Genomic DNA, 70,159 nt, shown 5'->3' with positions numbered 1-70,159 from the left:
GGGCCCTCACTGCTCTGGTGTCACAGAGAGGGATAAAGTTGGGCTCTAACTGCTATGGTGTCTCCAACAGGGTAATCCTGGGCCTAAAATGGCTGTCGTTTCACAGACAGGAGCAATTTTGGGCTGTGGCTGCACTGCTGTCCCAGAGAGTGGAACTTTGGGGCTCACACTGCTCTGGTGTCCCAGAGAGGGGAACATTGGAGCTGTCACTGCTGTGGTGTCACAGAGAGAGGAACTCTGGAGCTCTCCCTGCTCTGGAGTCACGGAGAGGAGGAAATTGGGCATGTCACGCCCTGGTGTCACAGGGAATGGAAGAGTGGGGCTGTCACTGCCGTGGAGTCCGAGAAAGGAGGAAATTTGGTGTGTGACTGCTGTGGTGTCACAGCGAGTGGAACTTTGGGGCTCTCACTTCTGTGGTGGAAGAGATGAAGAAATAGGAGCTGTCACTGCTATTGTGGTGTGACGGAGAAGAGGAAATTTGGGCCTGTCATTGCTGTGGTGTCACGGAGAGGAGCGCTTTGGAGCTCACACTGCTATGATGTCACAGATAGGGTAACACTGGCTCTGACATTGCTGTGGTGTCACAGAGAGGAGGGAATTAGGCCTCTCCCTGCTCTGGTGTCACAGAGAGGGGGAAATTTGGGCTCTCACTGCTGTTGTATCAGTGAGGGCGTAACACTGGGGCTGTCATTGTTGTGGTGTCCCAGAGAGGATTAAATTGGAGCTCACACTTCTATGGTGTCCTAGACAGTGGAACGCTGGGCCTGACATTGCTGTGGTGTAACAGAGAGGAGGCAATTTGGGGCTGTCATTACTGTGATTCCACAGAGAGGGGAAGAGTCGGGCTGTCACTGCTGTGGTTTCAGCGAGAGAGTGAAATGGAGGTAGTTAGAGCTGTGATGTTACAGACAGGGGAATACTGGGACTCGGAGTGCACTGCTGTCACCGAGAGCGGAACTTTGGGGCTCTCACTGCTGTGGTGTCACAGAGAGAGAAACAGCGGTGCTGTCGCTGCTGTGGTGTCAGAGAGTGGAACACTGGGCCTGACATTGGTGTGGTTTGACAGAGAGGAGGCAATTTTGGCTGTCACCTCTCTGGTTTCACAGAGAGGGCAACTTTTTGGCTGTCCCTGCTGTGGTGTCACGGAGACGGGAATATTGGAGCTGTCACTGCTGTGGTGTCTGAGAGAGGGAAACACTGGGCCTGTCATTGCTGTGCAGTCATGGAGAGGAGCACGTTGGAGCTCACACTGCTATGATGTCACAGGTAGGGTAACAGTGGCTCTGACATTGCTGTGGTGTCCCAGAGAAGAGGAAATTTGGGCCCTCACTGCTCTGGTGTCACAGAGAGGGGTAAAGTTGGGCTCTAACTGCTATGGTGTCTCCAACAGGGTAATCCTGGGCCTAAAATGGCTGTCGTTTCACAGACAGGAGCAATTTTGGGCTGTGGCTGCACTGCTGTCCCAGAGAGTGGAACTTTGGGGCTCACACTGCTCTGGTGCCCCAGAGAGGGGAACATTGGAGCTGTCACTGCTGTGTTGTCACAGAGAGAGGAACTCTGGAGCTCTCCCTGCTCTGGAGTCACGGAGAGGAGGAAATTGGGCATGTCACTGCCCTGGTGTCACAGGGAATGGAAGAGTGGGGCTGTCACTGCCGTGGAGTCCGAGAAAGGAGGAAATTTGGTGTGTGACTGCTGTGGTGTCACAGCGAGTGGAACTTTGGGGCTCTCACTTCTGTGGTGGAAGAGATGAAGAAATAGGTGCTGTCACTGCTATTGTGGTGTGACGGAGAAGAGGAAATTTGGGCCTGTCATTGCTGTGGTGTCACGGAGAGGAGCGCTTTGGAGCTCACACTGCTACGATGTCACAGATAGGGTTATACTGGCTCTGACATTGCTGTGGTGTCACAGAGAGGAGGGAATTAGGCCTCTCCCTGCTCTGGTGTCACAGAGAGGGGGAAATTTGGGCTCTCACTGCTGTTGTATCAGTGAGGGCGTAACACTGGGGCTGTCATTGTTGTGGTGTCCAGAGAGGATTAAATTGGAGCTCACACTTCTATGGTGTCCTAGACAGTGGAACTCTGGGCCTGACATTGCTGTGGTGTAACAGAGAGGAGGCAATTTGGGGCTGTCATTACTGTGATTTCACAGAGAGGGGAAGAGTCGGGCTGTCACTGCTGTGGTTTCAGCGAGAGAGTGAAATGGAGGTAGTTAGAGCTGTGATGTTACAGACAGGGGAATCCTGGGACTCGGAGTGCACTGCTGTCACCGAGAGCGGAACTTTGGGGCTCTCACTGCTGTGGTGTCACAGAGAGAGAAACAGCGGTGCTGTCGCTGCTGTGGTGTCAGAGAGTGGAACACTGGGCCTGACATTGGTGTGGTTTGACAGAGAGGAGGCAATTTTGACTGTCACCTCTCTGGTTTCACAGAGAGGGCAACTTTTTGGCTGTCCCTGCTGTGGTGTCACGGAGACGGGAATATTGGAGCTGTCACTGCTGTGGTGTCTGAGAGAGGGAAACACTGGGCCTGTCATTGCTGTGCAGTCATGGAGAGGAGCACGTTGGAGCTCACACTGCTATGATGTCACAGGTAGGGTAACAGTGGCTCTGACATTGCTGTGGTGTCCCAGAGAAGAGGAAATTTGGGCCCTCACTGCTCTGGTGTCACAGAGAGGGGTAAAGTTGGGCTCTAACTGCTATGGTGTCTCCAACAGGGTAATCCTGGGCCTAAAATGGCTGTCGTTTCACAGACAGGAGCAATTTTGGGCTGTGGCTGCACTGCTGTCCCAGAGAGTGGAACTTTGGGGCTCACACTGCTCTGGTGTCCCAGAGAGGGGAACATTGGAGCTGTCACTGCTGTGGTGTCACAGAGAGAGGAACTCTGGAGCTCTCCCTGCTCTGGAGTCACGGAGAGGAGGAAATTGGGCATGTCACGCCCTGGTGTCACAGGGAATGGAAGAGTGGGGCTGTCACTGCCGTGGAGTCCGAGAAAGGAGGAAATTTGGTGTGTGACTGCTGTGGTGTCACAGCGAGTGGAACTTTGGGGCTCTCACTTCTGTGGTGGAAGAGATGAAGAAATAGGAGCTGTCACTGCTATTGTGGTGTGACGGAGAAGAGGAAATTTGGGCCTGTCATTGCTGTGGTGTCACGGAGAGGAGCGCTTTGGAGCTCACACTGCTATGATGTCACAGATAGGGTAACACTGGCTCTGACATTGCTGTGGTGTCACAGAGAGGAGGGAATTAGGCCTCTCCCTGCTCTGGTGTCACAGAGAGGGGGAAATTTGGGCTCTCACTGCTGTTGTATCAGTGAGGGCGTAACACTGGGGCTGTCATTGTTGTGGTGTCCCAGAGAGGATTAAATTGGAGCTCACACTTCTATGGTGTCCTAGACAGTGGAACTCTGGGCCTGACATTGCTGTGGTGTAACAGAGAGGAGGCAATTTGGGGCTGTCATTACTGTGATTCCACAGAGAGGGGAAGAGTCGGGCTGTCACTGCTGTGGTTTCAGCGAGAGAGTGAAATGGAGGTAGTTAGAGCTGTGATGTTACAGACAGGGGAATCCTGGGACTCGGAGTGCACTGCTGTCACCGAGAGCGGAACTTTGGGGCTCTCACTGCTGTGGTGTCACAGAGAGAGAAACAGCGGTGCTGTTGCTGCTGTGGTGTCAGAGAGTGGAACACTGGGCCTGACATTGGTGTGGTTTGACAGAGAGGAGGCAATTTTGACTGTCACCTCTCTGGTTTCACAGAGAGGGCAACTTTTTGGCTGTCCCTGCTGTGGTGTCACGGAGACGGGAATATTGGAGCTGTCACTGCTGTGGTGTCTGAGAGAGGGAAACACTGGGCCTGTCATTGCTGTGCAGTCATGGAGAGGAGCACGTTGGAGCTCACACTGCTATGATGTCACAGGTAGGGTAACAGTGGCTCTGACATTGCTGTGGTGTCCCAGAGAAGAGGAAATTTGGGCCCTCACTGCTCTGGTGTCACAGAGAGGGGTAAAGTTGGGCTCTAACTGCTATGGTGTCTCCAACAGGGTAATCCTGGGCCTAAAATGGCTGTCGTTTCACAGACAGGAGCAATTTTGGGCTGTGGCTGCACTGCTGTCCCAGAGAGTGGAACTTTGGGGCTCACACTGCTCTGGTGTCCCAGAGAGGGGAACATTGGAGCTGTCACTGCTGTGGTGTCACAGAGAGAGGAACTCTGGAGCTCTCCCTGCTCTGGAGTCACGGAGAGGAGGAAATTGGGCATGTCACTGCCCTGGTGTCACAGGGAATGGAAGAGTGGGGCTGTCACTGCCGTGGAGTCCGAGAAAGGAGGAAATTTGGTGTGTGACTGCTGTGGTGTCACAGCGAGTGGAACTTTGGGGCTCTCACTTCTGTGGTGGAAGAGATGAAGAAATAGGAGCTGTCACTGCTATTGTGGTGTGACGGAGAAGAGGAAATTTGGGCCTGTCATTGCTGTGGTGTCACGGAGAGGAGCGCTTTGGAGCTCACACTGCTATGATGTCACAGATAGGGTAACACTGGCTCTGACATTGCTGTGGTGTCACAGAGAGGAGGGAATTAGGCCTCTCCCTGCTCTGGTGTCACAGAGAGGGGGAAATTTGGGCTCTCACTGCTGTTGTATCAGTGAGGGCGTAACACTGGGGCTGTCATTGTTGTGGTGTCCCAGAGAGGATTAAATTGGAGCTCACACTTCTATGGTGTCCTAGACAGTGGAACTCTGGGCCTGACATTGCTGTGGTGTAACAGAGAGGAGGCAATTTGGGGCTGTCATTACTGTGATTCCACAGAGAGGGGAAGAGTCGGGCTGTCACTGCTGTGGTTTCAGCGAGAGAGTGAAATGGAGGTAGTTAGAGCTGTGATGTTACAGACAGGGGAATCCTGGGACTCGGAGTGCACTGCTGTCACCGAGAGCGGAACTTTGGGGCTCTCACTGCTGTGGTGTCACAGAGAGAGAAACAGCGGTGCTGTTGCTGCTGTGGTGTCAGAGAGTGGAACACTGGGCCTGACATTGGTGTGGTTTGACAGAGAGGAGGCAATTTTGACTGTCACCTCTCTGGTTTCACAGAGAGGGCAACTTTTTGGCTGTCCCTGCTGTGGTGTCACGGAGACGGGAATATTGGAGCTGTCACTGCTGTGGTGTCTGAGAGAGGGAAACACTGGGCCTGTCATTGCTGTGCAGTCATGGAGAGGAGCACGTTGGAGCTCACACTGCTATGATGTCACAGGTAGGGTAACAGTGGCTCTGACATTGCTGTGGTGTCCCAGAGAAGAGGAAATTTGGGCCCTCACTGCTCTGGTGTCACAGAGAGGGGTAAAGTTGGGCTCTAACTGCTATGGTGTCTCCAACAGGGTAATCCTGGGCCTAAAATGGCTGTCGTTTCACAGACAGGAGCAATTTTGGGCTGTGGCTGCACTGCTGTCCCAGAGAGTGGAACTTTGGGGCTCACACTGCTCTGGTGTCCCAGAGAGGGGAACATTGGAGCTGTCACTGCTGTGGTGTCACAGAGAGAGGAACTCTGGAGCTCTCCCTGCTCTGGAGTCACGGAGAGGAGGAAATTGGGCATGTCACTGCCCTGGTGTCACAGGGAATGGAAGAGTGGGGCTGTCACTGCCGTGGAGTCCGAGAAAGGAGGAAATTTGGTGTGTGACTGCTGTGGTGTCACAGCGAGTGGAACTTTGGGGCTCTCACTTCTGTGGTGGAAGAGATGAAGAAATAGGAGCTGTCACTGCTATTGTGGTGTGACGGAGAAGAGGAAATTTGGGCCTGTCATTGCTGTGGTGTCACGGAGAGGAGCGCTTTGGAGCTCACACTGCTATGATGTCACAGATAGGGTAACACTGGCTCTGACATTGCTGTGGTGTCACAGAGAGGAGGGAATTAGGCCTCTCCCTGCTCTGGTGTCACAGAGAGGGGGAAATTTGGGCTCTCACTGCTGTTGTATCAGTGAGGGCGTAACACTGGGGCTGTCATTGTTGTGGTGTCCCAGAGAGGATTAAATTGGAGCTCACACTTCTATGGTGTCCTAGACAGTGGAACTCTGGGCCTGACATTGCTGTGGTGTAACAGAGAGGAGGCAATTTGGGGCTGTCATTACTGTGATTCCACAGAGAGGGGAAGAGTCGGGCTGTCACTGCTGTGGTTTCAGCGAGAGAGTGAAATGGAGGTAGTTAGAGCTGTGATGTTACAGACAGGGGAATCCTGGGACTCGGAGTGCACTGCTGTCACCGAGAGCGGAACTTTGGGGCTCTCACTGCTGTGGTGTCACAGAGAGAGAAACAGCGGTGCTGTCGCTGCTGTGGTGTCAGAGAGTGGAACACTGGGCCTGACATTGGTGTGGTTTGACAGAGAGGAGGCAATTTTGACTGTCACCTCTCTGGTTTCACAGAGAGGGCAACTTTTTGGCTGTCCCTGCTGTGGTGTCACGGAGACGGGAATATTGGAGCTGTCACTGCTGTGGTGTCTGAGAGAGGGAAACACTGGGTCTGTCATTGCTGTGCAGTCATGGAGAGGAGCACGTTGGAGCTCACACTGCTATGATGTCACAGGTAGGGTAACAGTGGCTCTGACATTGCTGTGGTGTCCCAGAGAAGAGGAAATTTGGGCCCTCACTGCTCTGGTGTCACAGAGAGGGGTAAAGTTGGGCTCTAACTGCTATGGTGTCTCCAACAGGGTAATCCTGGGCCTAAAATGGCTGTCGTTTCACAGACAGGAGCAATTTTGGGCTGTGGCTGCACTGCTGTCCCAGAGAGTGGAACTTTGGGGCTCACACTGCTCTGGTGTCCCAGAGAGGGGAACATTGGAGCTGTCACTGCTGTGGTGTCACAGAGAGAGGAACTCTGGAGCTCTCCCTGCTCTGGAGTCACGGAGAGGAGGAAATTGGGCATGTCACTGCCCTGGTGTCACAGGGAATGGAAGAGTGGGGCTGTCACTGCCGTGGAGTCCGAGAAAGGAGGAAATTTGGTGTGTGACTGCTGTGGTGTCACAGCGAGTGGAACTTTGGGGCTCTCACTTCTGTGGTGGAAGAGATGAAGAAATAGGAGCTGTCACTGCTATTGTGGTGTGACGGAGAAGAGGAAATTTGGGCCTGTCATTGCTGTGGTGTCACGGAGAGGAGCGCTTTGGAGCTCACACTGCTATGATGTCACAGATAGGGTAACACTGGCTCTGACATTGCTGTGGTGTCACAGAGAGGAGGGAATTAGGCCTCTCCCTGCTCTGGTGTCACAGAGAGGGGGAAATTTGGGCTCTCACTGCTGTTGTATCAGTGAGGGCGTAACACTGGGGCTGTCATTGTTGTGGTGTCCCAGAGAGGATTAAATTGGAGCTCACACTTCTATGGTGTCCTAGACAGTGGAACTCTGGGCCTGACATTGCTGTGGTGTAACAGAGAGGAGGCAATTTGGGGCTGTCATTACTGTGATTCCACAGAGAGGGGAAGAGTCGGGCTGTCACTGCTGTGGTTTCAGCGAGAGAGTGAAATGGAGGTAGTTAGAGCTGTGATGTTACAGACAGGGGAATCCTGGGACTCGGAGTGCACTGCTGTCACCGAGAGCGGAACTTTGGGGCTCTCACTGCTGTGGTGTCACAGAGAGAGAAACAGCGGTGCTGTCGCTGCTGTGGTGTCAGAGAGTGGAACACTGGGCCTGACATTGGTGTGGTTTGACAGAGAGGAGGCAATTTTGACTGTCACCTCTCTGGTTTCACAGAGAGGGCAACTTTTTGGCTGTCCCTGCTGTGGTGTCACGGAGACGGGAATATTGGAGCTGTCACTGCTGTGGTGTCTGAGAGAGGGAAACACTGGGTCTGTCATTGCTGTGCAGTCATGGAGAGGAGCACGTTGGAGCTCACACTGCTATGATGTCACAGGTAGGGTAACAGTGGCTCTGACATTGCTGTGGTGTCCCAGAGAAGAGGAAATTTGGGCCCTCACTGCTCTGGTGTCACAGAGAGGGGTAAAGTTGGGCTCTAACTGCTATGGTGTCTCCAACAGGGTAATCCTGGGCCTAAAATGGCTGTCGTTTCACAGACAGGAGCAATTTTGGGCTGTGGCTGCACTGCTGTCCCAGAGAGTGGAACTTTGGGGCTCACACTGCTCTGGTGTCCCAGAGAGGGGAACATTGGAGCTGTCACTGCTGTGTTGTCACAGAGAGAGGAACTCTGGAGCTCTCCCTGCTCTGGAGTCACGGAGAGGAGGAAATTGGGCATGTCACTGCCCTGGTGTCACAGGGAATGGAAGAGTGGGGCTGTCACTGCCGTGGAGTCCGAGAAAGGAGGAAATTTGGTGTGTGACTGCTGTGGTGTCACAGCGAGTGGAACTTTGGTGCTCTCACTTCTGTGGTGGAAGAGATGAAGAAATAGGAGCTGTCACTGCTATTGTGGTGTGACGGAGAAGAGGAAATTTGGGCCTGTCATTGCTGTGGTGTCACGGAGAGGAGCGCTTTGGAGCTCACACTGCTATGATGTCACAGATAGGGTAACACTGGCTCTGACATTGCTGTGGTGTCACAGAGAGGAGGGAATTAGGCCTCTCCCTGCTCTGGTGTCACAGAGAGGGGGAAATTTGGGCTCTCACTGCTGTTGTATCAGTGAGGGCGTAACACTGGGGCTGTCATTGTTGTGGTGTCCCAGAGAGGATTAAATTGGAGCTCACACTTCTATGGTGTCCTAGACAGTGGAACTCTGGGCCTGACATTGCTGTGGTGTAACAGAGAGGAGGCAATTTGGGGCTGTCATTACTGTGATTCCACAGAGAGGGGAAGAGTCGGGCTGTCACTGCTGTGGTTTCAGCGAGAGAGTGAAATGGAGGTAGTTAGAGCTGTGATGTTACAGACAGGGGAATCCTGGGACTCGGAGTGCACTGCTGTCACCGAGAGCGGAACTTTGGGGCTCTCACTGCTGTGGTGTCACAGAGAGAGAAACAGCGGTGCTGTCGCTGCTGTGGTGTCAGAGAGTGGAACACTGGGCCTGACATTGGTGTGGTTTGACAGAGAGGAGGCAATTTTGACTGTCACCTCTCTGGTTTCACAGAGAGGGCAACTTTTTGGCTGTCCCTGCTGTGGTGTCACGGAGACGGGAATATTGGAGCTGTCACTGCTGTGGTGTCTGAGAGAGGGAAACACTGGGCCTGTCATTGCTGTGCAGTCATGGAGAGGAGCACGTTGGAGCTCACACTGCTATGATGTCACAGGTAGGGTAACAGTGGCTCTGACATTGCTGTGGTGTCCCAGAGAAGAGGAAATTTGGGCCCTCACTGCTCTGGTGTCACAGAGAGGGGTAAAGTTGGGCTCTAACTGCTATGGTGTCTCCAACAGGGTAATCCTGGGCCTAAAATGGCTGTCGTTTCACAGACAGGAGCAATTTTGGGCTGTGGCTGCACTGCTGTCCCAGAGAGTGGAACTTTGGGGCTCACACTGCTCTGGTGTCCCAGAGAGGGGAACATTGGAGCTGTCACTGCTGTGTTGTCACAGAGAGAGGAACTCTGGAGCTCTCCCTGCTCTGGAGTCACGGAGAGGAGGAAATTGGGCATGTCACTGCCCTGGTGTCACAGGGAATGGAAGAGTGGGGCTGTCACTGCCGTGGAGTCCGAGAAAGGAGGAAATTTGGTGTGTGACTGCTGTGGTGTCACAGCGAGTGGAACTTTGGTGCTCTCACTTCTGTGGTGGAAGAGATGAAGAAATAGGAGCTGTCACTGCTATTGTGGTGTGACGGAGAAGAGGAAATTTGGGCCTGTCATTGCTGTGGTGTCACGGAGAGGAGCGCTTTGGAGCTCACACTGCTATGATGTCACAGATAGGGTAACACTGGCTCTGACATTGCTGTGGTGTCACAGAGAGGAGGGAATTAGGCCTCTCCCTGCTCTGGTGTCACAGAGAGGGGGAAATTTGGGCTCTCACTGCTGTTGTATCAGTGAGGGCGTAACACTGGGGCTGTCATTGTTGTGGTGTCCCAGAGAGGATTAAATTGGAGCTCACACTTCTATGGTGTCCTAGACAGTGGAACTCTGGGCCTGACATTGCTGTGGTGTAACAGAGAGGAGGCAATTTGGGGCTGTCATTACTGTGATTCCACAGAGAGGGGAAGAGTCGGGCTGTCACTGCTGTGGTTTCAGCGAGAGAGTGAAATGGAGGTAGTTAGAGCTGTGATGTTACAGACAGGGGAATCCTGGGACTCGGAGTGCACTGCTGTCACCGAGAGCGGAACTTTGGGGCTCTCACTGCTGTGGTGTCACAGAGAGAGAAACAGCGGTGCTGTTGCTGCTGTGGTGTCAGAGAGTGGAACACTGGGCCTGACATTGGTGTGGTTTGACAGAGAGGAGGCAATTTTGACTGTCACCTCTCTGGTTTCACAGAGAGGGCAACTTTTTGGCTGTCCCTGCTGTGGTGTCACGGAGACGGGAATATTGGAGCTGTCACTGCTGTGGTGTCTGAGAGAGGGAAACACTGGGCCTGTCATTGCTGTGCAGTCATGGAGAGGAGCACGTTGGAGCTCACACTGCTATGATGTCACAGGTAGGGTAACAGTGGCTCTGACATTGCTGTGGTGTCCCAGAGAAGAGGAAATTTGGGCCCTCACTGCTCTGGTGTCACAGAGAGGGGTAAAGTTGGGCTCTAACTGCTATGGTGTCTCCAACAGGGTAATCCTGGGCCTAAAATGGCTGTCGTTTCACAGACAGGAGCAATTTTGGGCTGTGGCTGCACTGCTGTCCCAGAGAGTGGAACTTTGGGGCTCACACTGCTCTGGTGTCCCAGAGAGGGGAACATTGGAGCTGTCACTGCTGTGGTGTCACAGAGAGAGGAACTCTGGAGCTCTCCCTGCTCTGGAGTCACGGAGAGGAGGAAATTGGGCATGTCACTGCCCTGGTGTCACAGGGAATGGAAGAGTGGGGCTGTCACTGCCGTGGAGTCCGAGAAAGGAGGAAATTTGGTGTGTGACTGCTGTGGTGTCACAGCGAGTGGAACTTTGGGGCTCTCACTTCTGTGGTGGAAGAGATGAAGAAATAGGAGCTGTCACTGCTATTGTGGTGTGACGGAGAAGAGGAAATTTGGGCCTGTCATTGCTGTGGTGTCACGGAGAGGAGCGCTTTGGAGCTCACACTGCTATGATGTCACAGATAGGGTAACACTGGCTCTGACATTGCTGTGGTGTCACAGAGAGGAGGGAATTAGGCCTCTCCCTGCTCTGGTGTCACAGAGAGGGGGAAATTTGGGCTCTCACTGCTGTTGTATCAGTGAGGGCGTAACACTGGGGCTGTCATTGTTGTGGTGTCCCAGAGAGGATTAAATTGGAGCTCACACTTCTATGGTGTCCTAGACAGTGGAACTCTGGGCCTGACATTGCTGTGGTGTAACAGAGAGGAGGCAATTTGGGGCTGTCATTACTGTGATTCCACAGAGAGGGGAAGAGTCGGGCTGTCACTGCTGTGGTTTCAGCGAGAGAGTGAAATGGAGGTAGTTAGAGCTGTGATGTTACAGACAGGGGAATCCTGGGACTCGGAGTGCACTGCTGTCACCGAGAGCGGAACTTTGGGGCTCTCACTGCTGTGGTGTCACAGAGAGAGAAACAGCGGTGCTGTCGCTGCTGTGGTGTCAGAGAGTGGAACACTGGGCCTGACATTGGTGTGGTTTGACAGAGAGGAGGCAATTTTGACTGTCACCTCTCTGGTTTCACAGAGAGGGCAACTTTTTGGCTGTCCCTGCTGTGGTGTCACGGAGACGGGAATATTGGAGCTGTCACTGCTGTGGTGTCTGAGAGAGGGAAACACTGGGTCTGTCATTGCTGTGCAGTCATGGAGAGGAGCACGTTGGAGCTCACACTGCTATGATGTCACAGGTAGGGTAACAGTGGCTCTGACATTGCTGTGGTGTCCCAGAGAAGAGGAAATTTGGGCCCTCACTGCTCTGGTGTCACAGAGAGGGGTAAAGTTGGGCTCTAACTGCTATGGTGTCTCCAACAGGGTAATCCTGGGCCTAAAATGGCTGTCGTTTCACAGACAGGAGCAATTTTGGGCTGTGGCTGCACTGCTGTCCCAGAGAGTGGAACTTTGGGGCTCACACTGCTCTGGTGTCCCAGAGAGGGGAACATTGGAGCTGTCACTGCTGTGTTGTCACAGAGAGAGGAACTCTGGAGCTCTCCCTGCTCTGGAGTCACGGAGAGGAGGAAATTGGGCATGTCACTGCCCTGGTGTCACAGGGAATGGAAGAGTGGGGCTGTCACTGCCGTGGAGTCCGAGAAAGGAGGAAATTTGGTGTGTGACTGCTGTGGTGTCACAGCGAGTGGAACTTTGGGGCTCTCACTTCTGTGGTGGAAGAGATGAAGAAATAGGTGCTGTCACTGCTATTGTGGTGTGACGGAGAAGAGGAAATTTGGGCCTGTCATTGCTGTGGTGTCACGGAGAGGAGCGCTTTGGAGCTCACACTGCTATGATGTCACAGATAGGGTTACACTGGCTCTGACATTGCTGTGGTGTCACAGAGAGGAGGGAATTAGGCCTCTCCCTGCTCTGGTGTCACAGAGAGGGGGAAATTTGGGCTCTCACTGCTGTTGTATCAGTGAGGGCGTAACACTGGGGCTGTCATTGTTGTGGTGTCCCAGAGAGGATTAAATTGGAGCTCACACTTCTATGGTGTCCTAGACAGTGGAACGCTGGGCCTGACATTGCTGTGGTGTAACAGAGAGGAGGCAATTTGGGGCTGTCATTACTGTGATTCCACAGAGAGGGGAAGACTCAAACTGTCACTGCTGTGGTTTCAGCGAGAGAGTGAAATGGAGGTAGTTAGAGCTGTGATGTTACAGACAGGGGAATACTGGGACTCGGAGTGCACTGCTGTCACCGAGAGCGGAACTTTGGGGCTCTCACTGCTGTGGTGTCACAGAGAGAGAAACAGCGGTGCTGTCGCTGCTGTGGTGTCAGAGAGTGGAACACTGGGCCTGACATTGGTGTGGTTTGACAGAGAGGAGGCAATTTTGGCTGTCACCTCTCTGGTTTCACAGAGAGGGCAACTTTTTGGCTGTCCCTGCTGTGGTGTCACGGAGACGGGAATATTGGAGCTGTCACTGCTGTGGTGTCTGAGAGAGGGAAACACTGGGCCTGTCATTGCTGTGCAGTCATGGAGAGGAGCACGTTGGAGCTCACACTGCTATGATGTCACAGGTAGGGTAACAGTGGCTCTGACATTGCTGTGGTGTCCCAGAGAAGAGGAAATTTGGGCCCTCACTGCTCTGGTGTCACAGAGAGGGGTAAAGTTGGGCTCTAACTGCTATGGTGTCTCCAACAGGGTAATCCTGGGCCTAAAATGGCTGTCGTTTCACAGACAGGAGCAATTTTGGGCTGTGGCTGCACTGCTGTCCCAGAGAGTGGAACTTTGGGGCTCACACTGCTCTGGTGTCCCAGAGAGGGGAACATTGGAGCTGTCACTGCTGTGGTGTCACAGAGAGAGGAACTCTGGAGCTCTCCCTGCTCTGGAGTCACGGAGAGGAGGAAATTGGGCATGTCACGCCCTGGTGTCACAGGGAATGGAAGAGTGGGGCTGTCACTGCCGTGGAGTCCGAGAAAGGAGGAAATTTGGTGTGTGACTGCTGTGGTGTCACAGCGAGTGGAACTTTGGGGCTCTCACTTCTGTGGTGGAAGAGATGAAGAAATAGGAGCTGTCACTGCTATTGTGGTGTGACGGAGAAGAGGAAATTTGGGCCTGTCATTGCTGTGGTGTCACGGAGAGGAGCGCTTTGGAGCTCACACTGCTATGATGTCACAGATAGGGTAACACTGGCTCTGACATTGCTGTGGTGTCACAGAGAGGAGGGAATTAGGCCTCTCCCTGCTCTGGTGTCACAGAGAGGGGGAAATTTGGGCTCTCACTGCTGTTGTATCAGTGAGGGCGTAACACTGGGGCTGTCATTGTTGTGGTGTCCCAGAGAGGATTAAATTGGAGCTCACACTTCTATGGTGTCCTAGACAGTGGAACGCTGGGCCTGACATTGCTGTGGTGTAACAGAGAGGAGGCAATTTGGGGCTGTCATTACTGTGATTCCACAGAGAGGGGAAGAGTCGGGCTGTCACTGCTGTGGTTTCAGCGAGAGAGTGAAATGGAGGTAGTTAGAGCTGTGATGTTACAGACAGGGGAATCCTGGGACTCGGAGTGCACTGCTGTCACCGAGAGCGGAACTTTGGGGCTCTCACTGCTGTGGTGTCACAGAGAGAGAAACAGCGGTGCTGTCGCTGCTGTGGTGTCAGAGAGTGGAACACTGGGCCTGACATTGGTGTGGTTTGACAGAGAGGAGGCAATTTTGGCTGTCACCTCTCTGGTTTCACAGAGAGGGCAACTTTTTGGCTGTCCCTGCTGTGGTGTCACGGAGACGGGAATATTGGAGCTGTCACTGCTGTGGTGTCTGAGAGAGGGAAACACTGGGCCTGTCATTGCTGTGCAGTCATGGAGAGGAGCACGTTGGAGCTCACACTGCTATGATGTCACAGGTAGGGTAACAGTGGCTCTGACATTGCTGTGGTGTCCCAGAGAAGAGGAAATTTGGGCCCTCACTGCTCTGGTGTCACAGAGAGGGGTAAAGTTGGGCTCTAACTGCTATGGTGTCTCCAACAGGGTAATCCTGGGCCTAAAATAGCTGTCGTTTCACAGACAGGAGCAATTTTGGGCTGTGGCTGCACTGCTGTCCCAGAGAGTGGAACTTTGGGGCTCACACTGCTCTGGTGCCCCAGAGAGGGGAACATTGGAGCTGTCACTGCTGTGTTGTCACAGAGAGAGGAACTCTGGAGCTCTCCCTGCTCTGGAGTCACGGAGAGGAGGAAATTGGGCATGTCACTGCCCTGGTGTCACAGGGAATGGAAGAGTGGGGCTGTCACTGCCGTGGAGTCCGAGAAAGGAGGAAATTTGGTGTGTGACTGCTGTGGTGTCACAGCGAGTGGAACTTTGGGGCTCTCACTTCTGTGGTGGAAGAGATGAAGAAATAGGTGCTGTCACTGCTATTGTGGTGTGACGGAGAAGAGGAAATTTGGGCCTGTCATTGCTGTGGTGTCACGGAGAGGAGCGCTTTGGAGCTCACACTGCTACGATGTCACAGATAGGGTTATACTGGCTCTGACATTGCTGTGGTGTCACAGAGAGGAGGGAATTAGGCCTCTCCCTGCTCTGGTGTCACAGAGAGGGGGAAATTTGGGCTCTCACTGCTGTTGTATCAGTGAGGGCGTAACACTGGGGCTGTCATTGTTGTGGTGTCCAGAGAGGATTAAATTGGAGCTCACACTTCTATGGTGTCCTAGACAGTGGAACTCTGGGCCTGACATTGCTGTGGTGTAACAGAGAGGAGGCAATTTGGGGCTGTCATTACTGTGATTTCACAGAGAGGGGAAGAGTCGGGCTGTCACTGCTGTGGTTTCAGCGAGAGAGTGAAATGGAGGTAGTTAGAGCTGTGATGTTACAGACAGGGGAATCCTGGGACTCGGAGTGCACTGCTGTCACCGAGAGCGGAACTTTGGGGCTCTCACTGCTGTGGTGTCACAGAGAGAGAAACAGCGGTGCTGTCGCTGCTGTGGTGTCAGAGAGTGGAACACTGGGCCTGACATTGGTGTGGTTTGACAGAGAGGAGGCAATTTTGACTGTCACCTCTCTGGTTTCACAGAGAGGGCAACTTTTTGGCTGTCCCTGCTGTGGTGTCACGGAGACGGGAATATTGGAGCTGTCACTGCTGTGGTGTCTGAGAGAGGGAAACACTGGGCCTGTCATTGCTGTGCAGTCATGGAGAGGAGCACGTTGGAGCTCACACTGCTATGATGTCACAGGTAGGGTAACAGTGGCTCTGACATTGCTGTGGTGTCCCAGAGAAGAGGAAATTTGGGCCCTCACTGCTCTGGTGTCACAGAGAGGGGTAAAGTTGGGCTCTAACTGCTATGGTGTCTCCAACAGGGTAATCCTGGGCCTAAAATGGCTGTCGTTTCACAGACAGGAGCAATTTTGGGCTGTGGCTGCACTGCTGTCCCAGAGAGTGGAACTTTGGGGCTCACACTGCTCTGGTGTCCCAGAGAGGGGAATATTGGAGCTGTCACTGCTGTGGTGTCACAGAGAGAGGAACTCTGGAGCTCTCCCTGCTCTGGAGTCACGGAGAGGAGGAAATTGGGCATGTCACTGCCCTGGTGTCACAGGGAATGGAAGAGTGGGGCTGTCACTGCCGTGGAGTCCGAGAAAGGAGGAAATTTGGTGTGTGACTGCTGTGGTGTCACAGCGAGTGGAACTTTGGGGCTCTCACTTCTGTGGTGGAAGAGATGAAGAAATAGGAGCTGTCACTGCTATTGTGGTGTGACGGAGAAGAGGAAATTTGGGCCTGTCATTGCTGTGGTGTCACGGAGAGGAGCGCTTTGGAGCTCACACTGCTATGATGTCACAGATAGGGTAACACTGGCTCTGACATTGCTGTGGTGTCACAGAGAGGAGGGAATTAGGCCTCTCCCTGCTCTGGTGTCACAGAGAGGGGGAAATTTGGGCTCTCACTGCTGTTGTATCAGTGAGGGCGTAACACTGGGGCTGTCATTGTTGTGGTGTCCCAGAGAGGATTAAATTGGAGCTCACACTTCTATGGTGTCCTAGACAGTGGAACTCTGGGCCTGACATTGCTGTGGTGTAACAGAGAGGAGGCAATTTGGGGCTGTCATTACTGTGATTCCACAGAGAGGGGAAGAGTCGGGCTGTCACTGCTGTGGTTTCAGCGAGAGAGTGAAATGGAGGTAGTTAGAGCTGTGATGTTACAGACAGGGGAATCCTGGGACTCGGAGTGCACTGCTGTCACCGAGAGCGGAACTTTGGGGCTCTCACTGCTGTGGTGTCACAGAGAGAGAAACAGCGGTGCTGTTGCTGCTGTGGTGTCAGAGAGTGGAACACTGGGCCTGACATTGGTGTGGTTTGACAGAGAGGAGGCAATTTTGACTGTCACCTCTCTGGTTTCACAGAGAGGGCAACTTTTTGGCTGTCCCTGCTGTGGTGTCACGGAGACGGGAATATTGGAGCTGTCACTGCTGTGGTGTCTGAGAGAGGGAAACACTGGGCCTGTCATTGCTGTGCAGTCATGGAGAGGAGCACGTTGGAGCTCACACTGCTATGATGTCACAGGTAGGGTAACAGTGGCTCTGACATTGCTGTGGTGTCCCAGAGAAGAGGAAATTTGGGCCCTCACTGCTCTGGTGTCACAGAGAGGGGTAAAGTTGGGCTCTAACTGCTATGGTGTCTCCAACAGGGTAATCCTGGGCCTAAAATGGCTGTCGTTTCACAGACAGGAGCAATTTTGGGCTGTGGCTGCACTGCTGTCCCAGAGAGTGGAACTTTGGGGCTCACACTGCTCTGGTGTCCCAGAGAGGGGAACATTGGAGCTGTCACTGCTGTGTTGTCACAGAGAGAGGAACTCTGGAGCTCTCCCTGCTCTGGAGTCACGGAGAGGAGGAAATTGGGCATGTCACTGCCCTGGTGTCACAGGGAATGGAAGAGTGGGGCTGTCACTGCCGTGGAGTCCGAGAAAGGAGGAAATTTGGTGTGTGACTGCTGTGGTGTCACAGCGAGTGGAACTTTGGGGCTCTCACTTCTGTGGTGGAAGAGATGAAGAAATAGGAGCTGTCACTGCTATTGTGGTGTGACGGAGAAGAGGAAATTTGGGCCTGTCATTGCTGTGGTGTCACGGAGAGGAGCGCTTTGGAGCTCACACTGCTATGATGTCACAGATAGGGTAACACTGGCTCTGACATTGCTGTGGTGTCACAGAGAGGAGGGAATTAGGCCTCTCCCTGCTCTGGTGTCACAGAGAGGGGGAAATTTGGGCTCTCACTGCTGTTGTATCAGTGAGGGCGTAACACTGGGGCTGTCATTGTTGTGGTGTCCCAGAGAGGATTAAATTGGAGCTCACACTTCTATGGTGTCCTAGACAGTGGAACTCTGGGCCTGACATTGCTGTGGTGTAACAGAGAGGAGGCAATTTGGGGCTGTCATTACTGTGATTCCACAGAGAGGGGAAGAGTCGGGCTGTCACTGCTGTGGTTTCAGCGAGAGAGTGAAATGGAGGTAGTTAGAGCTGTGATGTTACAGACAGGGGAATACTGGGACTCGGAGTGCACTGCTGTCACCGAGAGCGGAACTTTGGGGCTCTCACTGCTGTGGTGTCACAGAGAGAGAAACAGCGGTGCTGTCGCTGCTGTGGTGTCAGAGAGTGGAACACTGGGCCTGACATTGGTGTGGTTTGACAGAGAGGAGGCAATTTTGGCTGTCACCTCTCTGGTTTCACAGAGAGGGCAACTTTTTGGCTGTCCCTGCTGTGGTGTCACGGAGACGGGAATATTGGAGCTGTCACTGCTGTGGTGTCTGAGAGAGGGAAATACTGGGCCTGTCATTGCTGTGCAGTCATGGAGAGGAGCACGTTGGAGCTCACACTGCTATGATGTCACAGGTAGGGTAACAGTGGCTCTGACATTGCTGTGGTGTCCCAGAGAAGAGGAAATTTGGGCCCTCACTGCTCTGGTGTCACAGAGAGGGGTAAAGTTGGGCTCTAACTGCTATGGTGTCTCCAACAGGGTAATCCTGGGCCTAAAATGGCTGTCGTTTCACAGACAGGAGCAATTTTGGGCTGTGGCTGCACTGCTGTCCCAGAGAGTGGAACTTTGGGGCTCACACTGCTCTGGTGTCCCAGAGAGGGGAACATTGGAGCTGTCACTGCTGTGGTGTCACAGAGAGAGGAACTCTGGAGCTCTCCCTGCTCTGGAGTCACGGAGAGGAGGAAATTGGGCATGTCACGCCCTGGTGTCACAGGGAATGGAAGAGTGGGGCTGTCACTGCCGTGGAGTCCGAGAAAGGAGGAAATTTGGTGTGTGACTGCTGTGGTGTCACAGCGAGTGGAACTTTGGGGCTCTCACTTCTGTGGTGGAAGAGATGAAGAAATAGGAGCTGTCACTGCTATTGTGGTGTGACGGAGAAGAGGAAATTTGGGCCTGTCATTGCTGTGGTGTCACGGAGAGGAGCGCTTTGGAGCTCACACTGCTATGATGTCACAGATAGGGTAACACTGGCTCTGACATTGCTGTGGTGTCACAGAGAGGAGGGAATTAGGCCTCTCCCTGCTCTGGTGTCACAGAGAGGGGGAAATTTGGGCTCTCACTGCTGTTGTATCAGTGAGGGCGTAACACTGGGGCTGTCATTGTTGTGGTGTCCCAGAGAGGATTAAATTGGAGCTCACACTTCTATGGTGTCCTAGACAGTGGAACGCTGGGCCTGACATTGCTGTGGTGTAACAGAGAGGAGGCAATTTGGGGCTGTCATTACTGTGATTCCACAGAGAGGGGAAGACTCAAACTGTCACTGCTGTGGTTTCAGCGAGAGAGTGAAATGGAGGTAGTTAGAGCTGTGATGTTACAGACAGGGGAATACTGGGACTCGGAGTGCACTGCTGTCACCGAGAGCGGAACTTTGGGGCTCTCACTGCTGTGGTGTCACAGAGAGAGAAACAGCGGTGCTGTCGCTGCTGTGGTGTCAGAGAGTGGAACACTGGGCCTGACATTGGTGTGGTTTGACAGAGAGGAGGCAATTTTGGCTGTCACCTCTCTGGTTTCACAGAGAGGGCAACTTTTTGGCTGTCCCTGCTGTGGTGTCACGGAGACGGGAATATTGGAGCTGTCACTGCTGTGGTGTCTGAGAGAGGGAAACACTGGGCCTGTCATTGCTGTGCAGTCATGGAGAGGAGCACGTTGGAGCTCACACTGCTATGATGTCACAGGTAGGGTAACAGTGGCTCTGACATTGCTGTGGTGTCCCAGAGAAGAGGAAATTTGGGCCCTCACTGCTCTGGTGTCACAGAGAGGGGTAAAGTTGGGCTCTAACTGCTATGGTGTCTCCAACAGGGTAATCCTGGGCCTAAAATGGCTGTCGTTTCACAGACAGGAGCAATTTTGGGCTGTGGCTGCACTGCTGTCCCAGAGAGTGGAACTTTGGGGCTCACACTGCTCTGGTGTCCCAGAGAGGGGAACATTGGAGCTGTCACTGCTGTGTTGTCACAGAGAGAGGAACTCTGGAGCTCTCCCTGCTCTGGAGTCACGGAGAGGAGGAAATTGGGCATGTCACTGCCCTGGTGTCACAGGGAATGGAAGAGTGGGGCTGTCACTGCCGTGGAGTCCGAGAAAGGAGGAAATTTGGTGTGTGACTGCTGTGGTGTCACAGCGAGTGGAACTTTGGGGCTCTCACTTCTGTGGTGGAAGAGATGAAGAAATAGGAGCTGTCACTGCTATTGTGGTGTGACGGAGAAGAGGAAATTTGGGCCTGTCATTGCTGTGGTGTCATGGAGAGGAGCGCTTTGGAGCTCACACTGCTATGATGTCACAGATAGGGTAACACTGGCTCTGACATTGCTGTGGTGTCACAGAGAGGAGGGAATTAGGCCTCTCCCTGCTCTGGTGTCACAGAGAGGGGGAAATTTGGGCTCTCACTGCTGTTGTATCAGTGAGGGCGTAACACTGGGGCTGTCATTGTTGTGGTGTCCCAGAGAGGATTAAATTGGAGCTCACACTTCTATGGTGTCCTAGACAGTGGAACGCTGGGCCTGACATTGCTGTGGTGTAACAGAGAGGAGGCAATTTGGGGCTGTCATTACTGTGATTCCACAGAGAGGGGAAGAGTCGGGCTGTCACTGCTGTGGTTTCAGCGAGAGAGTGAAATGGAGGTAGTTAGAGCTGTGATGTTACAGACAGGGGAATACTGGGACTCGGAGTGCACTGCTGTCACCGAGAGCGGAACTTTGGGGCTCTCACTGCTGTGGTGTCACAGAGAGAGAAACAGCGGTGCTGTCGCTGCTGTGGTGTCAGAGAGTGGAACACTGGGCCTGACATTGGTGTGGTTTGACAGAGAGGAGGCAATTTTGGCTGTCACCTCTCTGGTTTCACAGAGAGGGCAACTTTTTGGCTGTCCCTGCTGTGGTGTCACGGAGACGGGAATATTGGAGCTGTCACTGCTGTGGTGTCTGAGAGAGGGAAACACTGGGCCTGTCATTGCTGTGCAGTCATGGAGAGGAGCACGTTGGAGCTCACACTGCTATGATGTCACAGGTAGGGTAACAGTGGCTCTGACATTGCTGTGGTGTCCCAGAGAAGAGGAAATTTGGGCCCTCACTGCTCTGGTGTCACAGAGAGGGGTAAAGTTGGGCTCTAACTGCTATGGTGTCTCCAACAGGGTAATCCTGGGCCTAAAATGGCTGTCGTTTCACAGACAGGAGCAATTTTGGGCTGTGGCTGCACTGCTGTCCCAGAGAGTGGAACTTTGGGGCTCACACTGCTCTGGTGTCCCAGAGAGGGGAACATTGGAGCTGTCACTGCTGTGGTGTCACAGAGAGAGGAACTCTGGAGCTCTCCCTGCTCTGGAGTCACGGAGAGGAGGAAATTGGGCATGTCACTGCCCTGGCGTCACAGGGAATGGAAGAGTGGGGCTGTAACTGCCGTGGAGTCCGAGAAAGGAGGAAATTTGGTGTGTGACTGCTGTGGTGTCACAGCGAGTGGAACTTTGGGGCTCTCACTTCTGTGGTGGAAGAGATGAAGAAATAGGTGCTGTCACTGCTATTGTGGTGTGACGGAGAAGAGGAAATTTGGGCCTGTCATTGCTGTGGTGTCACAGAGAGGAGCACTTTGGAGCTCACACTGCTATGATGTCACAGATAGGGTAACACTGGCTCTGACATTGCTGTGGTGTCACAGAGAGGAGGGAATTAGGCCTCTCCCTGCTCTGGTGTCACAGAGAGGGGGAAATTTGGGCTCTCACTGCTGTTGTATCAGTGAGGGCGTAACACTGGGGCTGTCATTGTTGTGGTGTCCAGAGAGGATTAAATTGGAGCTCACACTTCTATGGTGTCCTAGACAGTGGAACGCTGGGCCTGACATTGCTGTGGTGTAACAGAGAGGAGGCAATTTGGGGCTGTCATTACTGTGATTCCACAGAGAGGGGAAGAGTCGGGCTGTCACTGCTGTGGTTTCAGCGAGAGAGTGAAATGGAGGTAGTTAGAGCTGTGATGTTACAGACAGGGGAATACTGGGACTCGGAGTGCACTGCTGTCACCGAGAGCGGAACTTTGGGGCTCTCACTGCTGTGGTGTCACAGAGAGAGAAACAGCGGTGCTGTCGCTGCTGTGGTGTCAGAGAGTGGAACACTGGGCCTGACATTGGTGTGGTTTGACAGAGAGGAGGCAATTTTGGCTGTCACCTCTCTGGTTTCACAGAGAGGGCAACTTTTTGGCTGTCCCTGCTGTGGTGTCACGGAGACGGGAATATTGGAGCTGTCACTGCTGTGGTGTCTGAGAGAGGGAAACACTGGGCCTGTCATTGCTGTGCAGTCATGGAGAGGAGCACGTTGGAGCTCACACTGCTATGATGTCACAGGTAGGGTAACAGTGGCTCTGACATTGCTGTGGTGTCCCAGAGAAGAGGAAATTTGGGCCCTCACTGCTCTGGTGTCACAGAGAGGGGTAAAGTTGGGCTCTAACTGCTATGGTGTCTCCAACAGGGTAATCCTGGGCCTAAAATGGCTGTCGTTTCACAGACAGGAGCAATTTTGGGCTGTGGCTGCACTGCTGTCCCAGAGAGTGGAACTTTGGGGCTCACACTGCTCTGGTGCCCCAGAGAGGGGAACATTGGAGCTGTCACTGCTGTGGTGTCACAGAGAGAGGAACTCTGGAGCTCTCCCTGCTCTGGAGTCACGGAGAGGAGGAAAGTGGGCATGTCACTGCCCTGGCGTCACAGGGAATGGAAGAGTGGGGCTGTAACTGCCGTGGAGTCCGAGAAAGGAGGAAATTTGGTGTGTGACTGCTGTGGTGTCACAGCGAGTGGAACTTTGGGGCTCTCACTTCTGTGGTGGAAGAGATGAAGAAATAGGTGCTGTCACTGCTATTGTGGTGTGACGGAGAAGAGGAAATTTGGGCCTGTCATTGCTGTGGTGTCACAGAGAGGAGCACTTTGGAGCTCACACTGCTATGATGTCACAGATAGGGTAACACTGGCTCTGACATTGCTGTGGTGTCACAGAGAGGAGGGAATTAGGCCTCTCCCTGCTCTGGTGTCACAGAGAGGGGGAAATTTGGGCTCTCACTGCTGTTGTATCAGTGAGGGCGTAACACTGGGGCTGTCATTGTTGTGGTGTCCAGAGAGGATTAAATTGGAGCTCACACTTCTATGGTGTCCTAGACAGTGGAACGCTGGGCCTGACATTGCTGTGGTGTAACAGAGAGGAGGCAATTTGGGGCAGTCATTACTGTGATTCCACAGAGAGGGGAAGAGTCGGGCTGTCACTGCTGTGGTTTCAGCGAGAGAGTGAAATGGAGGTAGTTAGAGCTGTGATGTTACAGACAGGGGAATACTGGGACTCGGAGTGCACTGCTGTCACCGAGAGCGGAACTTTGGGGCTCTCACTGCTGTGGTGTAACAGAGAGAGAAAGAGCGGTGTTGTCGCTGCTGTGGTGTCAGAGAGTGGAACACTGGGCCTGACATTGGTGTAGTTTCAGAGAGATGAGGCAATTTTGGCTGCCACCGCTCTGGTTTCACAGAGAGGGCAACTTTTTGGCTGTCCCTGCTGTGATGTCACGGAGACGGGAATATTGGAGCTGTCACTGCTGTGGTGTCTGAGAGAGGGAAACACTGGGTCTGTCATTGCTGTGCTGTCATGGAGAGGAGCACGTTGGAGCTCACACTGCTATGATGTCACAGGTAGGGTAACAGTGGCTCTGACATTGCTGTGGTGTCCCAGAGAAGAGGAAATTTGGGCCCTCACTGCTCTGGTGTCACAGAGAGGGGTAAAGTTGGGCTCTAACTGCTATGGTGTCTCCAACAGGGTAATCCTGGGCCTAAAATGGCTGTCGTTTCACAGACAGGAGCAATTTTGGGCTGTGGCTGCACTGCTGTCCCAGAGAGTGGAACTTTGGGGCTCACACTGCTCTGGTGTCCCAGAGAGGGGAACATTGGAGCTGTCACTGCTGTGTTGTCACAGAGAGAGGAACTCTGGAGCTCTCCCTGCTCTGGAGTCACGGAGAGGAGGAAATTGGGCATGTCACTGCCCTGGTGTCACAGGGAATGGAAGAGTGGGGCTGTCACTGCCGTGGAGTCCGAGAAAGGAGGAAATTTGGTGTGTGACTGCTGTGGTGTCACAGCGAGTGGAACTTTGGGGCTCTCACTTCTGTGGTGGAAGAGATGAAGAAATAGGAGCTGTCACTGCTATTGTGGTGTGACGGAGAAGAGGAAATTTGGGCCTGTCATTGCTGTGGTGTCACGGAGAGGAGCGCTTTGGAGCTCACACTGCTATGATGTCACAGATAGGGTAACACTGGCTCTGACATTGCTGTGGTGTCACAGAGAGGAGGGAATTAGGCCTCTCCCTGCTCTGGTGTCACAGAGAGGGGGAAATTTGGGCTCTCACTGCTGTTGTATCAGTGAGGGCGTAACACTGGGGCTGTCATTGTTGTGGTGTCCAGAGAGGATTAAATTGGAGCTCACACTTCTATGGTGTCCTAGACAGTGGAACGCTGGGCCTGACATTGCTGTGGTGTAACAGAGAGGAGGCAATTTGGGGCTGTCATTACTGTGATTCCACAGAGAGGGGAAGAGTCGGGCTGTCACTGCTGTGGTTTCAGCGAGAGAGTGAAATGGAGGTAGTTAGAGCTGTGATGTTACAGACAGGGGAATACTGGGACTCGGAGTGCACTGCTGTCACCGAGAGCGGAACTTTGGGGCTCTCACTACTGTGGTGTCACAGAGAGAGAAACAGCGGTGCTGTCGCTGCTGTGGTGTCAGAGAGTGGAACACTGGGCCTGACATTGGTGTGGTTTGACAGAGAGGAGGCAATTTTGGCTGTCACCTCTCTGGTTTCACAGAGAGGGCAACTTTTTGGCTGTCCCTGCTGTGGTGTCACGGAGACGGGAATATTGGAGCTGTCACTGCTGTGGTGTCTGAGAGAGGGAAACACTGGGCCTGTCATTGCTGTGCAGTCATGGAGAGGAGCACGTTGGAGCTCACACTGCTATGATGTCACAGGTAGGGTAACAGTGGCTCTGACATTGCTGTGGTGTCCCAGAGAAGAGGAAATTTGGGCCCTCACTGCTCTGGTGTCACAGAGAGGGGTAAAGTTGGGCTCTAACTGCTATGGTGTCTCCAACAGGGTAATCCTGGGCCTAAAATGGCTGTCGTTTCACAGACAGGAGCAATTTTGGGCTGTGGCTGCACTGCTGTCCCAGAGAGTGGAACTTTGGGGCTCACACTGCTCTGGTGCCCCAGAGAGGGGAACATTGGAGCTGTCACTGCTGTGGTGTCACAGAGAGAGGAACTCTGGAGCTCTCCCTGCTCTGGAGTCACGGAGAGGAGGAAATTGGGCATGTCACTGCCCTGGCGTCACAGGGAATGGAAGAGTGGGGCTGTAACTGCCGTGGAGTCCGAGAAAGGAGGAAATTTGGTGTGTGACTGCTGTGGTGTCACAGCGAGTGGAACTTTGGGGCTCTCACTTCTGTGGTGGAAGAGATGAAGAAATAGGTGCTGTCACTGCTATTGTGGTGTGACGGAGAAGAGGAAATTTGGGCCTGTCATTGCTGTGGTGTCACAGAGAGGAGCACTTTGGAGCTCACACTGCTATGATGTCACAGATAGGGTAACACTGGCTCTGACATTGCTGTGGTGTCACAGAGAGGAGGGAATTAGGCCTCTCCCTGCTCTGGTGTCACAGAGAGGGGGAAATTTGGGCTCTCACTGCTGTTGTATCAGTGAGGGCGTAACACTGGGGCTGTCATTGTTGTGGTGTCCAGAGAGGATTAAATTGGAGCTCACACTTCTATGGTGTCCTAGACAGTGGAACTCTGGGCCTGACATTGCTGTGGTGTAACAGAGAGGAGGCAATTTGGGGCTGTCATTACTGTGATTCCACAGAGAGGGGAAGAGTCGGGCTGTCACTGCTGTGGTTTCAGCGAGAGAGTGAAATGGAGGTAGTTAGAGCTGTGATGTTACAGACAGGGGAATACTGGGACTCGGAGTGCACTGCTGTCACCGAGAGCGGAACTTTGGGGTTCTCACTGCTGTGGTGTCACAGAGAGAGAAACAGCGGTGCTGTCGCTGCTGTGGTGTCAGAGAGTGGAACACTGGGCCTGACATTGGTGTGGTTTGACAGAGAGGAGGCAATTTTGGCTGTCACCTCTCTGGTTTCACAGAGAGGGCAACTTTTTGGCTGTCCCTGCTGTGGTGTCACGGAGACGGGAATATTGGAGCTGTCACTGCTGTGGTTTCTGAGAGAGGGAAACACTGGGCCTGTCATTGCTGTGCAGTCATGGAGAGGAGCACGTTGGAGCTCACACTGCTATGATGTCACAGGTAGGGTAACAGTGGCTCTGACATTGCTGTGGTGTCCCAGAGAAGAGGAAATTTGGGCCCTCACTGCTCTGGTGTCACAGAGAGGGGTAAAGTTGGGCTCTAACTGCTATGGTGTCTCCAACAGGGTAATCCTGGGCCTAAAATGGCTGTCGTTTCACAGACAGGAGCAATTTTGGGCTGTGGCTGCACTGCTGTCCCAGAGAGTGGAACTTTGGGGCTCACACTGCTCTGGTGCCCCAGAGAGGGGAACATTGGAGCTGTCACTGCTGTGGTGTCACAGAGAGAGGAACTCTGGAGCTCTCCCTGCTCTGGAGTCACGGAGAGGAGGAAATTGGGCATGTCACTGCCCTGGCGTCACAGGGAATGGAAGAGTGGGGCTGTCACTGCCGTGGAGTCCGAGAAAGGAGGAAATTTGGTGTGTGACTGCTGTGGTGTCACAGCGAGTGGAACTTTGGGGCTCTCACTTCTGTGGTGGAAGAGATGAAGAAATAGGTGCTGTCACTGCTATTGTGGTGTGACGGAGAAGAGGAAATTTGGGCCTGTCATTGCTGTGGTGTCACAGAGAGGAGCACTTTGGAGCTCACACTGCTATGATGTCACAGATAGGGTAACACTGGCTCTGACATTGCTGTGGTGTCACAGAGAGGAGGGAATTAGGCCTCTCCCTGCTCTGGTGTCACAGAGAGGGGGAAATTTGGGCTCTCACTGCTGTTGTATCAGTGAGGGCGTAACACTGGGGCTGTCATTGCTGTGGTGTCACGGAGAGGATTAAATTGGAGCTCACACTTCTATGGTGTCCTAGACAGTGGAACGCTGGGCCTGACATTGCTGTGGTGTAACAGAGAGGAGGCAATTTGGGGCTGTCATTACTGAGATTCCACAGAGAGGGGAAGAGTCGGGCTGTCACTGCTGTGGTTTCAGCGAGAGAGTGAAATGGAGGTAGTTAGAGCTGTGATGTTTCAGACAGGGGAATACTGGGACTCGGAGTGCACTGCTGTCACTGAGAGCGGAACTTTGGGGCTCTCACTGCTGTGGTGTCACAGAGAGAGAAACAGCGGTGCTGTCGCTGCTGTGGTGTCAGAGAGTGGAACACTGGGCCTGACATTGGTGTAGTTTCAGAGAGATGAGGCAATTTTGGCTGTCACCTCTCTGGTTTCACAGAGAGGGCAACTTTTTGGCTGTCCCTGCTGTGGTGTCACGGAGACGGGAATATTGGAGCTGTCACTGCTGTGGTGTCTGAGAGAGGGAAACACTGGGCCTGTCATTGCTGTGCAGTCATGGAGAGGAGCACGTTGGAGCTCACACTGCTATGATGTCACAGGTAGGGTAACAGTGGCTCTGACATTGCTGTGGTGTCCCAGAGAAGAGGAAATTTGGGCCCTCACTGCTCTGGTGTCACAGAGAGGGGTAAAGTTGGGCTCTAACTGCTATGGTGTCTCCAACAGGGTAATCCTGGGCCTAAAATGGCTGTCGTTTCACAGACAGGAGCAATTTTGGGCTGTGGCTGCACTGCTGTCCCAGAGAGTGGAACTTTGGGGCTCACACTGCTCTGGTGTCCCAGAGAGGGGAACATTGGAGCTGTCACTGCTGTGTTGTCACAGAGAGAGGAACTCTGGAGCTCTCCCTGCTCTGGAGTCACGGAGAGGAGGAAATTGGGCATGTCACTGCCCTGGTGTCACAGGGAATGGAAGAGTGGGGCTGTCACTGCCGTGGAGTCCGAGAAAGGAGGAAATTTGGTGTGTGACTGCTGTGGTGTCACAGCGAGTGGAACTTTGGGGCTCTCACTTCTGTGGTGGAAGAGATGAAGAAATAGGAGCTGTCACTGCTATTGTGGTGTGACGGAGAAGAGGAAATTTGGGCCTGTCATTGCTGTGGTGTCACGGAGAGGAGCGCTTTGGAGCTCACACTGCTATGATGTCACAGATAGGGTAACACTGGCTCTGACATTGCTGTGGTGTCACAGAGAGGAGGGAATTAGGCCTCTCCCTGCTCTGGTGTCACAGAGAGGGGGAAATTTGGGCTCTCACTGCTGTTGTATCAGTGAGGGCGTAACACTGGGGCTGTCATTGTTGTGGTGTCCAGAGAGGATTAAATTGGAGCTCACACTTCTATGGTGTCCTAGACAGTGGAACGCTGGGCCTGACATTGCTGTGGTGTAACAGAGAGGAGGCAATTTGGGGCTGTCATTACTGTGATTCCACAGAGAGGGGAAGACTCAAACTGTCACTGCTGTGGTTTCAGCGAGAGAGTGAAATGGAGGTAGTTAGAGCTGTGATGTTACAGACAGGGGAATACTGGGACTCGGAGTGCACTGCTGTCACCGAGAGCGGAACTTTGGGGCTCTCACTGCTGTGGTGTCACAGAGAGAGAAACAGCGGTGCTGTCGCTGCTGTGGTGTCAGAGAGTGGAACACTGGGCCTGACATTGGTGTGGTTTGACAGAGAGGAGGCAATTTTGGCTGTCACCTCTCTGGTTTCACAGAGAGGGCAACTTTTTGGCTGTCCCTGCTGTGGTGTCACGGAAATGGGAATATTGGAGCTGTCACTGCTGTGGTGTCTGAGAGAGGGAAACACTGGGTCTGTCATTGCTGTGCTGTCATGGAGAGGAGCACGTTGGAGCTCACACTGCTATGATGTCACAGGTAGGGTAACAGTGGCTCTGACATTGCTGTGGTGTCCCAGAGAAGAGGAAATTTGGGCCCTCACTGCTCTGGTGTCACAGAGAGGGGTAAAGTTGGGCTCTAACTGCTATGGTGTCTCCAACAGGGTAATCCTGGGCCTAAAATGGCTGTCGTTTCACAGACAGGAGCAATTTTGGGCTGTGGCTGCACTGCTGTCCCAGAGAGTGGAACTTTGGGGCTCACACTGCTCTGGTGTCCCAGAGAGGGGAACATTGGAGCTGTCACTGCTGTGGTGTCACAGAGAGAGGAACTCTGGAGCTCTCCCTGCTCTGGAGTCACGGAGAGGAGGAAATTGGGCATGTCACTGCCCTGGTGTCACAGGGAATGGAAGAGTGGGGCTGTCACTGCCGTGGAGTCCGAGAAAGGAGGAAATTTGGTGTGTGACTGCTGTGGTGTCACAGCGAGTGGAACTTTGGGGCTCTCACTTCTGTGGTGGAAGAGATGAAGAAATAGGAGCTGTCACTGCTATTGTGGTGTGACGGAGAAGAGGAAATTTGGGCCTGTCATTGCTGTGGTGTCACGGAGAGGAGCGCTTTGGAGCTCACACTGCTATGATGTCACAGATAGGGTAACACTGGCTCTGACATTGCTGTGGTGTCACAGAGAGGAGGGAATTAGGCCTCTCCCTGCTCTGGTGTCACAGAGAGGGGGAAATTTGGGCTCTCACTGCTGTTGTATCAGTGAGGGCGTAACACTGGGGCTGTCATTGTTGTGGTGTCCCAGAGAGGATTAAATTGGAGCTCACACTTCTATGGTGTCCTAGACAGTGGAACTCTGGGCCTGACATTGCTGTGGTGTAACAGAGAGGAGGCAATTTGGGGCTGTCATTACTGTGATTCCACAGAGAGGGGAAGAGTCGGGCTGTCACTGCTGTGGTTTCAGCGAGAGAGTGAAATGGAGGTAGTTAGAGCTGTGATGTTTCAGACAGGGGAATACTGGGACTCGGAGTGCACTGCTGTCACCGAGAGCGGAACTTTGGGGCTCTCACTACTGTGGTGTCACAGAGAGAGAAACAGCGGTGCTGTCGCTGCTGTGGTGTCAGAGAGTGGAACACTGGGCCTGACATTGGTGTGGTTTGACAGAGAGGAGGCAATTTTGGCTGTCACCTCTCTGGTTTCACAGAGAGGGCAACTTTTTGGCTGTCCCTGCTGTGGTGTCACGGAAATGGGAATATTGGAGCTGTCACTGCTGTGGTGTCTGAGAGAGGGAAACACTGGGCCTGTCATTGCTGTGCAGTCATGGAGAGGAGCACGTTGGAGCTCACACTGCTATGATGTCACAGGTAGGGTAACAGTGGCTCTGACATTGCTGTGGTGTCCCAGAGAAGAGGAAATTTGGGCCCTCACTGCTCTGGTGTCACAGAGAGGGGTAAAGTTGGGCTCTAACTGCTATGGTGTCTCCAACAGGGTAATCCTGGGCCTAAAATGGCTGTCGTTTCACAGACAGGAGCAATTTTGGGCTGTGGCTGCACTGCTGTCCCAGAGAGTGGAACTTTGGGGCTCACACTGCTCTGGTGTCCCAGAGAGGGGAACATTGGAGCTGTCACTGCTGTGTTGTCACAGAGAGAGGAACTCTGGAGCTCTCCCTGCTCTGGAGTCACGGAGAGGAGGAAATTGGGCACGTCACTGCCCTGGTGTCACAGGGAATGGAAGAGTGGGGCTGTCACTGCCGTGGAGTCCGAGAAAGGAGGAAATTTGGTGTGTGACTGCTGTGGTGTCACAGCGAGTGGAACTTTGGGGCTCTCACTTCTGTGGTGGAAGAGATGAAGAAATAGGTGCTGTCACTGCTATTGTGGTGTGACGGAGAAGAGGAAATTTGGGCCTGTCATTGCTGTGGTGTCACGGAGAGGATTAAATTGGAGCTCACACTTCTATGGTGTCCTAGACAGTGGAACGCTGGGCCTGACATTGCTGTGGTGTAACAGAGAGGAGGCAATTTGGGGCTGTCATTACTGTGATTCCACAGAGAGGGGAAGAGTCGGGCTGTCACTGCTGTGGTTTCAGCGAGAGAGTGAAATGGAGGTAGTTAGAGCTGTGATGTTACAGACAGGGGAATACTGGGACTCGGAGTGCACTGCTGTCACCGAGAGCGGAACTTTGGGGCTCTCACTGCTGTGGTGTCACAGAGAGAGAAACAGCGGTGCTGTCGCTGCTGTGGTGTCAGAGAGTGGAACACTGGGCCTGACATTGGTGTGGTTTGACAGAGAGGAGGCAATTTTGGCTGTTACCTCTCTGGTTTCACAGAGAGGGCAACTTTTTGGCTGTCCCTGCTGTGGTGTCACGGAGACGGGAATATTGAGGCTGTCACTGCTGTGGTGTCTGAGAGAGGGAAACACTGGGCCTGTCATTGCTGTGCAGTCATGGAGAAGAGCACGTTGGAGCTCACACTGCTATGATGTCACAGGTAGGGTAACAGTGGCTCTGACATTGCTGTGGTGTCCCAGAGAAGAGGAAATTTGGGCCCTCACTGCTCTGGTGTCACAGAGAGGGGTAAAGTTGGGCTCTAACTGCTATGGTGTCTCCAACAGGGTAATCCTGGGCCTAAAATGGCTGTCGTTTCACAGACAGGAGCAATTTTGGGCTGTGGCTGCACTGCTGTCCCAGAGAGTGGAACTTTGGGGCTCACACTGCTCTGGTGTCCCAGAGAGGGGAACATTGGAGCTGTCACTGCTGTGGTGTCACAGAGAGAGGAACTCTGGAGCTCTCCCTGCTCTGGAGTCACGGAGAGGAGGAAATTGGGCATGTCACTGCCCTGGCGTCACAGGGAATGGAAGAGTGGGGCTGTCACTGCCGTGGAGTCCGAGAAAGGAGGAAATTTGGTGTGTGACTGCTGTGGTGTCACAGCGAGTGGAACTTTGGGGCTCTCACTTCTGTGGTGGAAGAGATGAAGAAATAGGAGCTGTCACTGCTATTTTGGTGTGACGGAGAAGAGGAAATTTGGGCCTGTCATTGCTGTGGTGTCACGGAGAGGATTAAATTGGAGCTCACACTTCTATGGTGTCCTAGACAGTGGAACGCTGGGCCTGACATTGCTGTGGTGTAACAGAGAGGAGGCAATTTGGGGCTGTCATTACTGAGATTCCACAGAGAGGGGAAGAGTCGGGCTGTCACTGCTGTGGTTTCAGCGAGAGAGTGAAATGGAGGTAGTTAGAGCTGTGATGTTTCAGACAGGGGAATACTGGGACTCGGAGTGCACTGCTGTCACCGAGAGCGGAACTTTGGGGCTCTCACTGCTGTGGTGTCACAGAGAGAGAAACAGCGGTGCTGTCGCTGCTGTGGTGTCAGAGAGTGGAACACTGGGCCTGACATTGGTGTGGTTTGACAGAGAGGAGGCAATTTTGGCTGTCACCTCTCTGGTTTCACAGAGAGGGCAACTTTTTGGCTGTCCCTGCTGTGGTGTCACGGAGACGGGAATATTGGAGCTGTCACTGCTGTGGTGTCTGAGAGAGGGAAACACTGGGCCTGTCATTGCTGTGCAGTCATGGAGAGGAGCACGTTGGAGCTCACACTGCTATGATGTCACAGGTAGGGTAACAGTGGCTCTGACATTGCTGTGGTGTCCCAGAGAAGAGGAAATTTGGGCCCTCACTGCTCTGGTGTCACAGAGAGGGGTAAAGTTGGGCTCTAACTGCTATGGTGTCTCCAACAGGGTAATCCTGGGCCTAAAATGGCTGTCGTTTCACAGACAGGAGCAATTTTGGGCTGTGGCTGCACTGCTGTCCCAGAGAGTGGAACTTTGGGGCTCACACTGCTCTGGTGTCCCAGAGAGGGGAACATTGGAGCTGTCACTGCTGTGTTGTCACAGAGAGAGGAACTCTGGAGCTCTCCCTGCTCTGGAGTCACGGAGAGGAGGAAATTGGGCATGTCACTGCCCTGGTGTCACAGGGAATGGAAGAGTGGGGCTGTAACTGCCGTGGAGTCCGAGAAAGGAGGAAATTTGGTGTGTGACTGCTGTGGTGTCACAGCGAGTGGAACTTTGGGGCTCTCACTTCTGTGGTGGAAGAGATGAAGAAATAGGTGCTGTCACTGCTATTGTGGTGTGACGGAGAAGAGGAAATTTGGGCCTGTCATTGCTGTGGTGTCACGGAGAGGAGCGCTTTGGAGCTCACACTGCTACGATGTCACAGATAGGGTTACACTGGCTCTGACATTGCTGTGGTGTCACAGAGAGGAGGGAATTAGGCCTCTCCCTGCTCTGGTGTCACAGAGAGGGGGAAATTTGGGCTCTCACTGCTGTTGTATCAGTGAGGGCGTAACACTGGGGCTGTCATTGTTGTGGTGTCCCAGAGAGGATTAAATTGGAGCTCACACTTCTATGGTGTCCTAGACAGTGGAACGCTGGGCCTGACATTGCTGTGGTGTAACAGAGAGGAGGCAATTTGGGGCTGTCATTACTGTGATTCCACAGAGAGGGGAAGAGTCGGGCTGTCACTGCTGTGGTTTCAGCGAGAGAGTGAAATGGAGGTAGTTAGAGCTGTGATGTTACAGACAGGGGAATACTGGGACTCGGAGTGCACTGCTGTCACCGAGAGCGGAACTTTGGGGCTCTCACTACTGTGGTGTCACAGAGAGAGAAACAGCGGTGCTGTTGCTGCTGTGGTGTCAGAGAGTGGAACACTGGGCCTGACATTGGTGTGGTTTGACAGAGAGGAGGCAATTTTGGCTGTCACCTCTCTGGTTTCACAGAGAGGGCAACTTTTTGGCTGTCCCTGCTGTGGTGTCACGGAGACGGGAATATTGGAGCTGTCACTGCTGTGGTGTCTGAGAGAGGGAAACACTGGGCCTGTCATTGCTGTGCAGTCATGGAGAGGAGCACGTTGGAGCTCACACTGCTATGATGTCACAGGTAGGGTAACAGTGGCTCTGACATTGCTGTGGTGTCCCAGAGAGGAGGAAATTTGGGCCCTCACTGCTCTGGTGTCACAGAGAGGGGTAAAGTTGGGCTCTAACTGCTATGGTGTCTCCAACAGGGTAATCCTGGGCCTAAAATGGCTGTCGTTTCACAGACAGGAGCAATTTTGGGCTGTGGCTGCACTGCTGTCCCAGAGAGTGGAACTTTGGGGCTCACACTGCTCTGGTGTCCCAGAGAGGGGAACATTGGAGCTGTCACTGCTGTGTTGTCACAGAGAGAGGAACTCTGGAGCTCTCCCTGCTCTGGAGTCACGGAGAGGAGGAAATTGGGCATGTCACTGCCCTGGTGTCACAGGGAATGAAAGAGTGGGGCTGTCACTGCCGTGGAGTCCGAGAAAGGAGGAAATTTGGTGTGTGACTGCTGTGGTGTCACAGCGAGTGGAACTTTGGGGCTCTCACTTCTGTGGTGGAAGAGATGAAGAAATAGGTGCTGTCACTGCTATTGTGGTGTGACGGAGAAGAGGAAATTTGGGCCTGTCATTGCTGTGGTGTCACGGAGAGGAGCGCTTTGGAGCTCACACTGCTATGATGTCACAGATAGGGTAACACTGGCTCTGACATTGCTGTGGTGTCACAGAGAGGAGGGAATTAGGCCTCTCCCTGCTCTGGTGTCACAGAGAGGGGGAAATTTGGGCTCTCACTGCTGTTGTATCAGTGAGGGCGTAACACTGGGGCTGTCATTGTTGTGGTGTCCCAGAGAGGATTAAATTGGAGCTCACACTTCTATGGTGTCCTAGACAGTGGAACGCTGGGCCTGACATTGCTGTGGTGTAACAGAGAGGAGGCAATTTGGGGCTGTCATTACTGTGATTCCACAGAGAGGGGAAGAGTCAAACTGTCACTGCTGTGGTTTCAGCGAGAGAGTGAAATGGAGGTAGTTAGAGCTGTGATGTTACAGACAGGGGAATACTGGGACTCGGAGTGCACTGCTGTCACCGAGAGCGGAACTTTGGGGCTCTCACTACTGTGGTGTCACAGAGAGAGAAACAGCGGTGCTGTCGCTGCTGTGGTGTCAGAGAGTGGAACACTGGGCCTGACATTGGTGTGGTTTGACAGAGAGGAGGCAATTTTGGCTGTCACCTCTCTGGTTTCACAGAGAGGGCAACTTTTTGGCTGTCCCTGCTGTGGTGTCACGGAGACGGGAATATTGGAGCTGTCACTGCTGTGGTGTCTGAGAGAGGGAAACACTGGGCCTGTCATTGCTGTGCAGTCATGGAGAGGAGCACGTTGGAGCTCACACTGCTATGATGTCACAGGTAGGGTAACAGTGGCTCTGACATTGCTGTGGTGTCCAAGAGAAGAGGAAATTTGGGCCCTCACTGCTCTGGTGTCACAGAGAGGGGTAAAGTTGGGCTCTAACTGCTATGGTGTCTCCAACAGGGTAATCCTGGGCCTAAAATGGCTGTCGTTTCACAGACAGGAGCAATTTTGGGCTGTGGCTGCACTGCTGTCCCAGAGAGTGGAACTTTGGGGCTCACACTGCTCTGGTGTCCCAGAGAGGGGAACATTGGAGCTGTCACTGCTGTGGTGTCACAGAGAGAGGAACTCTGGAGCTCTCCCTGCTCTGGAGTCACGGAGAGGAGGAAATTGGGCATGTCACTGCCCTGGTGTCACAGGGAATGGAAGAGTGGGGCTGTCACTGCCGTGGAGTCCGAGAAAGGAGGAAATTTGGTGTGTGACTGCTGTGGTGTCACAGCGAGTGGAACTTTGGGGCTCTCACTTCTGTGGTGGAAGAGATGAAGAAATAGGTGCTGTCACTGCTATTGTGGTGTGACGGAGAAGAGGAAATTTGGGCCTGTCATTGCTGTGGTGTCACAGAGAGGAGCGCTTTGGAGCTCACACTGCTATGATGTCACAGATAGGGTAACACTGGCTCTGACATTGCTGTGGTGTCACAGAGAGGAGGGAATTAGGCCTCTCCCTGCTCTGGTGTCACAGAGAGGGGGAAATTTGGGCTCTCACTGCTGTTGTATCAGTGAGGGCGTAACACTGGGGCTGTCATTGTTGTGGTGTCCAGAGAGGATTAAATTGGAGCTCACACTTCTATGGTGTCCTAGACAGTGGAACTCTGGGCCTGACATTGCTGTGGTGTAACAGAGAGGAGGCAATTTGGGGCTGTCATTACTGTGATTCCACAGAGAGGGGAAGAGTCGGGCTGTCACTGCTGTGGTTTCAGCGAGAGAGTGAAATGGAGGTAGTTAGAGCTGTGATGTTACAGACAGGGGAATACTGGGACTCGGAGTGCACTGCTGTCACCGAGAGCGGAACTTTGGGGCTCTCACTACTGTGGTGTCACAGAGAGAGAAACAGCGGTGCTGTCGCTGCTGTGGTGTCAGAGAGTGGAACACTGGGCCTGACATTGGTGTGGTTTGACAGAGAGGAGGCAATTTTGGCTGTCACCTCTCTGGTTTCACAGAGAGGGCAACTTTTTGGCTGTCCCTGCTGTGGTGTCACGGAAATGGGAATATTGGAGCTGTCACTGCTGTGGTGTCTGAGAGAGGGAAACACTGGGCCTGTCATTGCTGTGCAGTCATGGAGAGGAGCACGTTGGAGCTCACACTGCTATGATGTCACAGGTAGGGTAACAGTGGCTCTGACATTGCTGTGGTGTCCCAGAGAAGAGGAAATTTGGGCCCTCACTGCTCTGGTGTCACAGAGAGGGGTAAAGTTGGGCTCTAACTGCTATGGTGTCTCCAACAGGGTAATCCTGGGCCTAAAATGGCTGTCGTTTCACAGACAGGAGCAATTTTGGGCTGTGGCTGCACTGCTGTCCCAGAGAGTGGAACTTTGGGGCTCACACTGCTCTGGTGTCCCAGAGACGGGAACATTGGAGCTGTCACTGCTGTGTTGTCACAGAGAGAGGAACTCTGGAGCTCTCCCTGCTCTGGAGTCACGGAGAGGAGGAAATTGGGCACGTCACTGCCCTGGTGTCACAGGGAATGGAAGAGTGGGGCTGTCACTGCCGTGGAGTCCGAGAAAGGAGGAAATTTGGTGTGTGACTGCTGTGGTGTCACAGCGAGTGGAACTTTGGGGCTCTCACTTCTGTGGTGGAAGAGATGAAGAAATAGGTGCTGTCACTGCTATTGTGGTGTGACGGAGAAGAGGAAATTTGGGCCTGTCATTGCTGTGGTGTCACGGAGAGGATTAAATTGGAGCTCACACTTCTATGGTGTCCTAGACAGTGGAACGCTGGGCCTGACATTGCTGTGGTGTAACAGAGAGGAGGCAATTTGGGGCTGTCATTACTGTGATTCCACAGAGAGGGGAAGAGTCGGGCTGTCACTGCTGTGGTTTCAGCGAGAGAGTGAAATGGAGGTAGTTAGAGCTGTGATGTTACAGACAGGGGAATCCTGGGACTCGGAGTGCACTGCTGTCACCGAGAGCGGAACTTTGGGGCTCTCACTGCTGTGGTGTCACAGAGAGAGAAACAGCGGTGCTGTCGCTGCTGTGGTGTCAGAGAGTGGAACACTGGGCCTGACATTGGTGTGGTTTGACAGAGAGGAGGCAATTTTGGCTGTTACCTCTCTGGTTTCACAGAGAGGGCAACTTTTTGGCTGTCCCTGCTGTGGTGTCACGGAGACGGGAATATTGAGGCTGTCACTGCTGTGGTGTCTGAGAGAGGGAAACACTGGGCCTGTCATTGCTGTGCAGTCATGGAGAGGAGCACGTTGGAGCTCACACTGCTATGATGTCACAGGTAGGGTAACAGTGGCTCTGACATTGCTGTGGTGTCCCAGAGAAGAGGAAATTTGGGCCCTCACTGCTCTGGTGTCACAGAGAGGGGTAAAGTTGGGCTCTAACTGCTATGGTGTCTCCAACAGGGTAATCCTGGGCCTAAAATGGCTGTCGTTTCACAGACAGGAGCAATTTTGGGCTGTGGCTGCACTGCTGTCCCAGAGAGTGGAACTTTGGGGCTCACACTGCTCTGGTGTCCCAGAGACGGGAACATTGGAGCTGTCACTGCTGTGTTGTCACAGAGAGAGGAACTCTGGAGCTCTCCCTGCTCTGGAGTCACGGAGAGGAGGAAATTGGGCACGTCACTGCCCTGGTGTCACAGGGAATGGAAGAGTGGGGCTGTCACTGCCGTGGAGTCCGAGAAAGGAGGAAATTTGGTGTGTGACTGCTGTGGTGTCACAGCGAGTGGAACTTTGGGGCTCTCACTTCTGTGGTGGAAGAGATGAAGAAATAGGTGCTGTCACTGCTATTGTGGTGTGACGGAGAAGAGGAAATTTGGGCCTGTCATTGCTGTGGTGTCCCAGAGAGGATTAAATTGGAGCTCACACTTCTATGGTGTCCTAGACAGTGGAACGCTGGGCCTGACATTGCTGTGGTGTAACAGAGAGGAGGCAATTTGGGGCTGTCATTACTGAGATTCCACAGAGAGGGGAAGAGTCGGGCTGTCACTGCTGTGGTTTCAGCGAGAGAGTGAAATGGAGGTAGTTAGAGCTGTGATGTTACAGACAGGGGAATCCTGGGACTCGGAGTGCACTGCTGTCACCGAGAGCGGAACTTTGGGGCTCTCACTGCTGTGGTGTCACAGAGAGAGAAACAGCGGTGCTGTCGCTGCTGTGGTGTCAGAGAGTGGAACACTGGGCCTGACATTGGTGTGGTTTGACAGAGAGGAGGCAATTTTGGCTGTTACCTCTCTGGTTTCACAGAGAGGGCAACTTTTTGGCTGTCCCTGCTGTGGTGTCACGGAGACGGGAATATTGAGGCTGTCACTGCTGTGGTGTCTGAGAGAGGGAAACACTGGGCCTGTCATTGCTGTGCAGTCATGGAGAAGAGCACGTTGGAGCTCACACTGCTATGATGTCACAGGTAGGGTAACAGTGGCTCTGACATTGCTGTGGTGTCCCAGAGAAGAGGAAATTTGGGCCCTCACTGCTCTGGTGTCACAGAGAGGGGTAAAGTTGGGCTCTAACTGCTATGGTGTCTCCAACAGGGTAATCCTGGGCCTAAAATGGCTGTCGTTTCACAGACAGGAGCAATTTAGGGCTGTGGCTGCACTGCTGTCCCAGAGAGTGGAACTTTGGGGCTCACACTGCTCTGGTGTCCCAGAGAGGGGAACATTGGAGCTGTCACTGCTGTGGTGTCACAGAGAGAGGAACTCTGGAGCTCTCCCTGCTCTGGAGTCACGGAGAGGAGGAAATTGGGCATGTCACTGCCCTGGCGTCACAGGGAATGGAAGAGTGGGGCTGTCACTGCCGTGGAGTCCGAGAAAGGAGGAAATTTGGTGTGTGACTGCTGTGGTGTCACAGCGAGTGGAACTTTGGGGCTCTCACTTCTGTGGTGGAAGAGATGAAGAAATAGGAGCTGTCACTGCTATTGTGGTGTGACGGAGAAGAGGAAATTTGGGCCTGTCATTGCTGTGGTGTCACGGAGAGGAGCGCTTTGGAGCTCACACTGCTACGATGTCACAGATAGGGTTACACTGGCTCTGACATTGCTGTGGTGTCACAGAGAGGAGGGAATTAGGCCTCTCCCTGCTCTGGTGTCACAGAGAGGGGGAAATTTGGGCTCTCACTGCTGTTGTATCAGTGAGGGCGTAACACTGGGGCTGTCATTGTTGTGGTGTCCCAGAGAGGATTAAATTGGAGCTCACACTTCTATGGTGTCCTAGACAGTGGAACGCTGGGCCTGACATTGCTGTGGTGTAACAGAGAGGAGGCAATTTGGGGCTGTCATTACTGTGATTCCACAGAGAGGGGAAGAGTCGGGCTGTCACTGCTGTGGTTTCAGCGAGAGAGTGAAATGGAGGTAGTTAGAGCTGTGATGTTACAGACAGGGGAATACTGGGACTCGGAGTGCACTGCTGTCACCGAGAGCGGAACTTTGGGGCTCTCACTGCTGTGGTGTCACAGAGAGAGAAACAGCGGTGCTGTCGCTGCTGTGGTGTCAGAGAGTGGAACACTGGGCCTGACATTGGTGTGGTTTGACAGAGAGGAGGCAATTTTGGCTGTCACCTCTCTGGTTTCACAGAGAGGGCAACTTTTTGGCTGTCCCTGCTGTGGTGTCACGGAAATGGGAATATTGGAGCTGTCACTGCTGTGGTGTCTGAGAGAGGGAAACACTGGGCCTGTCATTGCTGTGCTGTCATGGAGAGGAGCACGTTGGAGCTCACACTGCTATGATGTCACAGGTAGGGTAACAGTGGCTCTGACATTGCTGTGGTGTCCCAGAGAAGAGGAAATTTGGGCCCTCACTGCTCTGGTGTCACAGAGAGGGGTAAAGTTGGGCTCTAACTGCTATGGTGTCTCCAACAGGGTAATCCTGGGCCTAAAATGGCTGTCGTTTCACAGACAGGAGCAATTTTGGGCTGTGGCTGCACTGCTGTCCCAGAGAGTGGAACTTTGGGGCTCACACTGCTCTGGTGTCCCAGAGAGGGGAACATTGGAGCTGTCACTGCTGTGGTGTCACAGAGAGAGGAACTCTGGAGCTCTCCCTGCTCTGGAGTCACGGAGAGGAGGAAATTGGGCATGTCACTGCCCTGGTGTCACAGGGAATGGAAGAGTGGGGCTGTCACTGCCGTGGAGTCCGAGAAAGGAGGAAATTTGGTGTGTGACTGCTGTGGTGTCACAGCGAGTGGAACTTTGGGGCTCTCACTTCTGTGGTGGAAGAGATGAAGAAATAGGAGCTGTCACTGCTATTGTGGTGTGACGGAGAAGAGGAAATTTGGGCCTGTCATTGCTGTGGTGTCACGGAGAGGAGCGCTTTGGAGCTCACACTGCTATGATGTCACAGATAGGGTAACACTGGCTCTGACATTGCTGTGGTGTCACAGAGAGGAGGGAATTAGGCCTCTCCCTGCTCTGGTGTCACAGAGAGGGGGAAATTTGGGCTCTCACTGCTGTTGTATCAGTGAGGGCGTAACACTGGGGCTGTCATTGTTGTGGTGTCCCAGAGAGGATTAAATTGGAGCTCACACTTCTATGGTGTCCTAGACAGTGGAACGCTGGGCCTGACATTGCTGTGGTGTAACAGAGAGGAGGCAATTTGGGGCAGTCATTACTGTGATTCCACAGAGAGGGGAAGAGTCAAACTGTCACTGCTGTGGTTTCAGCGAGAGAGTGAAATGGAGGTAGTTAGAGCTGTGATGTTACAGACAGGGGAATACTGGGACTCGGAGTGCACTGCTGTCACCGAGAGCGGAACTTTGGGGCTCTCACTACTGTGGTGTCACAGAGAGAGAAACAGCGGTGCTGTCGCTGCTGTGGTGTCAGAGAGTGGAACACTGGGCCTGACATTGGTGTGGTTTGACAGAGAGGAGGCAATTTTGGCTGTCACCTCTCTGGTTTCACAGAGAGGGCAACTTTTTGGCTGTCCCTGCTGTGGTGTCACGGAGACGGGAATATTGGAGCTGTCACTGCTGTGGTGTCTGAGAGAGGGAAACACTGGGCCTGTCATTGCTGTGCAGTCATGGAGAGGAGCACGTTGGAGCTCACACTGCTATGATGTCACAGGTAGGGTAACAGTGGCTCTGACATTGCTGTGGTGTCCCAGAGAAGAGGAAATTTGGGCCCTCACTGCTCTGGTGTCACAGAGAGGGGTAAAGTTGGGCTCTAACTGCTATGGTGTCTCCAACAGGGTAATCCTGGGCCTAAAATGGCTGTCGTTTCACAGACAGGAGCAATTTTGGGCTGTGGCTGCACTGCTGTCCCAGAGAGTGGAACTTTGGGGCTCACACTGCTCTGGTGTCCCAGAGAGGGGAACATTGGAGCTGTCACTGCTGTGGTGTCACAGAAAGAGGAACTCTGGAGCTCTCCCTGCTCTGGAGTCACGGAGAGGAGGAAATTGGGCATGTCACTGCCCTGGTGTCACAGGGAATGGAAGAGTGGGGCTGTCACTGCCGTGGAGTCCGAGAAAGGAGGAAATTTGGTGTGTGACTGCTGTGGTGTCACAGCGAGTGGAACTTTGGGGCTCTCACTTCTGTGGTGGAAGAGATGAAGAAATAGGAGCTGTCACTGCTATTGTGGTGTGACGGAGAAGAGGAAATTTGGGCCTGTCATTGCTGTGGTGTCACGGAGAGGAGCGCTTTGGAGCTCACACTGCTATGATGTCACAGATAGGGTAACACTGGCTCTGACATTGCTGTGGTGTCACAGAGAGGAGGGAATTAGGCCTCTCCCTGCTCTGGTGTCACAGAGAGGGGGAAATTTGGGCTCTCACTGCTGTTGTATCAGTGAGGGCGTAACACTGGGGCTGTCATTGTTGTGGTGTCCCAGAGAGGATTAAATTGGAGCTCACACTTCTATGGTGTCCTAGACAGTGGAACGCTGGGCCTGACATTGCTGTGGTGTAACAGAGAGGAGGCAATTTGGGGCAGTCATTACTGTGATTCCACAGAGAGGGGAAGAGTCAAACTGTCACTGCTGTGGTTTCAGCGAGAGAGTGAAATGGAGGTAGTTAGAGCTGTGATGTTACAGACAGGGGAATACTGGGACTCGGAGTGCACTGCTGTCACCGAGAGCGGAACTTTGGGGCTCTCACTGCTGTGGTGTCACAGAGAGAGAAACAGCGGTGCTGTCGCTGCTGTGGTGTCAGAGAGTGGAACACTGGGCCTGACATTGGTGTGGTTTGACAGAGAGGAGGCAATTTTGGCTGTCACCTCTCTGGTTTCACAGAGAGGGCAACTTTTTGGCTGTCCCTGCTGTGGTGTCACGGAGATGGGAATATTGGAGCTGTCACTGCTGTGGTGTCTGAGAGAGGGAAACACTGGGCCTGTCATTGCTGTGCAGTCATGGAGAGGAGCACGTTGGAGCTCACACTGCTATGATGTCACAGGTAGGGTAACAGTGGCTCTGACATTGCTGTGGTGTCCCAGAGAAGAGGAAATTTGGGCCCTCACTGCTCTGGTGTCACAGAGAGGGGTAAAGTTGGGCTCTAACTGCTATGGTGTCTCCAACAGGGTAATCCTGGGCCTAAAATGGCTGTCGTTTCACAGACAGGAGCAATTTTGGGCTGTGGCTGCACTGCTGTCCCAGAGAGTGGAACTTTGGGGCTCACACTGCTCTGGTGTCCCAGAGAGGGGAACATTGGAGCTGTCACTGCTGTGTTGTCACAGAGAGAGGAACTCTGGAGCTCTCCCTGCTCTGGAGTCACGGAGAGGAGGAAATTGGGCATGTCACTGCCCTGGTGTCACAGGGAATGGAAGAGTGGGGCTGTCACTGCCGTGGAGTCCGAGAAAGGAGGAAATTTGGTGTGTGACTGCTGTGGTGTCACAGCGAGTGGAACTTTGGGGCTCTCACTTCTGTGGTGGAAGAGATGAAGAAATAGGAGCTGTCACTGCTATTGTGGTGTGACGGAGAAGAGGAAATTTGGGCCTGTCATTGCTGTGGTGTCACGGAGAGGAGCGCTTTGGAGCTCACACTGCTATGATGTCACAGATAGGGTAACACTGGCTCTGACATTGCTGTGGTGTCACAGAGAGGAGGGAATTAGGCCTCTCCCTGCTCTGGTGTCACAGAGAGGGGGAAATTTGGGCTCTCACTGCTGTTGTATCAGTGAGGGCGTAACACTGGGGCTGTCATTGTTGTGGTGTCCAGAGAGGATTAAATTGGAGCTCACACTTCTATGGTGTCCTAGACAGTGGAACTCTGGGCCTGACATTGCTGTGGTGTAACAGAGAGGAGGCAATTTGGGGCTGTCATTACTGTGATTCCACAGAGAGGGGAAGAGTCGGGCTGTCACTGCTGTGGTTTCAGCGAGAGAGTGAAATGGAGGTAGTTAGAGCTGTGATGTTTCAGACAGGGGAATACTGGGACTCGGAGTGCACTGCTGTCACCGAGAGCGGAACTTTGGGGCTCTCACTACTGTGGTGTCACAGAGAGAGAAACAGCGGTGCTGTCGCTGCTGTGGTGTCAGAGAGTGGAACACTGGGCCTGACATTGGTGTGGTTTGACAGAGAGGAGGCAATTTTGGCTGTCACCTCTCTGGTTTCACAGAGAGGGCAACTTTTTGGCTGTCCCTGCTGTGGTGTCACGGAGACGGGAATATTGGAGCTGTCACTGCTGTGGTGTCTGAGAGAGGGAAACACTGGGCCTGTCATTGCTGTGCAGTCATGGAGAGGAGCACGTTGGAGCTCACACTGCTATGATGTCACAGGTAGGGTAACAGTGGCTCTGACATTGCTGTGGTGTCCCAGAGAAGAGGAAATTTGGGCCCTCACTGCTCTGGTGTCACAGAGAGGGGTAAAGTTGGGCTCTAACTGCTATGGTGTCTCCAACAGGGTAATCCTGGGCCTAAAATGGCTGTCGTTTCACAGACAGGAGCAATTTTGGGCTGTGGCTGCACTGCTGTCCCAGAGAGTGGAACTTTGGGGCTCACACTGCTCTGGTGTCCCAGAGAGGGGAACATTGGAGCTGTCACTGCTGTGGTGTCACAGAGAGAGGAACTCTGGAGCTCTCCCTGCTCTGGAGTCACGGAGAGGAGGAAATTGGGCATGTCACTGCCCTGGTGTCACAGGGAATGGAAGAGTGGGGCTGTCACTGCCGTGGAGTCCGAGAAAGGAGGAAATTTGGTGTGTGACTGCTGTGGTGTCACAGCGAGTGGAACTTTGGGGCTCTCACTTCTGTGGTGGAAGAGATGAAGAAATAGGAGCTGTCACTGCTATTGTGGTGTGACGGAGAAGAGGAAATTTGGGCCTGTCATTGCTGTGGTGTCACGGAGAGGAGCGCTTTGGAGCTCACACTGCTATGATGTCACAGATAGGGTAACACTGGCTCTGACATTGCTGTGGTGTCACAGAGAGGAGGGAATTAGGCCTCTCCCTGCTCTGGTGTCACAGAGAGGGGGAAATTTGGGCTCTCACTGCTGTTGTATCAGTGAGGGCGTAACACTGGGGCTGTCATTGTTGTGGTGTCCAGAGAGGATTAAATTGGAGCTCACACTTCTATGGTGTCCTAGACAGTGGAACTCTGGGCCTGACATTGCTGTGGTGTAACAGAGAGGAGGCAATTTGGGGCAGTCATTACTGTGATTCCACAGAGAGGGGAAGAGTCAAACTGTCACTGCTGTGGTTTCAGCGAGAGAGTGAAATGGAGGTAGTTAGAGCTGTGATGTTACAGACAGGGGAATACTGGGACTCGGAGTGCACTGCTGTCACCGAGAGCGGAACTTTGGGGCTCTCACTACTGTGGTGTCACAGAGAGAGAAACAGCGGTGCTGTCGCTGCTGTGGTGTCAGAGAGTGGAACACTGGGCCTGACATTGGTGTGGTTTGACAGAGAGGAGGCAATTTTGGCTGTCACCTCTCTGGTTTCACAGAGAGGGCAACTTTTTGGCTGTCCCTGCTGTGGTGTCACGGAGACGGGAATATTGGAGCTGTCACTGCTGTGGTGTCTGAGAGAGGGAAACACTGGGCCTGTCATTGCTGTGCAGTCATGGAGAGGAGCACGTTGGAGCTCACACTGCTATGATGTCACAGGTAGGGTAACAGTGGCTCTGACATTGCTGTGGTGTCCCAGAGAAGAGGAAATTTGGGCCCTCACTGCTCTGGTGTCACAGAGAGGGGTAAAGTTGGGCTCTAACTGCTATGGTGTCTCCAACAGGGTAATCCTGGGCCTAAAATGGCTGTCGTTTCACAGACAGGAGCAATTTTGGGCTGTGGCTGCACTGCTGTCCCAGAGAGTGGAACTTTGGGGCTCACACTGCTCTGGTGTCCCAGAGAGGGGAACATTGGAGCTGTCACTGCTGTGGTGTCACAGAAAGAGGAACTCTGGAGCTCTCCCTGCTCTGGAGTCACGGAGAGGAGGAAATTGGGCATGTCACTGCCCTGGTGTCACAGGGAATGGAAGAGTGGGGCTGTCACTGCCGTGGAGTCCGAGAAAGGAGGAAATTTGGTGTGTGACTGCTGTGGTGTCACAGCGAGTGGAACTTTGGGGCTCTCACTTCTGTGGTGGAAGAGATGAAGAAATAGGAGCTGTCACTGCTATTGTGGTGTGACGGAGAAGAGGAAATTTGGGCCTGTCATTGCTGTGGTGTCACGGAGAGGAGCGCTTTGGAGCTCACACTGCTATGATGTCACAGATAGGGTAACACTGGCTCTGACATTGCTGTGGTGTCACAGAGAGGAGGGAATTAGGCCTCTCCCTGCTCTGGTGTCACAGAGAGGGGGAAATTTGGGCTCTCACTGCTGTTGTATCAGTGAGGGCGTAACACTGGGGCTGTCATTGTTGTGGTGTCCCAGAGAGGATTAAATTGGAGCTCACACTTCTATGGTGTCCTAGACAGTGGAACTCTGGGCCTGACATTGCTGTGGTGTAACAGAGAGGAGGCAATTTGGGGCTGTCATTACTGTGATTCCACAGAGAGGGGAAGAGTCGGGCTGTCACTGCTGTGGTTTCAGCGAGAGAGTGAAATGGAGGTAGTTAGAGCTGTGATGTTTCAGACAGGGGAATACTGGGACTCGGAGTGCACTGCTGTCACCGAGAGCGGAACTTTGGGGCTCTCACTGCTGTGGTGTCACAGAGAGAGAAACAGCGGTGCTGTCGCTGCTGTGGTGTCAGAGAGTGGAACACTGGGCCTGACATTGGTGTGGTTTGACAGAGAGGAGGCAATTTTGGCTGTCACCTCTCTGGTTTCACAGAGAGGGCAACTTTTTGGCTGTCCCTGCTCTGGTGTCACGGAGACGGGAATATTGGAGCTGTCACTGCTGTGGTGTCTGAGAGAGGGAAACACTGGGCCTGTCATTGCTGTGCAGTCATGGAGAGGAGCACGTTGGAGCTCACACTGCTATGATGTCACAGGTAGGGTAACAGTGGCTCTGACATTGCTGTGGTGTCCCAGAGAAGAGGAAATTTGGGCCCTCACTGCTCTGGTGTCACAGAGAGGGGTAAAGTTGGGCTCTAACTGCTATGGTGTCTCCAACAGGGTAATCCTGGGCCTAAAATGGCTGTCGTTTCACAGACAGGAGCAATTTTGGGCTGTGGCTGCACTGCTGTCCCAGAGAGTGGAACTTTGGGGCTCACACTGCTCTGGTGTCCCAGAGAGGGGAACATTGGAGCTGTCACTGCTGTGGTGTCACAGAGAGAGGAACTCTGGAGCTCTCCCTGCTCTGGAGTCACGGAGAGGAGGAAATTGGGCATGTCACTGCCCTGGTGTCACAGGGAATGGAAGAGTGGGGCTGTCACTGCCGTGGAGTCCGAGAAAGGAGGAAATTTGGTGTGTGACTGCTGTGGTGTCACAGCGAGTGGAACTTTGGGGCTCTCACTTCTGTGGTGGAAGAGATGAAGAAATAGGTGCTGTCACTGCTATTGTGGTGTGACGGAGAAGAGGAAATTTGGGCCTGTCATTGCTGTGGTGTCACGGAGAGGAGCGCTTTGGAGCTCACACTGCTACGATGTCACAGATAGGGTTACACTGGCTCTGACATTGCTGTGGTGTCACAGAGAGGAGGGAATTAGGCCTCTCCCTGCTCTGGTGTCACAGAGAGGGGGAAATTTGGGCTCTCACTGCTGTTGTATCAGTGAGGGCGTAACACTGGGGCTGTCATTGTTGTGGTGTCCCAGAGAGGATTAAATTGGAGCTCACACTTCTATGGTGTCCTAGACAGTGGAACGCTGGGCCTGACATTGCTGTGGTGTAACAGAGAGGAGGCAATTTGGGGCTGTCATTACTGTGATTCCACAGAGAGGGGAAGAGTCGGGCTGTCACTGCTGTGGTTTCAGCGAGAGAGTGAAATGGAGGTAGTTAGAGCTGTGATGTTACAGACAGGGGAATACTGGGACTCGGAGTGCACTGCTGTCACCGAGAGCGGAACTTTGGGGCTCTCACTACTGTGGTGTCACAGAGAGAGAAACAGCGGTGCTGTTGCTGCTGTGGTGTCAGAGAGTGGAACACTGGGCCTGACATTGGTGTGGTTTGACAGAGAGGAGGCAATTTTGGCTGTCACCTCTCTGGTTTCACAGAGAGGGCAACTTTTTGGCTGTCCCTGCTGTGGTGTCACGGAGACGGGAATATTGGAGCTGTCACTGCTGTGGTGTCTGACAGAGGGAAACACTGGGCCTGTCATTGCTGTGCAGTCATGGAGAGGAGCACGTTGGAGCTCACACTGCTATGATGTCAGAGGTAGGGTAACAGTGGCTCTGACATTGCTGTGGTGTCCCAGAGAGGGGAACATTGGAGCTGTCACTGCTGTGGTGTCACAGAGAGAGGAACTCTGGAGCTCTCCCTGCTCTGGAGTCACGGAGAGGAGGAAATTGGGCATGTCACTGCCCTGGTGTCACAGGGAATGGAAGAGTGGGGCTGTCACTGCCGTGGAGTCCGAGAAAGGAGGAAATTTGGTGTGTGACTGCTGTGGTGTCACAGCGAGTGGAACTTTGGGGCTCTCACTTCTGTGGTGGAAGAGATGAAGAAATAGGTGCTGTCACTGCTATTGTGGTGTGACGGAGAAGAGGAAATTTGGGCCTGTCATTGCTGTGGTGTCACGGAGAGGAGCGCTTTGGAGCTCACACTGCTACGATGTCACAGATAGGGTTACACTGGCTCTGACATTGCTGTGGTGTCACAGAGAGGAGGGAATTAGGCCTCTCCCTGCTCTGGTGTCACAGAGAGGGGGAAATTTGGGCTCTCACTGCTGTTGTATCAGTGAGGGCGTAACACTGGGGCTGTCATTGTTGTGGTGTCCCAGAGAGGATTAAATTGGAGCTCACACTTCTATGGTGTCCTAGACAGTGGAACGCTGGGCCTGACATTGCTGTGGTGTAACAGAGAGGAGGCAATTTGGGGCTGTCATTACTGTGATTCCACAGAGAGGGGAAGAGTCGGGCTGTCACTGCTGTGGTTTCAGCGAGAGAGTGAAATGGAGGTAGTTAGAGCTGTGATGTTACAGACAGGGGAATACTGGGACTCGGAGTGCACTGCTGTCACCGAGAACGGAACTTTGGGGCTCTCACTACTGTGGTGTCACAGAGAGAGAAACAGCGGTGCTGTTGCTGCTGTGGTGTCAGAGAGTGGAACACTGGGCCTGACATTGGTGTGGTTTGACAGAGAGGAGGCAATTTTGGCTGTCACCTCTCTGGTTTCACAGAGAGGGCAACTTTTTGGCTGTCCCTGCTGTGGTGTCACGGAGACGGGAATATTGGAGCTGTCACTGCTGTGGTGTCTGAGAGAGGGAAACACTGGGCCTGTCATTGCTGTGCAGTCATGGAGAGGAGCACGTTGGAGCTCACACTGCTATGATGTCACAGGTAGGGTAACAGTGGCTCTGACATTGCTGTGGTGTCCCAGAGAAGAGGAAATTTGGGCCCTCACTGCTCTGGTGTCACAGAGAGGGGTAAAGTTGGGCTCTAACTGCTATGGTGTCTCCAACAGGGTAATCCTGGGCCTAAAATGGCTGTCGTTTCACAGACAGGAGCAATTTTGGGCTGTGGCTGCACTGCTGTCCCAGAGAGTGGAACTTTGGGGCTCACACTGCTCTGGTGTCCCAGAGAGGGGAACATTGGAGCTGTCACTGCTGTGTTGTCACAGAGAGAGGAACTCTGGAGCTCTCCCTGCTCTGGAGTCACGGAGAGGAGGAAATTGGGCATGTCACTGCCCTGGTGTCACAGGGAATGGAAGAGTGGGGCTGTCACTGCCGTGGAGTCCGAGAAAGGAGGAAATTTGGTGTGTGACTGCTGTGGTGTCACAGCGAGTGGAACTTTGGGGCTCTCACTTCTGTGGTGGAAGAGATGAAGAAATAGGAGCTGTCACTGCTATTGTGGTGTGACGGAGAAGAGGAAATTTGGGCCTGTCATTGCTGTGGTGTCACGGAGAGGAGCGCTTTGGAGCTCACACTGCTATGATGTCACAGATAGGGTAACACTGGCTCTGACATTGCTGTGGTGTCACAGAGAGGAGGGAATTAGGCCTCTCCCTGCTCTGGTGTCACAGAGAGGGGGAAATTTGGGCTCTCACTGCTGTTGTATCAGTGAGGGCGTAACACTGGGGCTGTCATTGTTGTGGTGTCCAGAGAGGATTAAATTGGAGCTCACACTTCTATGGTGTCCTAGACAGTGGAACTCTGGGCCTGACATTGCTGTGGTGTAACAGAGAGGAGGCAATTTGGGGCTGTCATTACTGTGATTCCACAGAGAGGGGAAGAGTCGGGCTGTCACTGCTGTGGTTTCAGCGAGAGAGTGAAATGGAGGTAGTTAGAGCTGTGATGTTTCAGACAGGGGAATACTGGGACTCGGAGTGCACTGCTGTCACCGAGAGCGGAACTTTGGGGCTCTCACTACTGTGGTGTCACAGAGAGAGAAACAGCGGTGCTGTCGCTGCTGTGGTGTCAGAGAGTGGAACACTGGGCCTGACATTGGTGTGGTTTGACAGAGAGGAGGCAATTTTGGCTGTCACCTCTCTGGTTTCACAGAGAGGGCAACTTTTTGGCTGTCCCTGCTGTGGTGTCACGGAGACGGGAATATTGGAGCTGTCACTGCTGTGGTGTCTGAGAGAGGGAAACACTGGGCCTGTCATTGCTGTGCAGTCATGGAGAGGAGCACGTTGGAGCTCACACTGCTATGATGTCACAGGTAGGGTAACAGTGGCTCTGACATTGCTGTGGTGTCCCAGAGAAGAGGAAATTTGGGCCCTCACTGCTCTGGTGTCACAGAGAGGGGTAAAGTTGGGCTCTAACTGCTATGGTGTCTCCAACAGGGTAATCCTGGGCCTAAAATGGCTGTCGTTTCACAGACAGGAGCAATTTTGGGCTGTGGCTGCACTGCTGTCCCAGAGAGTGGAACTTTGGGGCTCACACTGCTCTGGTGTCCCAGAGAGGGGAACATTGGAGCTGTCACTGCTGTGTTGTCACAGAGAGAGGAACTCTGGAGCTCTCCCTGCTCTGGAGTCACGGAGAGGAGGAAATTGGGCATGTCACTGCCCTGGTGTCACAGGGAATGGAAGAGTGGGGCTGTCACTGCCGTGGAGTCCGAGAAAGGAGGAAATTTGGTGTGTGACTGCTGTGGTGTCACAGCGAGTGGAACTTTGGGGCTCTCACTTCTGTGGTGGAAGAGATGAAGAAATAGGTGCTGTCACTGCTATTGTGGTGTGACGGAGAAGAGGAAATTTGGGCCTGTCATTGCTGTGGTGTCACGGAGAGGAGCGCTTTGGAGCTCACACTGCTACGATGTCACAGATAGGGTTACACTGGCTCTGACATTGCTGTGGTGTCACAGAGAGGAGGGAATTAGGCCTCTCCCTGCTCTGGTGTCACAGAGAGGGGGAAATTTGGGCTCTCACTGCTGTTGTATCAGTGAGGGCGTAACACTGGGGCTGTCATTGTTGTGGTGTCCCAGAGAGGATTAAATTGGAGCTCACACTTCTATGGTGTCCTAGACAGTGGAACGCTGGGCCTGACATTGCTGTGGTGTAACAGAGAGGAGGCAATTTGGGGCTGTCATTACTGTGATTCCACAGAGAGGGGAAGAGTCGGGCTGTCACTGCTGTGGTTTCAGCGAGAGAGTGAAATGGAGGTAGTTAGAGCTGTGATGTTACAGACAGGGGAATACTGGGACTCGGAGTGCACTGCTGTCACCGAGAGCGGAACTTTGGGGCTCTCACTACTGTGGTGTCACAGAGAGAGAAACAGCGGTGCTGTTGCTGCTGTGGTGTCAGAGAGTGGAACACTGGGCCTGACATTGGTGTGGTTTGACAGAGAGGAGGCAATTTTGGCTGTCACCTCTCTGGTTTCACAGAGAGGGCAACTTTTTGGCTGTCCCTGCTGTGGTGTCACGGAGACGGGAATATTGGAGCTGTCACTGCTGTGGTGTCTGACAGAGGGAAACACTGGGCCTGTCATTGCTGTGCAGTCATGGAGAGGAGCACGTTGGAGCTCACACTGCTATGATGTCACAGGTAGGGTAACAGTGGCTCTGACATTGCTGTGGTGTCCCAGAGAGGAGGAAATTTGGGCCCTCACTGCTCTGGTGTCACAGAGAGGGGTAAAGTTGGGCTCTAACTGCTATGGTGTCTCCAACAGGGTAATCCTGGGCCTAAAATGGCTGTCGTTTCACAGACAGGAGCAATTTTGGGCTGTGGCTGCACTGCTGTCCCAGAGAGTGGAACTTTGGGGCTCACACTGCTCTGGTGTCCCAGAGAGGGGAACATTGGAGCTGTCACTGCTGTGTTGTCACAGAGAGAGGAACTCTGGAGCTCTCCCTGCTCTGGAGTCACAGAGAGGAGGAAATTGGGCATGTCACTGCCCTGGTGTCACAGGGAATGAAAGAGTGGGGCTGTCACTGCCGTGGAGTCCGAGAAAGGAGGAAATTTGGTGTGTGACTGCTGTGGTGTCACAGCGAGTGGAACTTTGGGGCTCTCACTTCTGTGGTGGAAGAGATGAAGAAATAGGTGCTGTCACTGCTATTGTGGTGTGACGGAGAAGAGGAAATTTGGGTCTGTCATTGCTGTGGTGTCACGGGGAGGAGCGCTTTGGAGCTCACACTGCTACGATGTCACAGATAGGGTTACACTGGCTCTGACATTGCTGTGGTGTCACAGAGAGGAGGGAATTAGGCCTCTCCCTGCTCTGGTGTCACAGAGAGGGGGAAATTTGGGCTCTCACTGCTGTTGTATCAGTGAGGGCGTAACACTGGGGCTGTCATTGTTGTGGTGTCCAGAGAGGATTAAATTGGAGCTCACACTTCTATGGTGTCCTAGACAGTGGAACTCTGGGCCTGACATTGCTGTGGTGTAACAGAGAGGAGGCAATTTGGGGCTGTCATTACTGTGATTTCACAGAGAGGGGAAGAGTCGGGCTGTCACTGCTGTGGTTTCAGCGAGGGAGTGAAATGGAGGTAGTTAGAGCTGTGATGTTACAGACAGGGGAATACTGGGACTCGGAGTGCACTGCTGTCACCGAGAGCGGAACTTTGGGGCTCTCACTGCTGTGGTGTAATAGAGAGAGAAACAGCGGTGTTGTCGCTGCTGTGGTGTCAGAGAGTGGAACACTGGGCCTGACATTGGTGTGGTTTGACAGAGAGGAGGCAATTTTGGCTGTCACCTCTCTGGTTTCACAGAGAGGGCAACTTTTTGGCTGTCCCTGCTGTGGTGTCACGGAGACGGGAATATTGGAGCTGTCACTGCTGTGGTGTCTGAGAGAGGGAAACACTGGGCCTGTCATTGCTGTGCAGTCATGGAGAGGAGCACGTTGGAGCTCACACTGCTATGATGTCACAGGTAGGGTAACAGTGGCTCTGACATTGCTGTGGTGTCCCAGAGAAGAGGAAATTTGGGCCCTCACTGCTCTGGTGTCACAGAGAGGGGTAAAGTTGGGCTCTAACTGCTATGGTGTCTCCAACAGGGTAATCCTGGGCCTAAAATGGCTGTCGTTTCACAGACAGGAGCAATTTTGGGCTGTGGCTGCACTGCTGTCCCAGAGAGTGGAACTTTGGGGCTCACACTGCTCTGGTGTCCCAGAGAGGGGAACATTGGAGCTGTCACTGCTGTGTTGTCACAGAGAGAGGAACTCTGGAGCTCTCCCTGCTCTGGAGTCACGGAGAGGAGGAAATTGGGCATGTCACTGCCCTGGTGTCACAGGGAATGGAAGAGTGGGGCTGTCACTGCCGTGGAGTCCGAGAAAGGAGGAAATTTGGTGTGTGACTGCTGTGGTGTCACAGCGAGTGGAACTTTGGGGCTCTCACTTCTGTGGTGGAAGAGATGAAGAAATAGGAGCTGTCACTGCTATTGTGGTGTGACGGAGAAGAGGAAATTTGGGCCTGTCATTGCTGTGGTGTCACGGAGAGGAGCGCTTTGGAGCTCACACTGCTATGATGTCACAGATAGGGTAACACTGGCTCTGACATTGCTGTGGTGTCACAGAGAGGAGGGAATTAGGCCTCTCCCTGCTCTGGTGTCACAGAGAGGGGGAAATTTGGGCTCTCACTGCTGTTGTATCAGTGAGGGCGTAACACTGGGGCTGTCATTGTTGTGGTGTCCAGAGAGGATTAAATTGGAGCTCACACTTCTATGGTGTCCTAGACAGTGGAACGCTGGGCCTGACATTGCTGTGGTGTAACAGAGAGGAGGCAATTTGGGGCTGTCATTACTGTGATTCCACAGAGAGGGGAAGAGTCGGGCTGTCACTGCTGTGGTTTCAGCGAGAGAGTGAAATGGAGGTAGTTAGAGCTGTGATGTTACAGACAGGGGAATACTGGGACTCGGAGTGCACTGCTGTCACCGAGAGCGGAACTTTGGGGCTCTCACTACTGTGGTGTCACAGAGAGAGAAACAGCAGTGCTGTTGCTGCTGTGGTGTCAGAGAGTGGAACACTGGGCCTGACATTGGTGTGGTTTGACAGAGAGGAGGCAATTTTGGCTGTCACCTCTCTGGTTTCACAGAGAGGGCAACTTTTTGGCTGTCCCTGCTGTGGTGTCACGGAGACGGGAATATTGGAGCTGTCACTGCTGTGGTGTCTGAGAGAGGGAAACACTGGGCCTGTCATTGCTGTGCAGTCATGGAGAGGAGCACGTTGGAGCTCACACTGCTATGATGTCACAGGTAGGGTAACAGTGGCTCTGACATTGCTGTGGTGTCCCAGAGAAGAGGAAATTTGGGCCCTCACTGCTCTGGTGTCACAGAGAGGGGTAAAGTTGGGCTCTAACTGCTATGGTGTCTCCAACAGGGTAATCCTGGGCCTAAAATGGCTGTCGTTTCACAGACAGGAGCAATTTTGGGCTGTGGCTGCACTGCTGTCCCAGAGAGTGGAACTTTGGGGCTCACACTGCTCTGGTGTCCCAGAGAGGGGAACATTGGAGCTGTCACTGCTGTGTTGTCACAGAGAGAGGAACTCTGGAGCTCTCCCTGCTCTGGAGTCACGGAGAGGAGGAAATTGGGCATGTCACTGCCCTGGTGTCACAGGGAATGGAAGAGTGGGGCTGTCACTGCCGTGGAGTCCGAGAAAGGAGGAAATTTGGTGTGTGACTGCTGTGGTGTCACAGCGAGTGGAACTTTGGGGCTCTCACTTCTGTGGTGGAAGAGATGAAGAAATAGGTGCTGTCACTGCTATTGTGGTGTGACGGAGAAGAGGAAATTTGGGCCTGTCATTGCTGTGGTGTCACGGAGAGGAGCGCTTTGGAGCTCACACTGCTACGATGTCACAGATAGGGTTACACTGGCTCTGACATTGCTGTGGTGTCACAGAGAGGAGGGAATTAGGCCTCTCCCTGCTCTGGTGTCACAGAGAGGGGGAAATTTGGGCTCTCACTGCTGTTGTATCAGTGAGGGCGTAACACTGGGGCTGTCATTGTTGTGGTGTCCCAGAGAGGATTAAATTGGAGCTCACACTTCTATGGTGTCCTAGACAGTGGAACGCTGGGCCTGACATTGCTGTGGTGTAACAGAGAGGAGGCAATTTGGGGCTGTCATTACTGTGATTCCACAGAGAGGGGAAGAGTCGGGCTGTCACTGCTGTGGTTTCAGCGAGAGAGTGAAATGGAGGTAGTTAGAGCTGTGATGTTACAGACAGGGGAATACTGGGACTCGGAGTGCACTGCTGTCACCGAGAGCGGAACTTTGGGGCTCTCACTACTGTGGTGTCACAGAGAGAGAAACAGCGGTGCTGTTGCTGCTGTGGTGTCAGAGAGTGGAACACTGGGCCTGACATTGGTGTGGTTTGACAGAGAGGAGGCAATTTTGGCTGTCACCTCTCTGGTTTCACAGAGAGGGCAACTTTTTGGCTGTCCCTGCTGTGGTGTCACGGAGACGGGAATATTGGAGCTGTCACTGCTGTGGTGTCTGACAGAGGGAAACACTGGGCCTGTCATTGCTGTGCAGTCATGGAGAGGAGCACGTTGGAGCTCACACTGCTATGATGTCACAGGTAGGGTAACAGTGGCTCTGACATTGCTGTGGTGTCCCAGAGAGGAGGAAATTTGGGCCCTCACTGCTCTGGTGTCACAGAGAGGGGTAAAGTTGGGCTCTAACTGCTATGGTGTCTCCAACAGGGTAATCCTGGGCCTAAAATGGCTGTCGTTTCACAGACAGGAGCAATTTTGGGCTGTGGCTGCACTGCTGTCCCAGAGAGTGGAACTTTGGGGCTCACACTGCTCTGGTGTCCCAGAGAGGGGAACATTGGAGCTGTCACTGCTGTGTTGTCACAGAGAGAGGAACTCTGGAGCTCTCCCTGCTCTGGAGTCACAGAGAGGAGGAAATTGGGCATGTCACTGCCCTGGTGTCACAGGGAATGAAAGAGTGGGGCTGTCACTGCCGTGGAGTCCGAGAAAGGAGGAAATTTGGTGTGTGACTGCTGTGGTGTCACAGCGAGTGGAACTTTGGGGCTCTCACTTCTGTGGTGGAAGAGATGAAGAAATAGGTGCTGTCACTGCTATTGTGGTGTGACGGAGAAGAGGAAATTTGGGCCTGTCATTGCTGTGGTGTCACGGAGAGGAGCGCTTTGGAGCTCACACTGCTACGATGTCACAGATAGGGTTACACTGGCTCTGACATTGCTGTGGTGTCACAGAGAGGAGGGAATTAGGCCTCTCCCTGCTCTGGTGTCACAGAGAGGGGGAAATTTGGGCTCTCACTGCTGTTGTATCAGTGAGGGCGTAACACTGGGGCTGTCATTGTTGTGGTGTCCCAGAGAGGATTAAATTGGAGCTCACACTTCTATGGTGTCCTAGACAGTGGAACGCTGGGCCTGACATTGCTGTGGTGTAACAGAGAGGAGGCAATTTGGGGCTGTCATTACTGTGATTCCACAGAGAGGGGAAGAGTCGGGCTGTCACTGCTGTGGTTTCAGCGAGAGAGTGAAATGGAGGTAGTTAGAGCTGTGATGTTACAGACAGGGGAATACTGGGACTCGGAGTGCACTGCTGTCACCGAGAGCGGAACTTTGGGGCTCTCACTACTGTGGTGTCACAGAGAGAGAAACAGCGGTGCTGTTGCTGCTGTGGTGTCAGAGAGTGGAACACTGGGCCTGACATTGGTGTGGTTTGACAGAGAGGAGGCAATTTTGGCTGTCACCTCTCTGGTTTCACAGAGAGGGCAACTTTTTGGCTGTCCCTGCTGTGGTGTCACGGAGACGGGAATATTGGAGCTGTCACTGCTGTGGTGTCTGACAGAGGGAAACACTGGGCCTGTCATTGCTGTGCAGTCATGGAGAGGAGCACGTTGGAGCTCACACTGCTATGATGTCACAGGTAGGGTAACAGTGGCTCTGACATTGCTGTGGTGTCCCAGAGAGGAGGAAATTTGGGCCCTCACTGCTCTGGTGTCACAGAGAGGGGTAAAGTTGGGCTCTAACTGCTATGGTGTCTCCAACAGGGTAATCCTGGGCCTAAAATGGCTGTCGTTTCACAGACAGGAGCAATTTTGGGCTGTGGCTGCACTGCTGTCCCAGAGAGTGGAACTTTGGGGCTCACACTGCTCTGGTGTCCCAGAGAGGGGAACATTGGAGCTGTCACTGCTGTGTTGTCACAGAGAGAGGAACTCTGGAGCTCTCCCTGCTCTGGAGTCACAGAGAGGAGGAAATTGGGCATGTCACTGCCCTGGTGTCACAGGGAATGAAAGAGTGGGGCTGTCACTGCCGTGGAGTCCGAGAAAGGAGGAAATTTGGTGTGTGACTGCTGTGGTGTCACAGCGAGTGGAACTTTGGGGCTCTCACTTCTGTGGTGGAAGAGATGAAGAAATAGGTGCTGTCACTGCTATTGTGGTGTGACGGAGAAGAGGAAATTTGGGCCTGTCATTGCTGTGGTGTCACGGAGAGGAGCGCTTTGGAGCTCACACTGCTACGATGTCACAGATAGGGTTACACTGGCTCTGACATTGCTGTGGTGTCACAGAGAGGAGGGAATTAGGCCTCTCCCTGCTCTGGTGTCACAGAGAGGGGGAAATTTGGGCTCTCACTGCTGTTGTATCAGTGAGGGCGTAACACTGGGGCTGTCATTGTTGTGGTGTCCAGAGAGGATTAAATTGGAGCTCACACTTCTATGGTGTCCTAGACAGTGGAACTCTGGGCCTGACATTGCTGTGGTGTAACAGAGAGGAGGCAATTTGGGGCTGTCATTACTGTGATTTCACAGAGAGGGGAAGAGTCGGGCTGTCACTGCTGTGGTTTCAGCGAGGGAGTGAAATGGAGGTAGTTAGAGCTGTGATGTTACAGACAGGGGAATACTGGGACTCGGAGTGCACTGCTGTCACCGAGAGCGGAACTTTGGGGCTCTCACTGCTGTGGTGTAATAGAGAGAGAAACAGCGGTGTTGTCGCTGCTGTGGTGTCAGAGAGTGGAACACTGGGCCTGACATTGGTGTGGTTTGACAGAGAGGAGGCAATTTTGGCTGTCACCTCTCTGGTTTCACAGAGAGGGCAACTTTTTGGCTGTCCCTGCTGTGGTGTCACGGAGACGGGAATATTGGAGCTGTCACTGCTGTGGTGTCTGAGAGAGGGAAACACTGGGCCTGTCATTGCTGTGCAGTCATGGAGAGGAGCACGTTGGAGCTCACACTGCTATGATGTCACAGGTAGGGTAACAGTGGCTCTGACATTGCTGTGGTGTCCCAGAGAAGAGGAAATTTGGGCCCTCACTGCTCTGGTGTCACAGAGAGGGGTAAAGTTGGGCTCTAACTGCTATGGTGTCTCCAACAGGGTAATCCTGGGCCTAAAATGGCTGTCGTTTCACAGACAGGAGCAATTTTGGGCTGTGGCTGCACTGCTGTCCCAGAGAGTGGAACTTTGGGGCTCACACTGCTCTGGTGTCCCAGAGAGGGGAACATTGGAGCTGTCACTGCTGTGTTGTCACAGAGAGAGGAACTCTGGAGCTCTCCCTGCTCTGGAGTCACGGAGAGGAGGAAATTGGGCATGTCACTGCCCTGGTGTCACAGGGAATGGAAGAGTGGGGCTGTCACTGCCGTGGAGTCCGAGAAAGGAGGAAATTTGGTGTGTGACTGCTGTGGTGTCACAGCGAGTGGAACTTTGGGGCTCTCACTTCTGTGGTGGAAGAGATGAAGAAATAGGAGCTGTCACTGCTATTGTGGTGTGACGGAGAAGAGGAAATTTGGGCCTGTCATTGCTGTGGTGTCACGGAGAGGAGCGCTTTGGAGCTCACACTGCTATGATGTCACAGATAGGGTAACACTGGCTCTGACATTGCTGTGGTGTCACAGAGAGGAGGGAATTAGGCCTCTCCCTGCTCTGGTGTCACAGAGAGGGGGAAATTTGGGCTCTCACTGCTGTTGTATCAGTGAGGGCGTAACACTGGGGCTGTCATTGTTGTGGTGTCCAGAGAGGATTAAATTGGAGCTCACACTTCTATGGTGTCCTAGACAGTGGAACGCTGGGCCTGACATTGCTGTGGTGTAACAGAGAGGAGGCAATTTGGGGCTGTCATTACTGTGATTCCACAGAGAGGGGAAGAGTCGGGCTGTCACTGCTGTGGTTTCAGCGAGAGAGTGAAATGGAGGTAGTTAGAGCTGTGATGTTACAGACAGGGGAATACTGGGACTCGGAGTGCACTGCTGTCACCGAGAGCGGAACTTTGGGGCTCTCACTACTGTGGTGTCACAGAGAGAGAAACAGCAGTGCTGTTGCTGCTGTGGTGTCAGAGAGTGGAACACTGGGCCTGACATTGGTGTGGTTTGACAGAGAGGAGGCAATTTTGGCTGTCACCTCTCTGGTTTCACAGAGAGGGCAACTTTTTGGCTGTCCCTGCTGTGGTGTCACGGAGACGGGAATATTGGAGCTGTCACTGCTGTGGTGTCTGACAGAGGGAAACACTGGGCCTGTCATTGCTGTGCAGTCATGGAGAGGAGCACGTTGGAGCTCACACTGCTATGATGTCACAGGTAGGGTAACAGTGGCTCTGACATTGCTGTGGTGTCCCAGAGAAGAGGAAATTTGGGCCCTCACTGCTCTGGTGTCACAGAGAGGGGTAAAGTTGGGCTCTAACTGCTATGGTGTCTCCAACAGGGTAATCCTGGGCCTAAAATGGCTGTCGTTTCACAGACAGGAGCAATTTTGGGCTGTGGCTGCACTGCTGTCCCAGAGAGTGGAACTTTGGGGCTCACACTGCTCTGGTGTCCCAGAGAGGGGAACATTGGAGCTGTCACTGCTGTGTTGTCACAGAGAGAGGAACTCTGGAGCTCTCCCTGCTCTGGAGTCACGGAGAGGAGGAAATTGGGCATGTCACTGCCCTGGTGTCACAGGGAATGGAAGAGTGGGGCTGTCACTGCCGTGGAGTCCGAGAAAGGAGGAAATTTGGTGTGTGACTGCTGTGGTGTCACAGCGAGTGGAACTTTGGGGCTCTCACTTCTGTGGTGGAAGAGATGAAGAAATAGGTGCTGTCACTGCTATTGTGGTGTGACGGAGAAGAGGAAATTTGGGCCTGTCATTGCTGTGGTGTCACGGAGAGGAGCGCTTTGGAGCTCACACTGCTACGATGTCACAGATAGGGTTACACTGGCTCTGACATTGCTGTGGTGTCACAGAGAGGAGGGAATTAGGCCTCTCCCTGCTCTGGTGTCACAGAGAGGGGGAAATTTGGGCTCTCACTGCTGTTGTATCAGTGAGGGCGTAACACTGGGGCTGTCATTGTTGTGGTGTCCCAGAGAGGATTAAATTGGAGCTCACACTTCTATGGTGTCCTAGACAGTGGAACGCTGGGCCTGACATTGCTGTGGTGTAACAGAGAGGAGGCAATTTGGGGCTGTCATTACTGTGATTCCACAGAGAGGGGAAGAGTCGGGCTGTCACTGCTGTGGTTTCAGCGAGAGAGTGAAATGGAGGTAGTTAGAGCTGTGATGTTACAGACAGGGGAATACTGGGACTCGGAGTGCACTGCTGTCACCGAGAGCGGAACTTTGGGGCTCTCACTACTGTGGTGTCACAGAGAGAGAAACAGCGGTGCTGTTGCTGCTGTGGTGTCAGAGAGTGGAACACTGGGCCTGACATTGGTGTGGTTTGACAGAGAGGAGGCAATTTTGGCTGTCACCTCTCTGGTTTCACAGAGAGGGCAACTTTTTGGCTGTCCCTGCTGTGGTGTCACGGAGACGGGAATATTGGAGCTGTCACTGCTGTGGTGTCTGACAGAGGGAAACACTGGGCCTGTCATTGCTGTGCAGTCATGGAGAGGAGCACGTTGGAGCTCACACTGCTATGATGTCACAGGTAGGGTAACAGTGGCTCTGACATTGCTGTGGTGTCCCAGAGAGGAGGAAATTTGGGCCCTCACTGCTCTGGTGTCACAGAGAGGGGTAAAGTTGGGCTCTAACTGCTATGGTGTCTCCAACAGGGTAATCCTGGGCCTAAAATGGCTGTCGTTTCACAGACAGGAGCAATTTTGGGCTGTGGCTGCACTGCTGTCCCAGAGAGTGGAACTTTGGGGCTCACACTGCTCTGGTGTCCCAGAGAGGGGAACATTGGAGCTGTCACTGCTGTGTTGTCACAGAGAGAGGAACTCTGGAGCTCTCCCTGCTCTGGAGTCACAGAGAGGAGGAAATTGGGCATGTCACTGCCCTGGTGTCACAGGGAATGAAAGAGTGGGGCTGTCACTGCCGTGGAGTCCGAGAAAGGAGGAAATTTGGTGTGTGACTGCTGTGGTGTCACAGCGAGTGGAACTTTGGGGCTCTCACTTCTGTGGTGGAAGAGATGAAGAAATAGGTGCTGTCACTGCTATTGTGGTGTGACGGAGAAGAGGAAATTTGGGCCTGTCATTGCTGTGGTGTCACGGAGAGGAGCGCTTTGGAGCTCACACTGCTACGATGTCACAGATAGGGTTACACTGGCTCTGACATTGCTGTGGTGTCACAGAGAGGAGGGAATTAGGCCTCTCCCTGCTCTGGTGTCACAGAGAGGGGGAAATTTGGGCTCTCACTGCTGTTGTATCAGTGAGGGCGTAACACTGGGGCTGTCATTGTTGTGGTGTCCAGAGAGGATTAAATTGGAGCTCACACTTCTATGGTGTCCTAGACAGTGGAACTCTGGGCCTGACATTGCTGTGGTGTAACAGAGAGGAGGCAATTTGGGGCTGTCATTACTGTGATTTCACAGAGAGGGGAAGAGTCGGGCTGTCACTGCTGTGGTTTCAGCGAGGGAGTGAAATGGAGGTAGTTAGAGCTGTGATGTTACAGACAGGGGAATACTGGGACTCGGAGTGCACTGCTGTCACCGAGAGCGGAACTTTGGGGCTCTCACTGCTGTGGTGTAATAGAGAGAGAAACAGCGGTGTTGTCGCTGCTGTGGTGTCAGAGAGTGGAACACTGGGCCTGACATTGGTGTGGTTTGACAGAGAGGAGGCAATTTTGGCTGTCACCTCTCTGGTTTCACAGAGAGGGCAACTTTTTGGCTGTCCCTGCTGTGGTGTCACGGAGACGGGAATATTGGAGCTGTCACTGCTGTGGTGTCTGAGAGAGGGAAACACTGGGCCTGTCATTGCTGTGCAGTCATGGAGAGGAGCACGTTGGAGCTCACACTGCTATGATGTCACAGGTAGGGTAACAGTGGCTCTGACATTGCTGTGGTGTCCCAGAGAAGAGGAAATTTGGGCCCTCACTGCTCTGGTGTCACAGAGAGGGGTAAAGTTGGGCTCTAACTGCTATGGTGTCTCCAACAGGGTAATCCTGGGCCTAAAATGGCTGTCGTTTCACAGACAGGAGCAATTTTGGGCTGTGGCTGCACTGCTGTCCCAGAGAGTGGAACTTTGGGGCTCACACTGCTCTGGTGTCCCAGAGAGGGGAACATTGGAGCTGTCACTGCTGTGTTGTCACAGAGAGAGGAACTCTGGAGCTCTCCCTGCTCTGGAGTCACGGAGAGGAGGAAATTGGGCATGTCACTGCCCTGGTGTCACAGGGAATGGAAGAGTGGGGCTGTCACTGCCGTGGAGTCCGAGAAAGGAGGAAATTTGGTGTGTGACTGCTGTGGTGTCACAGCGAGTGGAACTTTGGGGCTCTCACTTCTGTGGTGGAAGAGATGAAGAAATAGGAGCTGTCACTGCTATTGTGGTGTGACGGAGAAGAGGAAATTTGGGCCTGTCATTGCTGTGGTGTCACGGAGAGGAGCGCTTTGGAGCTCACACTGCTATGATGTCACAGATAGGGTAACACTGGCTCTGACATTGCTGTGGTGTCACAGAGAGGAGGGAATTAGGCCTCTCCCTGCTCTGGTGTCACAGAGAGGGGGAAATTTGGGCTCTCACTGCTGTTGTATCAGTGAGGGCGTAACACTGGGGCTGTCATTGTTGTGGTGTCCAGAGAGGATTAAATTGGAGCTCACACTTCTATGGTGTCCTAGACAGTGGAACTCTGGGCCTGACATTGCTGTGGTGTAACAGAGAGGAGGCAATTTGGGGCTGTCATTACTGTGATTCCACAGAGAGGGGAAGAGTCGGGCTGTCACTGCTGTGGTTTCAGCGAGAGAGTGAAATGGAGGTAGTTAGAGCTGTGATGTTTCAGACAGGGGAATACTGGGACTCGGAGTGCACTGCTGTCACCGAGAGCGGAACTTTGGGGCTCTCACTACTGTGGTGTCACAGAGAGAGAAACAGCGGTGCTGTCGCTGCTGTGGTGTCAGAGAGTGGAACACTGGGCCTGACATTGGTGTGGTTTGACAGAGAGGAGGCAATTTTGGCTGTCACCTCTCTGGTTTCACAGAGAGGGCAACTTTTTGGCTGTCCCTGCTGTGGTGTCACGGAGACGGGAATATTGGAGCTGTCACTGCTGTGGTGTCTGACAGAGGGAAACACTGGGCCTGTCATTGCTGTGCAGTCATGGAGAGGAGCACGTTGGAGCTCACACTGCTATGATGTCACAGGTAGGGTAACAGTGGCTCTGACATTGCTGTGGTGTCCCAGAGAAGAGGAAATTTGGGCCCTCACTGCTCTGGTGTCACAGAGAGGGGTAAAGTTGGGCTCTAACTGCTATGGTGTCTCCAACAGGGTAATCCTGGGCCTAAAATGGCTGTCGTTTCACAGACAGGAGCAATTTTGGGCTGTGGCTGCACTGCTGTCCCAGAGAGTGGAACTTTGGGGCTCACACTGCTCTGGTGTCCCAGAGAGGGGAACATTGGAGCTGTCACTGCTGTGTTGTCACAGAGAGAGGAACTCTGGAGCTCTCCCTGCTCTGGAGTCACGGAGAGGAGGAAATTGGGCATGTCACTGCCCTGGTGTCACAGGGAATGGAAGAGTGGGGCTGTCACTGCCGTGGAGTCCGAGAAAGGAGGAAATTTGGTGTGTGACTGCTGTGGTGTCACAGCGAGTGGAACTTTGGGGCTCTCACTTCTGTGGTGGAAGAGATGAAGAAATAGGTGCTGTCACTGCTATTGTGGTGTGACGGAGAAGAGGAAATTTGGGCCTGTCATTGCTGTGGTGTCACGGAGAGGAGCGCTTTGGAGCTCACACTGCTACGATGTCACAGATAGGGTTACACTGGCTCTGACATTGCTGTGGTGTCACAGAGAGGAGGGAATTAGGCCTCTCCCTGCTCTGGTGTCACAGAGAGGGGGAAATTTGGGCTCTCACTGCTGTTGTATCAGTGAGGGCGTAACACTGGGGCTGTCATTGTTGTGGTGTCCCAGAGAGGATTAAATTGGAGCTCACACTTCTATGGTGTCCTAGACAGTGGAACGCTGGGCCTGACATTGCTGTGGTGTAACAGAGAGGAGGCAATTTGGGGCTGTCATTACTGTGATTCCACAGAGAGGGGAAGAGTCGGGCTGTCACTGCTGTGGTTTCAGCGAGAGAGTGAAATGGAGGTAGTTAGAGCTGTGATGTTACAGACAGGGGAATACTGGGACTCGGAGTGCACTGCTGTCACCGAGAGCGGAACTTTGGGGCTCTCACTACTGTGGTGTCACAGAGAGAGAAACAGCGGTGCTGTTGCTGCTGTGGTGTCAGAGAGTGGAACACTGGGCCTGACATTGGTGTGGTTTGACAGAGAGGAGGCAATTTTGGCTGTCACCTCTCTGGTTTCACAGAGAGGGCAACTTTTTGGCTGTCCCTGCTGTGGTGTCACGGAGACGGGAATATTGGAGCTGTCACTGCTGTGGTGTCTGACAGAGGGAAACACTGGGCCTGTCATTGCTGTGCAGTCATGGAGAGGAGCACGTTGGAGCTCACACTGCTATGATGTCACAGGTAGGGTAACAGTGGCTCTGACATTGCTGTGGTGTCCCAGAGAAGAGGAAATTTGGGCCCTCACTGCTCTGGTGTCACAGAGAGGGGTAAAGTTGGGCTCTAACTGCTATGGTGTCTCCAACAGGGTAATCCTGGGCCTAAAATGGCTGTCGTTTCACAGACAGGAGCAATTTTGGGCTGTGGCTGCACTGCTGTCCCAGAGAGTGGAACTTTGGGGCTCACACTGCTCTGGTGTCCCAGAGAGGGGAACATTGGAGCTGTCACTGCTGTGTTGTCACAGAGAGAGGAACTCTGGAGCTCTCCCTGCTCTGGAGTCACAGAGAGGAGGAAATTGGGCATGTCACTGCCCTGGTGTCACAGGGAATGAAAGAGTGGGGCTGTCACTGCCGTGGAGTCCGAGAAAGGAGGAAATTTGGTGTGTGACTGCTGTGGTGTCACAGCGAGTGGAACTTTGGGGCTCTCACTTCTGTGGTGGAAGAGATGAAGAAATAGGTGCTGTCACTGCTATTGTGGTGTGACGGAGAAGAGGAAATTTGGGCCTGTCATTGCTGTGGTGTCACGGAGAGGAGCGCTTTGGAGCTCACACTGCTACGATGTCACAGATAGGGTTACACTGGCTCTGACATTGCTGTGGTGTCACAGAGAGGAGGGAATTAGGCCTCTCCCTGCTCTGGTGTCACAGAGAGGGGGAAATTTGGGCTCTCACTGCTGTTGTATCAGTGAGGGCGTAACACTGGGGCTGTCATTGTTGTGGTGTCCAGAGAGGATTAAATTGGAGCTCACACTTCTATGGTGTCCTAGACAGTGGAACTCTGGGCCTGACATTGCTGTGGTGTAACAGAGAGGAGGCAATTTGGGGCTGTCATTACTGTGATTTCACAGAGAGGGGAAGAGTCGGGCTGTCACTGCTGTGGTTTCAGCGAGGGAGTGAAATGGAGGTAGTTAGAGCTGTGATGTTACAGACAGGGGAATACTGGGACTCGGAGTGCACTGCTGTCACCGAGAGCGGAACTTTGGGGCTCTCACTGCTGTGGTGTAATAGAGAGAGAAACAGCGGTGTTGTCGCTGCTGTGGTGTCAGAGAGTGGAACACTGGGCCTGACATTGGTGTGGTTTGACAGAGAGGAGGCAATTTTGGCTGTCACCTCTCTGGTTTCACAGAGAGGGCAACTTTTTGGCTGTCCCTGCTGTGGTGTCACGGAGACGGGAATATTGGAGCTGTCACTGCTGTGGTGTCTGAGAGAGGGAAACACTGGGCCTGTCATTGCTGTGCAGTCATGGAGAGGAGCACGTTGGAGCTCACACTGCTATGATGTCACAGGTAGGGTAACAGTGGCTCTGACATTGCTGTGGTGTCCCAGAGAAGAGGAAATTTGGGCCCTCACTGCTCTGGTGTCACAGAGAGGGGTAAAGTTGGGCTCTAACTGCTATGGTGTCTCCAACAGGGTAATCCTGGGCCTAAAATGGCTGTCGTTTCACAGACAGGAGCAATTTTGGGCTGTGGCTGCACTGCTGTCCCAGAGAGTGGAACTTTGGGGCTCACACTGCTCTGGTGTCCCAGAGAGGGGAACATTGGAGCTGTCACTGCTGTGTTGTCACAGAGAGAGGAACTCTGGAGCTCTCCCTGCTCTGGAGTCACGGAGAGGAGGAAATTGGGCATGTCACTGCCCTGGTGTCACAGGGAATGGAAGAGTGGGGCTGTCACTGCCGTGGAGTCCGAGAAAGGAGGAAATTTGGTGTGTGACTGCTGTGGTGTCACAGCGAGTGGAACTTTGGGGCTCTCACTTCTGTGGTGGAAGAGATGAAGAAATAGGAGCTGTCACTGCTATTGTGGTGTGACGGAGAAGAGGAAATTTGGGCCTGTCATTGCTGTGGTGTCACGGAGAGGAGCGCTTTGGAGCTCACACTGCTATGATGTCACAGATAGGGTAACACTGGCTCTGACATTGCTGTGGTGTCACAGAGAGGAGGGAATTAGGCCTCTCCCTGCTCTGGTGTCACAGAGAGGGGGAAATTTGGGCTCTCACTGCTGTTGTATCAGTGAGGGCGTAACACTGGGGCTGTCATTGTTGTGGTGTCCAGAGAGGATTAAATTGGAGCTCACACTTCTATGGTGTCCTAGACAGTGGAACGCTGGGCCTGACATTGCTGTGGTGTAACAGAGAGGAGGCAATTTGGGGCTGTCATTACTGTGATTCCACAGAGAGGGGAAGAGTCGGGCTGTCACTGCTGTGGTTTCAGCGAGAGAGTGAAATGGAGGTAGTTAGAGCTGTGATGTTACAGACAGGGGAATACTGGGACTCGGAGTGCACTGCTGTCACCGAGAGCGGAACTTTGGGGCTCTCACTACTGTGGTGTCACAGAGAGAGAAACAGCAGTGCTGTTGCTGCTGTGGTGTCAGAGAGTGGAACACTGGGCCTGACATTGGTGTGGTTTGACAGAGAGGAGGCAATTTTGGCTGTCACCTCTCTGGTTTCACAGAGAGGGCAACTTTTTGGCTGTCCCTGCTGTGGTGTCACGGAGACGGGAATATTGGAGCTGTCACTGCTGTGGTGTCTGACAGAGGGAAACACTGGGCCTGTCATTGCTGTGCAGTCATGGAGAGGAGCACGTTGGAGCTCACACTGCTATGATGTCACAGGTAGGGTAACAGTGGCTCTGACATTGCTGTGGTGTCCCAGAGAGGAGGAAATTTGGGCCCTCACTGCTCTGGTGTCACAGAGAGGGGTAAAGTTGGGCTCTAACTGCTATGGTGTCTCCAACAGGGTAATCCTGGGCCTAAAATGGCTGTCGTTTCACAGACAGGAGCAATTTTGGGCTGTGGCTGCACTGCTGTCCCAGAGAGTGGAACTTTGGGGCTCACACTGCTCTGGTGTCCCAGAGAGGGGAACATTGGAGCTGTCACTGCTGTGTTGTCACAGAGAGAGGAACTCTGGAGCTCTCCCTGCTCTGGAGTCACAGAGAGGAGGAAATTGGGCATGTCACTGCCCTGGTGTCACAGGGAATGAAAGAGTGGGGCTGTCACTGCCGTGGAGTCCGAGAAAGGAGGAAATTTGGTGTGTGACTGCTGTGGTGTCACAGCGAGTGGAACTTTGGGGCTCTCACTTCTGTGGTGGAAGAGATGAAGAAATAGGTGCTGTCACTGCTATTGTGGTGTGACGGAGAAGAGGAAATTTGGGCCTGTCATTGCTGTGGTGTCACGGAGAGGAGCGCTTTGGAGCTCACACTGCTACGATGTCACAGATAGGGTTACACTGGCTCTGACATTGCTGTGGTGTCACAGAGAGGAGGGAATTAGGCCTCTCCCTGCTCTGGTGTCACAGAGAGGGGGAAATTTGGGCTCTCACTGCTGTTGTATCAGTGAGGGCGTAACACTGGGGCTGTCATTGTTGTGGTGTCCAGAGAGGATTAAATTGGAGCTCACACTTCTATGGTGTCCTAGACAGTGGAACTCTGGGCCTGACATTGCTGTGGTGTAACAGAGAGGAGGCAATTTGGGGCTGTCATTACTGTGATTTCACAGAGAGGGGAAGAGTCGGGCTGTCACTGCTGTGGTTTCAGCGAGGGAGTGAAATGGAGGTAGTTAGAGCTGTGATGTTACAGACAGGGGAATACTGGGACTCGGAGTGCACTGCTGTCACCGAGAGCGGAACTTTGGGGCTCTCACTGCTGTGGTGTAATAGAGAGAGAAACAGCGGTGTTGTCGCTGCTGTGGTGTCAGAGAGTGGAACACTGGGCCTGACATTGGTGTAGTTTCAGAGAGATGAGGCAATTTTGGCTGCCACCGCTCTGGTTTCACAGAGAGGGCAACTTTTTGGCTGTCCCTGCTGTGGTGTCACGGAGACGGGAATATTGGAGCTGTCACTGCTGTGGTGTCTGAGAGAGGGAAACACTGGGTCTGTCATTGCTGTGCTGTCATGGAGAGGAGCACGTTGGAGCTCACACTGCTATGATGTCACAGGTAGGGTAACAGTGGCTCTGACATTGCTGTGGTGTCCCAGAGAAGAGGAAATTTGGGCCCTCACTGCTCTGGTGTCACAGAGAGGGGTAAAGTTGGGCTCTAACTGCTATGGTGTCTCCAACAGGGTAATCCTGGGCCTAAAATGGCTGTCGTTTCACAGACAGGAGCAATTTTGGGCTGTGGCTGCACTGCTGTCCCAGAGAGTGGAACTTTGGGGCTCACACTGCTCTGGTGTCCCAGAGAGGGGAACATTGGAGCTGTCACTGCTGTGGTGTCACAGAGAGAGGAACTCTGGAGCTCTCCCTGCTCTGGAGTCACGGAGAGGAGGAAATTGGGCATGTCACTGCCCTGGTGTCACAGGGAATGGAAGAGTGGGGCTGTCACTGCCGTGGAGTCCGAGAAAGGAGGAAATTTGGTGTGTGACTGCTGTGGTGTCACAGCGAGTGGAACTTTGGGGCTCTCACTTCTGTGGTGGAAGAGATGAAGAAATAGGAGCTGTCACTGCTATTGTGGTGTGACGGAGAAGAGGAAATTTGGGCCTGTCATTGCTGTGGTGTCACGGAGAGGAGCGCTTTGGAGCTCACACTGCTATGATGTCACAGATAGGGTAACACTGGCTCTGACATTGCTGTGGTGTCACAGAGAGGAGGGAATTAGGCCTCTCCCTGCTCTGGTGTCACAGAGAGGGGGAAATTTGGGCTCTCACTGCTGTTGTATCAGTGAGGGCGTAACACTGGGGCTGTCATTGTTGTGGTGTCCCAGAGAGGATTAAATTGGAGCTCACACTTCTATGGTGTCCTAGACAGTGGAACGCTGGGCCTGACATTGCTGTGGTGTAACAGAGAGGAGGCAATTTGGGGCTGTCATTACTGTGATTCCACAGAGAGGGGAAGAGTCAAACTGTCACTGCTGTGGTTTCAGCGAGAGAGTGAAATGGAGGTAGTTAGAGCTGTGATGTTACAGACAGGGGAATACTGGGACTCGGAGTGCACTGCTGTCACCGAGAGCGGAACTTTGGGGCTCTCACTGCTGTGGTGTCACAGAGAGAGAAACAGCGGTGCTGTCGCTGCTGTGGTGTCAGAGAGTGGAACACTGGGCCTGACATTGGTGTGGTTTGACAGAGAGGAGGCAATTTTGGCTGTCACCTCTCTGGTTTCACAGAGAGGGCAACTTTTTGGCTGTCCCTGCTGTGGTGTCACGGAAATGGGAATATTGGAGCTGTCA

The 70,159-nt window shown here is 53.3% G+C and overlaps 1 protein-coding gene across 1 annotated transcript; it reads left to right on the top strand.

Annotated features, from left to right (window-relative positions):
* Positions 1-11,341: 11,341 nt before the first annotated feature.
* Positions 11,342-17,591, top strand: LOC147649749 (uncharacterized). The gene is made up of 2 exons (XM_086858587.1): positions 11,342-14,473; positions 17,115-17,591. The coding sequence occupies exon 1, from the start codon at positions 11,445-11,447 to the stop codon at positions 12,348-12,350; it is 906 nt and encodes a 301-aa protein (XP_086714713.1). The 5' UTR covers positions 11,342-11,444; the 3' UTR covers positions 12,351-14,473; positions 17,115-17,591.
* The last annotated feature ends 52,568 nt before the right edge of the window (positions 17,592-70,159 follow it).

The sequence above is a fragment of the Cyanistes caeruleus genome, chromosome 20 (assembly GCF_971803275.1).
Source record: "Cyanistes caeruleus chromosome 20, bCyaCae1.hap1.1, whole genome shotgun sequence".
In the NCBI taxonomy this organism is placed as follows: domain Eukaryota; kingdom Metazoa; phylum Chordata; class Aves; order Passeriformes; family Paridae; genus Cyanistes; species Cyanistes caeruleus.
Note: the sequence above shows the minus strand (reverse complement) of the source record. Positions and strands in the feature narration are given on the sequence as shown.

Excerpts from the sequence above, each read along its gene's own strand:
- LOC147649749 (XM_086858587.1), top strand. The coding sequence starts at position 11,445 with ATGGAGGTAGTTAGAGCTGTGATGTTACAGACAGGGGAATCCTGGGAC.